The following is a 72,089-nucleotide window of genomic DNA, read 5'->3' on the forward strand; positions in this document are numbered from 1 at the left end:
CGAGTAGAACACATAAACCACACCAAGAGCAAAACAAACTAAGAGAACGCAACATCAAAGATAGAAAGAAAGATTTTGCAACATTTTGAAAATGTTTAGTGGTGGTTCCCCTTCCAAAGCAAGAAATTCAGTCACAGCACTCTGCTTCTGATGGGCATCCATCAATGATGTCATCCCCCCCAAAAATTAAAAAATCCAAAAAGAGGACAGGCTTAAATAAAGCTTTTTTTTTAAAAAAAAATCATACAAGTATTTAAACTACAAACCTTGAAAATTTCTGAAAAGAAATTAGTGGGTTAAATGACATTTTAGTAGGTTAAATTACATTTTTGACTGGCCCTCGTATAAGCTCCTCCCACCTGAGCTATTGTTGAGGAGATCAATAGAGGAATAAGGAGGGACACATTTTTGGAGAAATTAGCCGTTCGCCCCTCAATGTCATTCTTTCATGGAGATGCCAATTAAAGATGATGTCATGTCAGTGACACGTGTCACAAATCAATCATCTTTGTGGCCAAATTATTTATATCAAAAACATGTCCAGTTCATGCTTTGTTTCAAGTAGAATTAAACTCAAATATGATCAAATATGATCCTCTCATCCTCTTCACAACTCTGGATATGCAAGTGAGTGAGTGGGTTTTCACAGCACCTTACCAATCGCCCCTCACTCGCAGCACAAATTTGTAGTGACATTTAAATATGTTTAGTGTTGATATGTTGCTTATGTAACACGTGGAATACAAAAACAGTGTAGAACCATTAAGCCAAACATTTAAAAATGTACATTCTAATTATTACAGACAATCATTGCGTTGTAGCCATCAGTCAGTGTTATTAGGTGCAATTTCAGTATTGAATAATGCCCAAAGTAAAACAGAGACTGAGCAAAATATGTATGTTTAAATGAATTAAGGAATGACAAAAACTAAAGATTAAATATTTAGTTTTAAGTCCTACTCTGTTAACGTCCAACTGTTACACAAACATTTTCATACGTCACTTTTGAGGAGCTAAAAGTCTTCTGCAAAGTTTCTCGATTATAGCTCATCCGCTCTGTGGAACCTCGATGCTCGTTCCTCGATAGAGTTGTGTTTCAGGGCGCAACAAACAATCATTCACACTCCCATTCATACCTACGGACAATTTAGAGTCTTCAATTAACCTACCATGCATGTTTTGGGGATGTGGGAGGAAACCGGAGTACCCGGAGAAAACCCACACAGGGACGGGGAGAACTTGCAAACTCCAGGGGCAGATTTGGACCCGGATCCTCAGAACTGTGAGGCGGACATTCTAACCAGTCACCCACCATGTCGCCGCAGCGGAACCAAATAACTTGGAAAAAAATGAAACATTGCAATATTAATGCACAAGAAAATATAAATGCATTTCTCAAGTGGCCATCTAATATATATTACACAATTTATAATTGCTTTGCATTTCATCACCTACACTGATGGATTTGTTTTTGTATGTTAAAAAAATAAATTCATTAGATGAAGAATGTCAAAGTGTCCCCTTGCATCCTTCGATTTTTCTGTATGCGGCCCTTGGAAGAAGTTTGGACATCACTGTTAATAAAACATCTAGTGTTGGCGCTTTAAGGAGCACCTGTCATCCCAGCATCCTTTGCGTGTCCAATATGGAAGAACTGGAGGTAGAGGTTCGTGGCTCCAACGGGGCTTATTACAAGGTAAATGCAGTCTTATTGTTCTTCTACCACAACATTACAATGTTGTACGTTTCAGATCGTTAGCATGAACCCAGAGGGCGGATTTTGCGACATGTTCTAACTCGAAATGTTTGCTAGTAACCGGCATTACCCATGCTAGCTACAATTAGCTAGCTAAGCTAACACCGCCGCCGAATGTTCGCCACTTCTTCGGCATCTTATTTTGGCCAGAGTGCAAGAAACGTAGTTATAGTCGACAGTATCGCCTTCATTTATTCTGCTTAGCACTTGCTAAAACGTGCTATTAAACTGTGTTTTAAGTTACCCAACTTAACCGCTGACGTCAGGGAATGAAGTCACAGAGGAGTTTGGACATGCTCCGTATATTACTATGATATTTGTTGCTAACGGAAGCGGTATCATTTATTCTCCTGGGCGTTTTAATAGCCCAGAATGTGCATAATAGATTCGCTAAAGCATAATTATTAACTTCATATCAGAGTCATGTTGAAAAGCTACAGCCGCAGCCGTCTCTTCTTTAATACACGTCGAGGCTTTTTTTGTTTTTTTTAATTATTTTTTTTTTTTAACGCGTGAGCCAGTTGCTCCTTGTCAGTCATGAGCAGCTGACGGAAGAGGGCTGTGGCCACTGATACTGAAACCTTAAATGCTATTTCTAGACTGGCTGCCGGAGTATAATTGCCGTCTGTCTCCCCACTTCCATGGCACCTCCTACCCGTTCTGCTCTAACTAATCATTAATTAATGACGTTTTTATATCTCTCAACATATTCATTTTAGGAGTAACAGAATATTCTTACCTCCTCCCACCTCATATTCCATGAGCAAAATAATTCACTATCAAGAGTCCAGTATAGCAGACTTTCAGCAATTCAGTGTTGACTCGCTAGCTTCCTACCACCTCCAAAAAACGTTTAAGAATCTCAATTGCCCTGAGGTGTAAATGTGATTTGATGTCTAAATCGGTATCAGAAATTGTTAGGCCAGTGTTTATTAAAGTGTGTTCCAGTGGTGATATGCATTAATGGTGTATGTTTTCAGGTTGCTTCTTAACAATAAAAATGTCCAATTTATTACAGAATTTCTAAACTCTAACTTCAATGAATACCAGTTTCCTTTTTTTAGTTATTTTGTCATAATTATGTTTTAACGTTTATTTTGGGTTACCATCACTTTTTTGAATATGCACAATCTCACAAACCAGCATGACAAACACTAATCGTAAATAAAGAGTCGGAGGGATTCTTATTTAGTCATAGTCAATATTATAGTTCATGTTGACCAATTTGGTGTGATGTTCTTGCTGAGGAACTTATTCCTGTCTGTTTCTATTTTGAAAGGGCTTAGTCAAAGACATCCACAATGATTCTCTCACCATTGCCTTTGAGAACAAGTGAGTGTCTGGGTTTAGACTGCAGTCAATTTCTATTTTAAAAACAAATGCTGCACCTTTACCAGCAATGTAATTGTTTCATTTTCAGTTGGCAACCAGAACGCCAGGTGCCCTTCAGTGACGTCAGGATGCCACCTCCTGCTGATGCCAAGAAGGAGATTAGAGAGGGTGAGGAGGTGGAGGTACGGATGGTTCACCTGTATTTATTTTGTTTCTTCCAGCTTTTACTGCCTGCAAATGTAATAATTTTGTTTTATGGTCTCGGCAGATCCTTTCTCGGGCCACTGAGCTGGAGCCTTGTGGCTGGTGGCTGGCTAAGGTCTGCATGACAAAAGGAGATGTGAGTTTTGCCTTACCACACACACCATTTGCCTGGTATACTGATACTTCCTGCATTGGACCCACTTTGTATGTTAGCCCCAAACACACAGTAATTGACTAACTAAAATATCCATAAGTTGTTTTCTTTATTCACATGACCTGCATTTTTATTTTTCAGTTCTTTGTAATTGAGTATGCATCCTGTGATGCCACCTACAACGAGATTGTGACGTATGAGCGCTTGCGCCCAGTCAACACTAACAAGGCAATCACCGATAATTACTTTCACAAGTGCAGTATCGCTATTCCCCAAGATCTGCAAGAAGCGTGAGTACCATAGCAATGCATTGTTAGTCAGAGACAAATGTCTCCTTATGTATGTAAATGGGGACTTGCATTTACACAAGTGATGCACATGCTTTAACAATTACCGTATTTCACGACTATAAGGCGCACCATATTAAAAGGCGCAGTCTCAGTTACGGGGTCCATTTCTGTATGTAACACACACACATAAGGCGCACCGAATTATTGGGCGCAGACATGGTAAAACATACGCTAGCTTAAAACATACAGTAGCATGCATGCACGCTAAAACAATGTTTTTAAAAAGGCAGCGGGAGCAAAACTGAGTTTGGTTTAACAATGTACTCATGTTATTTTTTGATAAATCCTCTTCCACAAATCCAACAAAGTCCTCATCTTCTGTATCCGGAATGAACAGCTGGGCAAATTCTCCATCAAACACGGCAGGTTCCCTCTCGTCATTGTCGGAGTCAGTCTCGTTGCCGTGCGGCTCCTCAGAAATGATGCCGGCTTTGACGAAAGCTCGAACACCAGTGCAAGCAGACGCGGTAGCCCAAGCATCCACAATCCATTCACAAATTGTGGCGTAACTCGCCCGGCGCTGCCTCCTAGACTTAGTAAAGCTGTGTTCGCAATCTGTCATCCAAGGCTCCCACGCCGCTCACTTCACTTTGAACGCCCCGTTTACACCGATGCCCAGCGGTTCGTCAAGCCTCCCGGAATGATGGCAAGCTCCGAGTTATTGCCCTCAATTGAATGATGACTGTAGAGATGCTTCTCACAGCTGTTCTTTGCTCATTAATCCATTGCTCGAGTTGGTCTTCCAACTCGGGCCACCTCGCCTTGTTTCCACTGCGGTCAAGCCAGCCTCCACTCGTAAAGTAGAAGTCAAGCCAGCCGCCCCTAATTTTGTTCATACTAGGCATTACGGTAATAGGTCGCCAACTCGCGGCAAAAGCCACCTTCAAAATAAAAGCTTACCAATAATACGGACGTCAGTGCTCTTCGCCTTAAGGAATGCAACCAGCAAAGTTAATTTGAATCTTGAGATACATTAAAAAAAATTAGTTTATTTGATATCTTAGGAAAAGTCAATGGACTGCACAGCAGACAATTAATACTTTTTATACTGTATATACTACATTTTTTGTTTTGTTTTGTTTAGCTTTTATATGGATATTATTTGTACTGTCTTTTGTATCACCGCGGGCCCTTGAGTACCATAATCTCAATCCCCTGTTTGTGTTATGCATATTGAAGACTTGACAATAAAAGTACGTTGTATTTAGTAGAAGCACCCTTTTGAGCTAATACTGCCATTCTTTTTGGGAATGCTGACCGTTTCACACCTGGATTTGGGGATCATCTGCCATTCCTACTTGCGAATAATCTCCAGTTCTGTCAGGTTGGATATTGGACAGCCATTTTCAGGTCTCTCCAGAGATGCTCAATTGGGTTTAAATCAGGGCTCTGGCTGGCCCATTCAAGAACAGTCACTGAGTTGTTCTGAAGCCACCCCTTTGTTATTTTAGCTGTGTCCTTACGGTCATTGTCTTGTTGGAAGGTGAACCTTCAGCCCAGTCTGAGGTCCTCAGCACACTGGAGAAGGTTTTTGTCCAGGATATCCCTGCACTTGGCTGCATTAATCTTTCCTTCGATTGCAACCAATAGTCCTGTCCCCGCAGCTGAAAAACACCACCAGGGCATGATGCTGCCACCACCATGCTTCACTGTCGGGACTGTATTGGACAGGTGGTGAGCAGTGCCTGGTTTTCTCCACACATACCGATTAGAATTACGGACAAAATGTTCTATCTTGGTCTCATCAGACCAGAGAATCTTATTTCTCACCATCTTTCATGTGTTTCGCACTGAGGAGAGGCTTCCGTCGGGCCACTCTGCCATAAAGCCCCGACTGGTGGAGGGCTGCAGTGATGGTTGACTTTCTAGAACTTTCTCCCATCTCCCGATTGCATCTCTGGAGCTCAGCCACAGTGATCTTTGAGTTCTTCTTTACTTCTCTCACCAAGGCTCTTCTCCCCCGATTGCTCAGTTTGGCCGGATGGCCAGCTCTAGGAAGGGTTCCGGTCGTCCCAAACGTCTTCCATTTAAGGATTATGGAGGCCAGTGTGCACTTTGGAATCTTTAAGTGCAGCAGAATTTTTTTTTTGTAACCTTGGCCAGATCTGTGCCTTGCCACAGAATTCTGTCTCTGAGCTCTTCAGGCAGTTCCTTTGACCTCATGATTCTCATTTTCTCTGACATGCACTGTGAGCTGTAAGGTCTTATATAGATGGGTATGTGACTTTCCTAATGAAGTCCAATCAGTATAATCAAACACAGCTGGACTTCAATGAAGGTGTAGAACCATCTCAAGGATGATCAGAAGAAATGGACAGCACCTGAGTTAAATGAGTGTCACAGCAAAGGGTCTGAATATCTATGGCTTTGTGATAGTTCTGTTTTTCCTTTTTTAATAAATCTGCAAAAATTGTAACAATTGTTTTTTCTGTCAATATGGAGTGCTGCGTGTACATTTGAGGAGAAAAGAACTTAAATGATTTTAGCAAATGGCTGCAGTATAAAATTTAAGGGGTTCTGAATACTTTACGTACCCACTATATATTTGTGTGTGTGTGTTTTAGGGATGGAACAGTTCGTGAAATTGTGAAATTAAAAGTGCCTCTATTGTCGTGGTCTTGTCTCCGTATAAAATAATGAGCCATTGTGTTTAAATTTAGTTTTAGGTACATTTTCCCCAACTGATTGTTAGAGCATGCCTCTTCATATGCCCTTCCCTCATACAAACATTGTTTTTAATAACCGCGATGCTAGTCTTTGAAATTTCTCAAATACAATTATTCTTGAGTAAATTTGAGAACTGACTTGCTGACAGCAGCTTTTTAGAATATTGTTTATACATTTCAGGTGTCAGACTGAAAATGCCCATAAGGACTTTAAGAAAGCTGTGGGAGCCTGTCAAGTCTCGTACTGTCCTGAGACCAGCCAGTTGGTCATTGTGGTAAGGAGCTTTCTTCTGGTCTGTGTATATCTGCAATTGCATTAGTTTCACATGAAGTTGTCCCTTTTTAGTTTTAGTGCATTGACACCTTTCAAATACTCCTCTACAAGAACACAACGTAGGTTGATAATGTAGTTTTATTTGTTCTATTTCTAGTCCACCAATGAGTCAACTGTGAAGCGTGTGTCTTTGCTGAGTGAGATGCACCTCCGCAGCCTCCGAACCAAACTTATGCTCATGTCTCGCAACCAGGAAGCTACAAAACACCTCGAGGTCAGTTTGTTTCCAGTGTTAACCCTGTTAAAAGTCTAAAGTATTTGAATGCTATGATGAACTTCACTAATGTTCCTTGTTGTTTAGAACTCCAGGCACCTGGTGTCATCCTTCCAGGAAGAGTTTATGGTGAGACCAGATTTGATGGGATTGGCCATTGGTAGTCATGGCAGCAACATTCAGCAAGCACGAAAAGTTTCAGGTGTCACCGCCATTGATTTGGATGAAGAGACTGGTACCTTTAGAATTTATGGCGAGGTAGTGTTCTTAACACAATCCACCTATTTATATATCAAGCTACCCATCTTTTTTTTTTTTTTTTGCTGCTTATATGGAAGAGTGTTGAGCTGATGGCTGCCAGAGGTTCCCCACATATTACCAAGCCAGTTTGGATATAGAGTACAGTGCGTTCAAAAAGTATTTGCCCCATCCTGATTTCTCTCTCTCTTTATATATATATAATTTCATACTAAAATGCTTCAGATAATCGAGCCAATTTTAATATTTCACAAAGACAACCCAAGAAGATGCGAAATGCGGTTTCAAAATTTTTCATTTTATTCTTTTAAGGAGATGAAGAAAAAAAATAAAAACCTATCTGGTCCAATGTGAAAAAGTAATGTCCACCTTTTTGATGAATTAGTTAACTGATAAACCACAATTTTTGGAAAGGTTAGTTTAAGTTCACTGGCCACACCCAGGCCTGATTACCGCCAGATTTGTTGAATTTAATTATTATTTTTGTATCACTTAACTCGTACCTGCCACTCAAAGTGAAGTAAGCTACAAAATATCAGAAAGATATGGTATGATCCAAAGAAACTAAAAAACAAATTAAATAAATCTGGAAAAGTTTACAAGGCTTTGGCACTCAATAGAAGCATGATCAGTTATTATTCACAAATGGGCAAAACTGGGAACAGTGGTGAACCTTCCCAGTAGTGGTCAACCAACCAAAATTACTGCAAGAGTGTAAAATGACGACTTATCCAGGAGGTCAGAAATGAACTCAGAATGACATCAAAGAACTGCAGGCCTTGTTCTGGTTAGAACCCAAGCTGCAGCATTCTGAATGAGCTGCAGCTGTTTAATGCTCTTTTTGGGGAGTCCAGTCAGAAGACCATTACAATAGTCAAGTCTACTTGAGATAAAAGCATGGGTGAGCTTCTCCTGGTCTGCTTAACACATGCAAGCCTTCACTCTGGATATGTTCTTCCGATGGTAGAAGGCAGTTTTAGTAATTGATTTGATATGACTGTTGAAAGTCAGGCGGGAATCTATCAGAACACCAAGGTTTCGGACTTTGTCTTTGGTTTTTAAAGAGAGTGACTCCCTGTATTTACTCAGAGCAAACCTCTTCTTTATTGCCAAAAACAATTATCTCAGGTTTGTTGGGGTTTAATTGAAGAAAATGTTGGCTCATCTAGTTATTTATCTGTTTTAGACAGTGACACAACACCTCAATTGAACTGTAGTCATCTAGAGACATCGCTGGATATAACTGTGTGTCATCTGCATAGCTACGATAGAAAAAATTAAAGTTCTGAAGAATGAACCCAACGGTAGCATATACAGGCTGAACAGGAGGGGTCCAAGAACTGACCCTTGAGGCACCCCGTAGGTCATTGCTATTCGATGAGATTGAACACTTCCAATGGTTACAAAATAACTCCTTTCCTCCAGGTAGGACCTGAACCATTTAAGGACTGTTCCATTTAGTACGACCCAAGTTTTCAAACTGTCCAGCAGTATATTATGATTACCGTATCAAAAGCTGAACTAAGGTCCAAATAGACCAGAATTTACGCCTTTTCCGAGTCAGTATTCAACCTTATATCAATTAGCACTTTAATGAGAGCAGATTCTGTAATGTGATGAGTTTGGAAACCTTATTTAAATTTGTCAATTTTTTTCACTAAAATAACAAGCAAATTCCTTGCATTTATCAGCTGTTAGGAGTTCTGGAGCTATCTGATTCAGGGGGGTTGTGAGCCTGTCAACCACAGCAAACAGAGTATTGTTGAAGTTCTTACTGATGATTTCAGAAAAGTGTTGCTGTCTAGCCCGAACTCTTAGTTAAAATTACAAAGACTTTGTCTGTAGAGGTCATAGTCCATTTGGAGTGTATTTTTTTCTCCACTTACGTTCTGCTTTCCTACACTTTGATTTCGAGGTCTTAACCATCATTGTGCTCCTCCTAGGTGTTCAAGGGCGTCTCAAGATTGTCTTAGTTTTAACAGGAGCAACAGCATTCGTGACATTTGAGATTTTACAGGTGAAATTATCCAAAAGTTCATCAACTGTCTCAGCATTCACAGTTATGGTCTCCATAAATTTAGTGGCGGTACTCTCATTTATGGCCATACCCCAATTCCAATGGAGTTGGGATGTTGTGTTAAACAAATAAAAACAGAATACAATGATTTGCAAATCATGTTCAACCTATATTTAATTGAATACACTACAAAGACAAGTTATTTAATGTTCAGACTGACAAACTTTGTTTTTAGCAAATAATCATTAACTTAGAATTTTATGGTTGCAACACATTGCAAAAAAGCTGGGACAGGGTCATGTTTACCACTGTGTTAAATCACCTTTTCTTTTAACAACATTCAATAAATGTTCAGGAACTGAGGACACTAATTGTTGAAGCTTTGTATGTGGAATTCTTTCCCGTTCTTGCTTGATGTACAGCTTCAGCTGTTCAACAGTCCGGGGTCTCCGTTGTCGTATTTTACGCTTCATAATGCGCCACACGTTTTCAATGGGAGACAGGTCTGGACTGCAGGCAGGCCAGTCTAGGACCCGCACTCTTTTACTACGAGGCCACACTGTTGTAATACGTGCAGAATGTGGTTTGACATTGTCTTGCTGAAATAAGCAAGGGCGAAAAAGACGTTGCTTGGATGGCAGCATTAATCCTAACATGATTAATGGTTCCTTCACAGTTGTGTAAGTTACCCATGCCATTGGCACTAACACAGCCCCATACCATCAGATGTTGGCTTTTGAACTTTGCGTCCATAGCAGTCCGGATGGTTCTTTTCCTCTTTGTCCCGGAGGACACTGGCGTCCACAATTTCCAAAAACAATTTGAAATGTGGACTCGTCGGACCATAGAACACTTTTCCACTTTGCATCAGCCCATTTTAGATGAGCTCGGGCCCAGAGAAGCCGACGGCGTTTCTGAGTGTTGTTGATAAATGGCTTTTGCTATGCATAGTAGAGTTTCAAGTTGCACTAACGGACTGAGCGCCGAACTGTATTTACTGACATTGGTTTTCTGAAGTGTTCCTGAGCCCATGTGGTGATATCCTTTACACATTGATGTCGGTTTTTGATGCAGTGCTGCATGAGGGATCGAAGGTCACAGGCATTCAATGTTGGTTTTCGGCCTTGCCGCTTACATACAGTGATTTCTCCAGACCGTAGATTATGAAATCCCTAAATTCCTTGCAATTGTACGTTGAGGAACATTGTCCTTAAACTGTTCGACTATTTTCACACGCACTTGTTCACAGAGTTGAACCTCACCCCATCTTTGCTTGTGAATGACTGAGCAATTCAGGGAAGCTCCTTTTATACCCAATCATGGCACCTACCTGTTCCCAATTAGCCTGGTCACCTGTGGGATGTTCCAAACAGGTGTTTGAGCATTCCTCAACTTTCTCAGTCTTTTTTGCCACTTGTCCCAGCTTTTTTGGAACCTGCTGCAGCCATAAAATTCTAAATTAATGATTATTTGCTAAAAACAATCAAGTTTGAACATTAACTATCTTGTCTTTGTAGTGTATTCAATTAAATATATGTTGAACTGGATTTGCAAATCATTGTATTGTGTTTTTATTTATCTTAACACAACCTCCCAACTTGATTGGAATTGGGGTTTTACCTTTTCTTATGAGACATAGAGGTTGTCTGAACTTTTGGAATAATCTGTTTTTCAAAAAAATATAGAAAACAGGTCAGAAATGGCCATATCCCCCACAGCATCCTTAGAGATGACCAGGTCTAAAATATGACCTTGAGTGTGGGTTGGAATCTTAATCTGTTGAGAGAGGTAAAATGTGTGGTAGCGTATATTGTTTGAATAAAAATGTAATTTGGGAGAAAAGAATAATAAGCCTGAAGCGTTAATTCCGGTTTAGCGTAATTTTAAATTTAATCGTTAAAATGAAACTAATCTGTATCGTAAAAGGGATCCACGTAAAATTTTATGTGGATAAAATTTAGGGAAAGTGATTAAACTTTTTTTTTTTTTTATCCATCCATCCATCCATCCATCCATCAATTTTCTGAGCCACTTCTCCTCACTAGGGTCGCGGGCGTGCTGGAGCCTATCCCAGCTGTCATCGAGGAGGAGGCGGGGTACACCCTGAACTGGTTGCCAGCCAATCGCAGGGCACATAGAAACAAACAACCATTCACACTCACAGTCATGCCTACGGGCAATTTAGAGTCTTTATAAAATTTTTAGTTCTAGATGACAGAGGCTTACTTAAACTCAGAACACACACAAGATACAACCAATAGTGGAATTTTATAGCATATTTATCAGGTCCGCCCTGCCCCCATGCTGTGTTGCTTGAACGTGGCATGCTCCTCCTCGTGTACATTCTTTAGGTGCCCGATCAAATTTGTTGTTGAAGCATTTAGATGACGTTCCCCGTGATGTACTTCAGTTGTGCACAGACTGCAAATAACTTGCGTGTTGTTTGTCTGAGACACCCCAAAATAGTCCCACAAGGACGACACGTTTGTTCGCTCACACGATTGAAAAAAACTTTCTTGGCCCTCAGATAGATACAGTACTACGCTACAAGACATGTGACAAGGCTATAAAAAAACTAGCTTTTGGATTCATATGCGACGTTGACGCGGAGTAAATGTCTTTTTACGGAGCCGATCGGTGACGTCATTGATCAGATCGGCAAATTATGTCATGAAAGCCGATCGGCCGATAAGCATAAAATGCTAATTATCGGCCGATACTGATCAGGCCGATCAGATCGGTGTAGTCAATTAGAATATAATGGAAAACTTTATTCATTTCCATAATTCAATTCAAAAAGTTAAACTTTCATAGATTATAGATTCTGGACCCACAATTGAAACAATTTCCAATATTTGTTTATTTTTACAAAATTCTGGCTTCCAGCTCATAAAACCCACAAAATCAGGAATTAAAAAAATTTGAATACTGTGAAGAAATCAGCCCAGATTTTGCAGGCCATAAATGTTTTAAACAGAGTGTCCCACACACTAATCATCAACTTAACTCAAAGCACCTGCACAGATTTCCACAGGTGTCATTAAATTGCTTCAGTTTGGTTCAATTGTCTCAGTTGGGTTCAATATGGGGAAGTCTGCAGACTTGACAACTGGCCAGAAGACTGTCATTGATACCCTCCATAGGATGGGTAATCCAGAAAAGCACATAGCTAAGGAGGCTGGCTGTTCACAGAGTGCTGTGTCTTAAGCATATCAATGGAATGTCTAGTGGAAGGGCAAACTGTCGCAGGAGAAAGCTGCACCAGCAAAAGAGATGACCATGGGCTTCAGCGGATTATCAAACAGAGAAGATTCAAGAATCTAGCAGCGATCCAGAAAGAGTCGAATGAGACAGGATTCACAGCTTCAAAAACCACCACATTCAGACTCATACGGGAGATTGGTTACAACTGTCTGGTTCCTCGGGTCAAACGACTTCTGAGCCTGAGCCGACATACGAATCGTCTCAACTGGGCCAAGGAGAAAAAAGACTGGAGTGTTGCCAAGTGGTCCAAGGTCCTCTTTTCCGATGAAAGTAAAGTGTGGCTTTCATTGGGGAATCAAGGTCCAAGGGTTTGGAGCAAGACTGGTGAAGAAAATAACCCAAACTGCTTGAGTTCCAGTGTGAAATATCCAGTCAGTCATGATTTGGGGTGCAATGTCCAATGCAGATGTTAGTAAACTCTGCTTTCTTAAATCGGTTTACCAGAATGTTTTAGAAGACCTGTTTCTTTCTGCTGAGGAAAAAGAGGCCCAAAAAACGTCTTAAAGCCTGCCAAATTTGAATGAATTAAAAAAACACCATGTATTCGAAAGCATTTGGGCTTTATCACTGTATTTAAAGCAGATGTCATACATTTTAATATCACCGTTATTTCCTCGTCTTTATTTTTATTTTATTTATTGTATGTATTTATTATTGTACAATTATAAAAATTGCATGAATTTATTTTATATCCATCCATCCATCCGTTATCTGAGCCGCTTATCCTCACAGGGCTTGCCGGAGCGCTGGAGCCTATCCCAGCTATCATCAGGCAGAAGGCGGGGTACACCCTGAACTGGTTGCCAGCCAATCGCACGGCACATATAAACAAACAACCATTCGCACTCACATTCACACCTACAGGCAATTTAGAGTCCACAATCAACCTAGCATGCATGTTTTGGAGATGTGGGAGAAAACCCACGCAGGCATGGGGAGAACATGCAAACTCCACACAGGCAGGGCCGGGATTGAACCCCGGTCCTCAGAACTGCGAGCCAGACGCTCTAACCAGACATCCACCGTGCCGCCTTTATATTATAAATTGTATGAATTTTGCCATGTTTCTGCAGCCTCTTGGCTTTAGAAAAAGAGATTTTATCGCTCAATATTCTTTTACCTGGTTAAATAAAGGATAAATAAGATGTAAAATAAGGCCTGCCCTCAAGCTGCTGGACTGATGTGAGACCTTTACCTGTCATTCCAGTGACACTAGAAATGAGTTTGCTGAAGTCAACCACTGCCTGAATATTGATAACGTGTGCTGCTGTGGTTATGGTTTATATATCCCTGCTAATTTTTGGGCGTCTCAGACACGGGACGCACATCAAACGCGATCCCTGTAAATATGCTAAACAGAATCTTAAAATCGGGAAGGGGGCAAATACTTATTCACACCACTGTATAATCTCTTCAGCATGTTTGTCCTATTCCAAACACCTTCAAAGAAATCTCTTGCATCTTGTCCAGTATGACCTCAACTGGCAAAACTGAGGAGCTGCGGCTCTAATCTGAGCTCCTCAGTGAGGATAGGGTGAGGACTCTATGAAGCAAAGGCCAGCCATCCTGTTAAGCAAACTCTTTTGGTTATCGCCCAAGGCTCACAACCGTTTGCTCCCCCCTTCAATAAATTTTGGTATGGTATATGTATGTGGATTTAACATGGAACATTTTGTTTTCCCAAAACAATGTACTAATGTACAAAATGTGACTCAAATAAGATGCAAATCATTAGCTTTCCTCGTGAAAAATATGATTTACACATCTTATTTCCCCAAGTGGATCATGTACAGATGTATATACTGTATGAGGATAAAGAGTCTAAATTTTTTTATTAGATTCATAGTAATATGCAGTATGTATTCAATTCCTGCAGGTTTTGTAATCCCCCCACCCATTCATTTGTGCAAGCAGAGTGTTCTTATACTAAAGCTCTCCTGTGTCATGTTTTAGACAGCAGAAGCAGTGAAAAAGGCAAGGAACTTCCTCGAGTTTCTGGAGGATTCTGTCCAGGTACCAAGAAACCTTGTTGGTATGTACACATCTTTGGAAACGTGGATTCAACTACTCTTCTATTTACCTTAATTTCTCGTGTATCATGCACATTTCTCCCCCCCACCCAAAAAAAATTTCCAAAATCAATGGTGCGCATTATACATGGGTATAGGAGAAAATGAAAAAAAAAAAAAAAACTCACATTTTATAAATGTATGCAGCCATCTAGAGGTTATGAAATGAAATTTGTTTTTTTAAATTAAAATACTACTGATGACTGAACAACAACTGACATTAAGTTCTTTGTTTTCTTTGATGATAATGCTTTTCTGAAATGCTTGAGGGTTTAATTTGAATCCCATTAAAATAAAACTAAATGTGTTTCGCTTGGCCCTTCGTTTTCTTATTAGAATTGTACCCATCTTACAAATTCTGCCAGGGTAATCAAATATATGAGCACAACTGTGTTTTCTCATTCACTAAATAAAAGTAGGGCTGTGAATTTCAAAATAACAGCAAGTAAATAAAGTATGTTCAAATAAAGTGCTTAACTTCAAAATAATTATTTTAAAAAAAAAAAGAACAAAATTCAGATACTTGTTTTGATCATATGGGTAGAAGCAAAATCATGCATTGTAAAATGCATTATACATGGGTAGAAGGGTTTTCCAGAATTATTAGGTCAACTTTGGGAGTGCGTATTATAGATGGGTGCGCATTATACATGAGAAATTACGGTATTGAATTTTTAACTGTGCATATTTCAAGGTAAAAATCTTATATGTATCACTCTGAAAACTATTTTTCAATTGCTGCAACACTTCGAAGATATGGCAATAATTTTAAAATGCAGAAATATGTGCAATTGGTTTACCTGCTCTTTTTACCTAGGTAAAGTAATTGGTAAGAATGGAAAGGTCATTCAGGAGATTGTGGATAAGTCTGGAGTGGTGAGGGTAAGGATAGAAGGAGACAATGACAACAAGCAACCTCGACAAGAAGTAAGCTGCTTTTCGGTAGATTATAATTATTATTATTATTTTTTCATTTTGTGGTCCTCATAAACCAATTGTCAAGTTTCTTGACATAATGGATTTGGTGCCATTTACTGCCATATACTGACCTACAAATTATGTTTTTGTTTTGTTGACACAGGGAATGGTCCCCTTTACCTTTGTCGGTACTAAGGAAAGTATTGGAAATGTCCAGGTCTTGCTGGAGTACCACATCTCTTACCTCAATGTAAGCGCATAGTTGTATGTGTGCGTGAGTGCGTGTCTGGATTATACCACTGGCTCAATTCATATAATTGTCATCGATTCCTTTTAATTGACCCATTTTCAATCCATTTTCGGTGTAAAGGCCCGTGTCCACAAGTTGCTTTTTTGAGTGATATTTTCTCAATTCCATGGAGTTCACCAATGACAGGAACTCCCAAATGTATCAACTATAAATCATAAAAATACAACTGTGGTGTATTCAGTGGTGATATTAACTCTGACATCACCACTGTGAGAAAAACAAGCAGGCTGTAGTGACATCCTTATAATAATTTATTATCTTTATCATTGGCTTTCATCAAGATGTTGAGTATATTTGCATTATTTCAAGTGACTTAACATACATAATTTTGTCAAATGTTGGTTTGTCTTCACCACAAAGGAATATGTAAGGGGAAAGAAGAAGGATTTTATACCCTCGCAACCAGGGTGCCTTAGCTTTGTGGGCGTCTCTACAATTTTAGGGGTATGCTCGTGTGCATGTGCGTCAGTACCCATTACGTGCATGGCGTGCACACACAAATACCTTGATAAAGTATGACAGAACAGTGTACACCAAAAAAGAACGGCATCGTTGTTCTCCTTACAGAGTAGACCAAAGGGGTCTGTTCTCAACAGACTGGTTGTAGTGACTCCTGGATCTCATGATATTGAAGTCTGGAAAAAAAGTCTGGGGAGGACAAAAAAAAAAAAAAAAGGCCTTCAGGGTTGTAGACTGTTGCGTTTTCTGTGGTCATGTTAATGATTATATTTGGAGTTTTACAATCCTAACCTGTGCAGACGCACAGATCTGCACATCTTAACACATTATAGTTAGTTATATTGTTCTGCTGAATGTTGTCAACCAGTGAAAACAGTACGCTATTTTGTGTCATTTATAGGTCATTAATACACACAGTATTTTTTTACATGGATAGTGCAAATATTTTAAATATTGACAATCATAAAAAGACCCCAAGATGGATGAACTTTTTCTTAATTTGAGAGCTCAGGCACCCTTAGCGGGATGATGACTCCCTTTGGGTCCCATCCATCCATTTCCTGAGCCGTTTCTCCTCACTAGGGTCACGGGCATGCTGGAGCCTATCCCAGCTATCATCGGGCAGGAGGCGGGGTACACCCTGAACTGGTTGCCAGCCAATCGCAGGGCACATGCAAACAACCAACCATTCGCACTCACATTCACACCTACGGGCGATTTAGAGTTGTCAATTAACCTACCATGCATGTTTTTGGGATGTGGGAGGAAACCGGAGTGCCCGGAGAAAACCCACGCAGGCACGGGGAGAACATGCAAACTCCACAAAGGCGGGGCCGGGGATTGAACCACGGTCCTCAGAACTGTGAGGCAGACACTCCAACCTTTCGTCCACCGTGCCGCCTGCCATTGGCTCCCACGTACTGTAATTTCTCGTGTATAATGCACATTTCCCCCCCAAAAAAATTGTCAAGTCAATAGTGATCATTATCCATGGGTATAGGGGAAAATGGAAAAAACATTCACATTTTATAAATGTATCCCGCCATCTAGAGGTTATGAAAAAGCTGTACACTTCATTCCAATATGCCACCGCCACCTCGAGGTTATGAGAGAGGTGTAGCCTCCACTTTCATTCCAATATGACGGATACGTATGACTGCATAATATGTACAGGTGTGCTCATAAGTTTACATACGGAATAATTTGTAAGATGTTGTTTTTTGTTTAATGCGACTGATGACTGAACAACAACCATCATTAATTTCTTTATGGTTATGTTTTGTGTAATGATAATGCTTTTCTGAAATGCTTGACAAGTTTAATTTTAATCCCATTAATGTAAAATGTTTTCTTTAAATAATTGTACCCATCTTACAAATTCTGTCTGGGTAATCAAACATATGAGCACAACTGTGTATTTTCTCATTTACTAAATAAAAGTACGGCTGTGAATTTCAAAATAAGAGCCAGTAAATGGAAAAAAAGTATTACGTGTTCAAATAAAGCGCTTAATTTAAGAATCATTCTTTGAAAAAAATAAAGTACACATCATACTTAATGTTTTGATCATATGAGTAGAAGCAAAAGCATTCATTGTAAAAATGCATTATACATAGGTAGAAGGGTTTTCTAGAATTTTGAGGTCAACTTTGGGGGTGCGTATTGTACATGAGAAATTACGGGGTAACTCAAACCCTGCTTGTAACTCTAAACATTTAAAATGGGTTAAGGTTCGTTTACATGTTCAGATTCAGAAAAACAATGTTGTGGATACTGGCCCGAGAAAGAATGCAGCATTCAAAGTCAAAGGCACACACATTTGAATCGTGTCCGTACATTAGACTTGATAAACATTTGCTTGCTTCCAGTACGTCAGCAAGGCTTTGCGACTGTTGCCAAGTGTCCACTATCATCCATCACTTAACCTTGCCAATTTGTGTTGCAGAAATCCAAAACTCTAATGAAAAAATTATTAGTGTTACATGATGAGGATGGCAGGATGTAACTGGCCAAATTTTGCACAGCATGACACTAATCACACATTAAATTAGCTACATTTTAAACAAGCATTATCCAAAAAAGAACACATGGCTGAAAAGCCATTTCACTGGATTTATAATCTGTGTTCATGTATTTTATTATTATACTAATTACATTCCTGCAGGGCTGTGATTGGATTAGCAATGTGACAAGTGGCTGCCATCTTTGTGGAATTTTCTTAAAAACATGGAATGAGCACTTCAAACGCCTCTAAAATCCACAACAAATAAATTCGTGAAAAAAAATCGATTACTGAAGTCTGACCTATTCACGAATTATGTTCCATTTGTACTATTTAAGTGGAGTTTTTTGGGCAAGTGATGCCGTTTGAAATGTCACTGTAATTTTGATGCATTGACTTGGATAACCCCTATGGAATTTTGACCCACAGGAGCTAATGATGCATATTTTTTACTGAAACTTGTCAGCTAATCAGAGAAGGGATTCCCCAAGTAGCAGACAAAACCAAAGGATTGAGGAAATAACTTTATGTTGAGAAATAGTGAAGTTATATTGTTTTACTCTAATTTTAAGGTGTTTTTTAATTTTATTTCTATTTTTACCAGATTTCCTATAGACAATATCACACAAACACATTGGGCAAAAATTGAATTTTTTTCCCCAACAGAATAAAACTCTCCAGAAGAGCATCCGATTTTCTTGGTGCGGCGTGGCCATTCCAAACAGACGTCACATTTTGCCAGTGTCATTTTTGGAAAGTCTTGTCACATTGCTAAATGTAGTGTGGTTTAAATGTGCCCTTGTGTGTGTTTTGCAATGGATTGAGTTCATAACATTTAGATTTTTTACTTGGCTTTTTGCTTCTTTGCTTTTTGCCTTTTGTTTTGTATACCTTTTGGCATTGTGTGTGTGTGTTTGTGCAATTTGCATGTTCTGTGCTGTTGGTTTTTCACTGTGTAGGACATGATGGAGCTTCTTGTGCAGAGCCAGCAGCTAGAGGAAGAGCTGAGAAAGCTTGGGGATAACGCACAGGGATGCAGCCTAGCACGATTAAGAATAAGTGGCACAAGGCACACAGGATGTGTAGATGTGTGTATGATGAGTATAAATGTGAAAGAGTTCCCTAGCGTGTTTGCTTGATTCTCTAATAAGCAATGCAAATTTTGGCAAAATGCTTTTTTAAAATTTATTTTGTATTTGTTTTATTTTTTGTGTTTTTCAGTGTGTTGTCTCATTTTCCTTTTTTCATACATTGGACGTGTTCTATCCAACTAGGAGGTTGAACAGCTTCGTCTGGAGCGGATGCAGATTGATGAACAGTTGCGTCAGCTCACGCAGGGCCACCGACCAGGAGACAAGGAGAGAGGAGAGCGTGGGGAGCGAGGAGGAGGGGGATACAACATGGATGGCAGTGCCAATGCTTCGTCTTCGTCACATGTTGGGCGTTCCTACAACTGTCGAGGTCGCGGGCGCAGAGGCCACGGTTACAGTACCGGATATGGTAGGCTCTCTCGAGTGTTGGGTTTCTCTCTCTTTCTGGGTAATTCACTGTGATCAGTACAGGGTATACTCCACCTCCCACCGTAAATCAGCTTGTATAGAGTCCAGGGCCCTCATTTATCTAAGAGTGCATAGAACAAGTTCTAAATTTCTTTGTACGACTGAAATTTAGAATGTGTGCACGCACCAAAAAACTGTGTTCGTCAAATGTGCGGGCAACTGTTGCACGCACACCAATAAGCAATGTGTGTTGATGAAGCCCACCTGCTCTTACACGGGGTCGGGCCAATGATTGCTCGTCTGGGACCTGTCAGTCATAGTAATGGGGGGAGGTGGGTCTCACTTACTTGCATGGCGGTGCTCCCGAGGGCTGGATGACTGCTTGGTGTTGGGGCTTACCTCTCATGGCCCGGGGCTGTTCCTTGGGTCCCTTGTCCGGGCGCCTCAGAGGGGCCGGCGGACTGCCCTGGGTCCCTCGGTGTCCCGTCCGCCGGGCTGCTCTCGGGTGGAACTCTGGGCCTGATCCCGCCCCTCGATTGATTGGGTGGGGTCCTCCGCCGCCGCGGTGTGGCCACAGTAATTACAGGACACGTCTGTCAGTCTTTGTGCATGTAAAACGGTATCAATTCACTTACATGAAGAGAAGAATAATAATCACCTTTTATTGTCATGAACATGCATGCATGTACACGAAATGTGTTCTCTGCATTTAACCCATCACAGTGAACACATACACACGTTAGTGGAACACACTGGAGCAGGGGGCAGCTGAAGCGCCCGGGGAGCATTTTGATGTATCAGTGTCTTGCTCAACGACACCGCAGCCGTGAGTCTGGGGGATGTTGGCGGATGGTCCAGTCGGGGTCTTGAACCTAGGTCCACCACGGTGGCAGACGACGATCTTAACCATTGGGCCACGGCTGCCCTTGTATTTGCAGGCACACACCCCTTACTGCAACAAATAACTCAAGAATATGCAAATCGTTTGTGTATCCCCTAATTTATACTCTCGTCCTGTACACTTTTATAATTTATAATTTACATAATTAATGCCACCAGACTTCAGTTGTACGGGTTCACGACCCTGGTCCTGCATGCTTCTTCTCCTGTCCTTGTCCTGTTCTATCTTGTCCTGTCCTTCCCTCACAGGGAGTAGCACTACAGCCCCATGCAACACTCATTAACGTTTCATTGTTGTCGATAAAGATTTACTTCCCTCATCCTGTTCATAATTAGTGGTTTGTCTTTGTTACTTTCTCCCTTCTAGAAACTTTGTTCTGTTCCACTGATCAAGTCTGATTCTCAAACCTCAATTATAATACCACAGCGGAAGCTTAAAAACTCCACTGTGACACGGTAAAACTGTTTCGGCATAAAAGGGATACAGATTTTCCAATCTGCTTGACCTATCAGCTGAACAGGACAAAAAAAAAAAAAAACTTTTTATCAGTCTCACAATCTGAAGGTCGCTACATTTTATGAAATTTTTAGTTCTAGATGACTGAGGCTTACTTAAACTCAGAACACACAGAAAATACAACCAAGAGTGGAATTTTATGGTATATTTAATGACATCTACATGGGATTGAGAGGGAAACATGTAAAGAAGTCTAACTAAAAAAAAAAAAATAACACTAATGGCAAAAAGAAAGAAAATAGGCATACTAAAAGGGAAATAGAACGTGTGTTGAACTAAAGTGGAAAACGTGTAAGTGTTTAACACGTCCATTCCAGATGCGAAAGAGCGAGGACAAAGTTGAGATTTTGTCCCACGGTAGTAATTTCCCTGAAATTATTAGGCACTAATATTGTACAGTTATTGCATCAGCCTTGTAATGTCGGACACATTTGCAGCCAAATGTCTTGTCTTACATGCTCTATTTCCTGTATCCACCATTGGTGCTGAAATGATGCAGATTTCCCCATTGTGGGATGAATAAAGGTTATAGTATAAAGGTTTGTTATATTAATGTACTTAAATTATAGGTTCATTTAATCAAGTGACATAGCAGAGGTGACTTACTAATTTGGTTTCTGGTCCCTGTACGGCTGTCTAGCATTGTATATAACAGTATTTTCCTCTATAAGCACATGCTAATTTGCCTGATATTTTGCTCTTCGCTGTTGGCAAATCTCCGCTATAACACGGTTCCAGTTAGACCAATGTGACAAGTGTATTTTGTTTTGCGACGTCATGTTACTAGCATAGGGATTAGCATGGTCTTCCTGTCTTTCTCTTGTTTTGTCCTCCGCATGTACTTCGTTGTTACAATACTTAGTGTAGTTTATTTGCTGTCATGGAGGTGATGATTAGTGACTTATGGTGCGCTGACAACAGACGCGAGGCTCACTCTCTCCTGTAGCTTGGCATTATATTTAGCCGCGTTAGCTGTAGCTGGGGCAGCTGCCTCAAAATACCCTGCAACAAGCATTCCCCATACTCAAACAGCGGAAAGCAGTGCGGTTGGGCGACAATAGAGATGCTCAGTTTGGGCTAGTAGCCACTAACATGACGACGGAAAAGCCAAGCGGATCCGTAATTCATCGTGACTTGCGATTTTTAATTATTACCGTAAAAAGCTGTTCATCTTTGTTTTTAATGTATGTTACCAGTAATTTGTTCAATAACGTTATTTAACTTTTATGCTTAGTTCATTTTTATGGTTGATTGATGGCACTATTATTACTATTATTATTTACCATTATCAAACCTTGAGTGTAGGGTGTGTGTGTAATTAAAGTGACCTTCCAGTCAATTCAACTGGATATTCATCAGTGTCTCTATAGGGCATTGCTTTGTAATAGTACCTAAATGTTTCTTTACTCTGAAGTGTACAAACTCGGGTGAGCCATCTTGTTGTAGGCTATATTTGAAGGCAGCCTTGTTACCTTATAGTGTATGTTTTTAAACCTTGCTTCAAACTGACTTTTGAACAGATGAACAAGGTTACCAATTCAACAATTGTACAATTTTGTTTTCCTGTAATTTCTGGTGAATGTATGAGGGACCATGGTTCAAATTAACTCACAGAGCTACAATACAGTGCAAAGCATATTTTCTTCCTGATTAATGTAATTTGCATATTACTCCCTACCAAATAAATTAAATTAAACTTGATGATTCTGCCAGGCACCAACTCTGAGCACTCCAATGCATCTGAGACTGATTCCGAGCGTCGAGATGAAGTCAGTGACTGGTCTCAGGCTGGTGAGGCGCAAATGAGGTGAGTACAAAGTGCTCTTCCACTATTGTTTTTGAAGGTGAGGTTTTCCCCATAGTATTCAGTCGAGCTTCTGATTTTATTAATCGTTCTGTTTGTATTTCATTTGTTTTGTCAAATGTACCATTTGGATTAATGGATACATACATGGCTGACCAACTTGCAGGGAGAGGGAAAGAGGTCTGCGTCCACAGAGAGATAGTCGCAGGCGGCCGGGACCTGGCAGAGGGCGAGGAGGACGAGGAAGAGGAGGATACAATAACAGCTCCAGTAAATACGCTTTGACATTTGGTTAAAAGTAACAATAATTCTAGTTTGAAAGCAATGACTTTGTAGCAGGGCCTCGCGGTGACACTACGGAGACAAACACTGAGACAGACCAGACGGCTGATACAGATGCGAGTGAGTCCAACTTGCTTGCCACCCGCCAGCGAAGATCTCGACGACGTAGGACAGATGAGGACACCACAATGATGGATGGCATGAGCGAGTCGGACAATGCCTCAATGAGTGAAAATGGAATAGGTATGAAAGGCAAAACACATGGAATGATCACTTGGTCTTCACATGCTGTTAATTTTTATTTTTTAATTTTTATTTTTTTTAGGGGTGGGACTCTATTAAGAAATCTAATTAGAGGATTTGTAATGTTGATTAATCACATTTTAAATCATATAAAAATATTCATCCTAAAAAGCAACATGGTTTAATATAAAGGGACTTTAGTGGACGACTGAATCAAATCATTAACATAGACAGGAATACTGTTAATGCTGGAAAAATTCATTTAATTGCATTTCAATGCTATACCGCTAACCGCAAAGATTGCCTGCTTAATATCTATCCATCTCTTTTTTTTTTCTTTCAAGTAACCCTATTCCCAACCCTGTTCATAGCATAGAGATATAAAAGTATGAACAAAGTTAAAAAGCCAAGACTCTAAGAGGATTGCATAGGAAAAAAAAACTGTCATTCAAATAAAGTGCAATAATTGCAGTAGTAATGATTTGTCCACGTTCTGTTTGGGCCTATGATTTTAAATAGGTAAATTGGTTTGTTTGGCTCGTTGCATTATCTTGCGCTAATGTGTAATTAAAAAGTCCCACCCTTTATTTTTGTAGACATTTGTATTCTGTACAATCAATTGGAAAAGCAAGTGCTTAGCCTACTGCGTCGTTTGTAATGAACCAGCACAGACCAAGACAAATCCATAGCCTGAATACCATGTTTAGCCCCAAATCCCTCTCGCCAACCTTAGATGATGCTGAAGCTCAACCTCAGCGTCGTAACCGTAGTCGACGACGTCGCATTCGCCTGCCTGAAGAGAGGCAGCCAGGTAACTGGTGACTGCTCGTAGCAATGCTCACATTGCCTTTGCTCAGTTAGTCAAGAGTTCTGTTTATTGTGTGACATGTCAACATATAAACCAATAACGAAAACACATTTGTGCTATAGGTAGTGGTGATAATACTTTGCTGTGTACTGAAAAATTATTGAATGTGGCTATTTTTTTTTAACTTCTCAGCATTCTCCTCATTTTCTTTTGCTTTAAAATCAATACCATAGCAGTACTAGTAGACCTTCACTAATGTTGCAATGGGTTGTCTGGCTGCCATTTACTCTGACAGACGTGGTGTGTCTCAAGCGCATGTGCTTGTTATTGCCTTCAGGCTGCATGGGTAAAAATGTAAGAATCCTTCAGACAGTATTTTTGTGTGAAGTGAAGATTGTTTTATCCAAATGTATGAAGTACAGCCACTCTGGCATCTTGACATTTTGGAGAAAATCCTTATTTAAAGGTTTAATTTGCAAAACAAAGATTTATAACTTATTTAAGTTTCCTCACCTATTTTAAACTCTGAAATACACATTCTTGTAAAATTGGCTGGTTGATAGAGTTGTCCATTGCGTTAGGAAAATTACTGAAATAAGGTTCCCTTTCAAGCATGTTGCTTTCGTAGCCAGCAGATGTCAAAAGAAATGCAATAATACTCCCTCCTTACTAGACAGTGATGGGCTTGTCTCCTCTGCTCTTCGCAGTGACAGTGGCCGACTTCATGTCCAGGGCTGACTCTCAGAGCAGACAGATGTCAACCAAGGACGCCGAGATTAACAAGGATGAGGTATATACGCTTAAATGTTCTTCTCAGGGTTGTCACTGGGCCACGAAACCTCTTAGCCAATGTAGCTTAACAGTATAAAAATCTCGTGTGTGTAGTTGGCCACAACATCACGTGCGTTTATGTGGCTAAACTGTTAGCCACACTGAGCAGGTCCTTGTCACTGGGAACTAAGCTGAGGGACCAATTAAACCTACCTAGTCATCAATCAGGAGCAGGGCGGAATGGATTTGGGAAAATACTGTTCATTGCGAGTTTTTTTGTTTTTTGTTTGTTTCTTTCTTTTAAACAAATATTGCGATTTAGCATGCGATTTTTTTTCTGGAGGAAGTTTATCTTCAGCATTATTTGCTAAACAGAAAATATGATATAGTATGACGAGCACGATATTGGATAAAGACAACAAATAAACAACTCTTTCCTGTAGGCCAGGCCTAAATGTTAATGATGAATTGATATGAAGAACAAATCTTTATTTTACTATTGAATTGTAAAAAGAAAAACCTTCCATCACAGTTGTAAAAAGAAAACCTTCCATCACAGTTGATATTGACTTATTGATTTAACTTCATGCATGTAAAAATGTAAGACTGTGTAATGATGCTCGTCAGTAGTAGTAAGTCGGTCGGCCGATCAGATCGCTGTAAAGTCTAGCCGTTACATAATAAATATGCCGGTTTCAATTAGGTGCCAAGCGTCATCGGGTCTTGTCTTCCCCATTGCCCCGCTCCCCGCAGCTGGGAAAGCCCGTAAGCCCTGACTGCTTATAGCCATCAGCGGCTGGACGGCGCATTGAAGGATTTTAATCAAGCGAGGGAAAAACTATACCCTTCACACACAGCAAAATGATCCGCGCTCACTTCACCCTTATCAGGAAGGGCTTTTGAGTTTTGACGCAGGCGGTTTTGATTCGTCAATGTGGCAAACGTGGGTGATAATTCACTTTCCCACCTTCTGTTTGTTAGCCATTGACGAGGTGACAAATGGGCAGCGCAAACCCTGTCTTTATTTGTGAACAAATTGTTTACAAACCTGGTAACTGAGGTTTGACCATTAATAGTTTGATTTCACTGTAACACTTTTGTCATGTAATGTTTTTTCAGAGTCAGGTGGATGCCGGAGCAGAACACAGCCCAGAGGCTCCCTCTGCAGCCACCAATGGTTCTGAAAACAGTGCTGCAGACAGTGAGAGCAACAGTGCCACCCATGACCCCGGGTCCTCCACTGAGGGGGCCACTAAAGTCTGTAACGAAGGGGAGCCTGACCCTAAACCTGTTGTCAATGGCCTCTCATAGACCCCAAAACATGGTTTCAAATATTTCCGCTTATCTGGCTTTGTTTGAAATCTCACAATTTTGTGTGAATCTGTTTTTAATGCAGCAAGAACTGTCTTTTTTTTTTTTTTTTTTTTTTTTAAACTTTAAAATTTGAAACAGTGCACATTTTAGTAGTCTGTATTTACACCACTCCTTTACACTCTTGTCCTACTATCCATGCAGTTAGTCTTTTTACAGTAGTTCTTCCTGTATAAGCTGGCCAAAGATAGTCTAACACACACTATGTAAATGTTCATTTTCAGTTGAGGGATTGACTGTGAATGCAGTATTTGGAAAAAGTAGTCAGGGATTCCACTCAAACCCATACTGTGGTATTAATGCAGCTGTTCTTTTTGGTGACATCTTAGCAGGGTTTTTGTAAATGTCTGCCTTTGCCAGGTAAACTTCCAAAACATTTTCTGGATATTTTGTGCATCTGAAGTAGTTTGTACTTCCAATTGTTGTGCATGAGCAATACCACAGTGCAGGCAGATTTATTGGAAGCTCTGTGTACTTGACATTGACGTGATCAGCTGTCGTGCCTTGAGAATAGTTTGAACATGTTGCCTGAACCGCACAATACACAAAATCTTTTCACTTGTTTGGTGGTTGTTTGCTCCGCTTCGGTTGGACCAGATGAGCTGTTTTTCTGAAATGCTCTCTTCCAACTGTGAACTGACAACACCAACCACTGAAGACCCTGAAAAGATGTTAGGATGCATATCTTTTAAAGTCAGGTGTGACTGTTCTTAATGTTTATCCTTTCTATATTTGTTGAGTTTGGCATAGCTGCTTTCTCTTTTTCAATATGCAACCACTTTGTTCATGAGGAAATGTTACAGCATACAGTGGGGCAAAAAAGTATTTTGTCAGCCACCAATTGTGTTCTCACACTTAGATGAGAGGCCTGTAATTTTCATCATAGGTATACCTCAGCTATGAGAAACAAAATGAGGGGGAAAAAATCCAGAATAACATTTTTAAAGAATTTATTAGCAATTTATGGTGGAAAATAAGTATTTTGGTCAATAACAAAAGATCATCTCAGTTCAATATTTTGTTAAATACCCTTTGTTGGGAATGTCCCAGGTCAAACGTTTTCTGTAAGTCTTCACAAGGTTTTCACACACTGTTGCTGGTATTTTGGCCCATTCCTTCATGCAGAGCTCCTCGAGAGCAGTGATGTTTTGAGGCTGTCGCTGGGCAACACAGACTTTCAAACTCCCTCCAAAGATTTCTATGAGGTTGAGATCTGGAGACTGGCTAGGCCACTGCGGGACCTTGAAGTGCTTCTCACGAAGCCACTCCTTCGTTGCCCGGGCAGTGTGTTTGGGATCATGGTCATGCTGAAAGACCCAGCCACGTGTCCTCTTCAATGCCCTTGCTGATGGAAGGAGGTTTTCACTCAAAATCTCACGATACATGGCCCCATTCATTCTTTCCTTTACACGGATCAGTTGTCCTGGTCCTTTTGCAGAAAAACAGACCCAAAGCATGAGGTTTCCACCCCTATGCTTCACAGTAGGTATGGTGTTCTTTGGTTGCAACTCAGCATTCTTTCTCCTCCAAACTCCCAAAAATTCTATTTTGGTTTCATCTGACCATACCTCTTCTGTATCATCCAAATCCTCTCTCGTAAACTTCAAACGGGCCTGGACGTGTACTGGCTTAAGCAGGACACGTCTGGCACTGCAGGATTTAAGTCCCTGGTGGCGTAGTGTGTTACTGATGGTAGCCTTTATTACTTTGGTCCCACCGTGTGGTTCTGGGACTTTTGCTCACCGTTCTTGTGATCATTTTGACCCCACGGGGTGAGATCTTGCATGGAGCCCCAGATCAAGGAAGATTATCAGTGGTCTTGTATGTCTTCTATTTTCTAATAATTGCTCCCATAGTTGATTTAGTCACACCAAGCTGCTTACCTATTGCAGATTCAGTCTTCCCAGGCTGGTACAGGTCTACAATTTTGTTTCTGGTGTCCTTGGACAGCTCTTTGGTCTTGCCCATAGTGGCGTGTGACTGCTTGAGGTTGTGGACAGTTGTCTGTAATACTGATGAACAACATTCAAACAGGTGCCATCAATACAGGTAATGAGTGGAGGACAGAGGAGCCTCTTAAAGAAGTTACAGGTCTGTGAGAGCCAGAAATCATGTTCGTTTATAGGTGACCAAATACTTACTTTCCACCATAATTTGCTCATAAATTCTTTAAAAATCAGTGAATCCCCCCCTCCCCCGCTCATTTTGTCTCTCATAGGTGAGGTATACCTATGATGAAAATTACAGGCCTCTCATCTATTTAAGTGTGAGAACTTGCACAATTGATGGCTGACTAAATACTTTTGTGCCCCACTGTATTTGGAAAAGAACCAGGAGTCATTTCCTTTGCACTGAAACTTATTTTTCTGTTAAGAGTTAATTGCAGTTGGAAACTGCCTTGTGTGCTCAACAGAGATGTAGCCATTTTTGTTTCCTCAGCTGGAAACTGATTGAGTGTTTCCCTAAAAGAAAGCTTATTTATTTTAAAAGTGTACAGTATTTAAAAAAAAAAAAAAATTGAAAAAAAATTTGACACTAAACATACATGAGGACGACACAAATGGCAAATTTTGACTACTGAGAGTTGTGACAACGCATGTTTTTCTGTTGAACTGACAACGGTAGTATTGTTTTTTTTCTAAAGGATCATTCTGGTTGGTTGATGTGCAATATGTTTTGTATGCTGGTAGTTCTTAAATAAATTTGATCTTTCATATTAGATCTAAAACCCAACTGTTTGCTCTCATCTTCAAAAGAAAAACATTTGTGACATTGAGAACATTGTGATACTCAACCTAAAACCCACAAAACATCCATCCATCCATTTTCTGAGCCGCTTCTCCTCACTAGGGTCGCGGGCGTGCTGGAGCCTAACCCAGCTGTCATCGGGCAGGAGGCGGGGTACACCCTGAACTGGTTGCCAGCCAATCGCAGGGCACATAGACACAAACAACCATTCGCACTCACAGTCATGCCTACGGGCAATTTAGAGTCTCCAATTTATGCATGTTTTTGGGATGTGGGAGGAAACCGGAGTGCCCGGAGAAAACCTACGCAGACACGGGGAGAACATGCAAACTACACACAGGCGGGGCCCGGGATTGAACCCGGGCACAATGGTTCAATTTATACAATGTGATTTATTTGCAAACAAAATTATTTCTCATGTGCAACAAGATTAGTAAATTTGCTTGGGCCAGTCTTGTCACTTCTTTGCCTGGCCTTCAATTAGATCTTTAGCCTCATTAATCTTTGCTGCTAGGTAGGGAGAGCCGCCTGCAAGAACACAAGAATATTTGTGAATTGTGCCCTGGATGCATTCTCCATAAATCAAGTTAACCTTTCCACCTACCTCTGTCTGGGTGGTTTAGTATCATCAGTTTTCTGTGGGCCTCTCTGATCTTATTCCAACTGGCAGTTGGACTGAAAGATAATAGAATCAATCATGAAGCGATCTAGGTTACACCCACAACTCTCCCAAAAAAACATGCAAAACAAGACTAAATACTACCAAAGACTTAACATACCTTACACCTAAAACCAATGCAGCTTCTCTCTGAGTCATCTTTGGTTCAAAACCACCTCGATAGTAACCCCCTCCGAAGGCCTACAGAATAAAGAATGAATTCAGTCAACTGGAGCCAACATCTTTGTGAACTTTGGAAGGAAACAAATACCGTAATTTCTCGTATAATGCGCCCCCCTCCAAAAAAAAATTTCAAAAGTCAATAGTGCGCATTATACATAGGTGTAGGGGCAAATGGAAAAACATTTTATAAATGTATGCCGCCATCTAGTGGTTATGAAAAACATTTACACTTTCATTCCAAAATGCCACAGCCACCTAGTGGTTATAAAAAAGGTGTTGCCTCCACTTTAATCCCAATATGACGGGTACGTATGACTGCATATATGGACAGTTATGCTCATAAGTTTACATACCGTGGCAGATTTTGTGAAAATGTTTTTTAATATGAATGAACAACAACCATCAATTTCTTTATGTTTATGTTTTGTTTAGTGATTATGATTTTCTGAAATGCTTGACTTTAATTTGAATCCCATTAAAAAAACCGCCTGGTCCATGTTTTCTTTGAAGAATTGTACCCATCTTACAAATTCTGCTTGGGTAATCAAACATGAGCACAACTGTGTCTTTTCTGATTTATTAACTAAAAGTAGGACTGTGAATTTCAAAATAAGAGCAAGTTAAAAAAAAAAAAAAAAGTTCAAATGAAATGCTTAACTTCAGAATAATTCTTTTAAAAACTAAGAAAATGCAGATACTTTGTTTTGATCATATGGGTAGAAGCAAAATCATGCATTGTAAAAATGCACTACCCATCGAAGGGTTTTCCAGAATTTTGGTCAACTTTGGAGATGCGCATTATACACAAGAAATTACAGTACTTCATTCCTGCTCAGGAAAAAAAGAAGTGCAATGACTGAATCTTGACTTGTTTAGGTTTATTATGTACAGTGCTGTGAAAAAATATTGGCCCCCTTCTCAAATTATATTTTTGCAGTTTCCACACAAATGTTTAAGATCATCAAACATGTAAATATCAGACTGATATAACCCAAGTAAACTTAAAATTCTGTTTTTAAATGCTGATTTCATTGAGTTACCTGGCCCTGTGTGAGAAAGTAATGGCCATCCTCAGCAACAACAACTGAAATCAAGCGTTTTATAGAACTGGCAATGAGTCTTTCACATCTCAGTGGAGATATTTTGGCCCACTCTTCCTTGCACAATTGTTTGAATTCAGCAAATATGGAGGGGTTTCGAGCATGAACGGCCTTTATAAGGTCATGCCACTGCATTTCAATTGGATTCAAGTCCGGACTTTGACTAGTCCACTCCAAAACCTTTATTTATGTATTTATTTTAAGCCATTCAGAACTGACTTGCTGGTGTGTTTTGGATGGTTCTCCTACTGCAGAACCCAAGTGCGCTCCATTCAGCTTGAAGTCACAAACTGATGGCTGAACATTCTCCTTCAGGATTTAATGTTATAGAGCAGACTTCATGGTTCCGTCAATCACAGCAAGTTGTCCAGGGGCCCTGAAGGAGAAAAGTCGACCGACGCCATCACACTACCACCGCCGTGTTTGACTGTTGGTATGATGTTCTTTTTCTGAAATGCTGTGCTACATTTACGCCAGATGTACGAGACACACACCTTCCAAAAAGCTCAACTTTCATCTCGTCAGTCCATATAATGGCCTCTCAAAAGTCTTGAGAATCATTCACGTGTTTTTATTGCAAAAGTAAAACGAGCCTTTATGTTCTTTCTCGAACTTCAGTACGTTTTAGTTTAGTTCTTTTTTTGCCATGGATCCCATTTGTGCCCAGTCTCTTCCTTATTGCGTCATGAACACTGACCTTAACTGAGACAAGGGAGGCCTGCAGTTCTTTAGAAGTTGTCCTGAGTTCCTTTGCGGCCTCCTGGATGAGTCATTGCCGGTCTCTTGGGGTAATCTTTATTGGCTGGCCACGCCTGGGGAGGTTCTCCACTGTTACACGTTTTCTCCTTGTGAGGATAATGGGTGTGGTTGGCTGGAATCCTAGAGCTTTCAAAATGGCTTTTGTGACACTTTCCTGACTGATAGATGTCGATTATTTCTCGTCTATTCTGGAATTTCTTTGGAGCGTGTCATTTTGTTGCAGCTTTTTTAGATCTTTTGTCTGTCTTGAATTTGTCAGGACAGATTCTGTTTAAGTGATTTCTTAATTGAAGAGCTCTGGAGGTAATATGCTTGCGTGTGATCAGTGAAAATTAACCAAAAATTTGATTAGCCACAATTAATTCATGATTTAACAAGGGGAGTAATTACTTTGTCACACAGGGCCAGGTAAGTTTAACAATTTTTTTCCTTAATAAATGAAATCATTTTAAAACAGCATTTTAAGTTCACTTGGGGTATATTTGTCGGATATTCCCATTGGGTTGAAAATACTTTGTCACGGCACTGTATATTAGCCATAAAACACGACTACTGATCCCACTCTTTCAGGAAATATACACAAAATGCTTAACAGAAAAAGACGAGCAGATAGCAAGTCAAAATATACAAATCAACAAAGAAGATATAAATCACAGATTATATATGTTAAGTACTGATCTATGGGGTCGCCCTTACGCCATGTGTTGCGGTAGTAAATGTCGTGATGACGTCACCACGCTCGAGAGGTGGAACCGGAGCATGTCGTGATGTGTCGGCACAGCACAGCTTTTATTCGATGGCTCTGAAGGTAAGTATGAGCTGTGGGAAACTAGATTCCTAGGCCACTTGCACATTCGTCAACTAAAAGAGACAATTCTGAAGGTCAGCTTGCTCAAGATGGGGCTACAAATGCTGATTGTTGTGCTGACTGACTGTTAGAATTGTTGGATGATAAGAGCCTCGATCAGGCACGAGGCAGCTGATGACAGCAGGAAAGCCCTGCAAATTCTGAGAGAACATTATTCAGGAAAAAAAAAGCAAGCCAAGAATAATAAATCTGTACACATCATTGATCAAACTAAGCATGACAGTTAATGAAACTGTGACTGACTATATGATCAGAACGGAGAACCTCATTACTGCTTTGGGAGATGCGGGTGAGACCATGAGTGATGGACTGACCGTAGCCATGATGTTTAACGGCTTACCAGATTCCTTCAAACCATTACCTGTACATGTAACACAGTACGAAGATACTATTACGTTCCCAGACTTCAAGAGAGGGCTAAGGATTTACGAAGAAGCGGAGAAGATGAAACCCGCAGAGCATTCAGATAACGTAATGAAAACCAACAAGAAGTCCACTGACGAGGAAAGATGAATATGCTGCTGACCTAACTTGCTATAGATGCGGAACAAAAGGACATAAGTCAAAAGAATGCTCCAGAAAGGTGTGGTGCGGTCACTGCCAGAGCAAGACACACCATGAGTCCATGTGCATGAAAAAGGGGACTGGGCGTCAGATACAACAGACAGGCATAGTATGACAGGGTATTGTGTCAGCATGAGTGAGGGAAGCGCGCTCATCTGATGGAAAACGAGAAAACCACAACAACAGAAGCTTTATCTACCCGTACATATCCCCAGCATCAGCCATACAAGAATGCACCTCGAACATCTACTAAAAGGCATTGACAAATACCAATACACACAAAACAAAGCGTATGAGGACAAGCAGGGTACCGTTGCACTCGCTAGAAACCCACTAAGCGGGCAAAGGTGCAAGCACATAGACGTCAAGTACCACTTTATTAGGGAGCAGGTAATTAGTGGAAAGCTGATCTTGGAATACTGTCCAACTGAGCAAATGGTTGCAGGTGTCTTGACTAAGCCAGCCGCTAGGCTTAAGTCGAGAAAATGCGTTCGGAATTTGTTTGGTTCCTAAATGCATGGACTACAGGATGTATTTGCCTATTTTGTTTTCAGCTAACTCACTGATCTTAGTGCGAGTGGGGGTGTTAAGTACAAATCTGAGGGTGCGCCCTTACTCCATGTGTCATGTTGACGTTCCGTATGCGACGTGATGACGTCGCCATGCTCATGCTGAAATTGGAGTCATCAATGTGTTCAGATGTGTATGAGTGAGCAATTACAGTCATGAAATAGTAATCCGACCTACCAAGTGGTCTTTTATTATACATAATATATATATTATAGTCTATAATATATATTTTATTATTTATGATATATGCCAATGGCTGATTAAGTGTTTCTTTAATTATCGACTGCATAATGCAATCATTGTGCTCATCCGCACGCTGATGCCTTCACCTGCCGTGGACAGACTATTTTGGGAAGATGAAGTCTTCTCAAATCAAGTGGAACACATTTTGAAAGAAATAAGCTCATATAAGTTCTTACATTCTTTGGGAAGATCTGAAGGGCCTGTTTCACTTGGGGCTCCATCTGCTTCATGGCCCGCATGGCATAGCGACCTGGGTGATGGAGCGGAGAAGAGCATGCCAGGGTAGGGAACGCAAGGACAAAGACACCAAGAGTTCCAGTACTTGCCTGCAAATCCAGCTGCGGCCAAAACTAGCCCCGCTGCCACCATGGAGCCGGCCTGAGGAGACACCGGCAAGCAGGTAAGAGTCACGACAAACGAGCTACGTCATGTCCATACGCGTGAACGGATTCTTAAGACGGAATGTCAACAAAAAAATAAATAAATAAAGGACAATTGACACACAAACGTTATCGTTCGCGTCGGATCGCTTAAAAGACGTGCTAATGCTAGCCTTGCCATCACGTCTTGACATTTTGTGAAGTTAAGAGAAAGTTTGTTTTCGTGCCATAACGTAATACAAACGTATACTTGCCATATCACTTATCTTTCGTTAAGAACAGATGAGGATAATAACTTTTGACCTCATGTTGACTGACGTCCGTGTGTTTATGTCGGAAATGGTGAGAAATTGTCGTAAAACCCCAACAAAATCCAGGTCCGTCTGCGTTAATAGGATTCCCACTTAGTTTCCAGGCAGGACACGCCCTGCTCCAATATTATTGGCTCCAGTACACGCACCGCTGCACTATGATTGGGTGGTATATCCCTGGAGAACACGCCCTACTGCTTCAGACTGCAGACTGGGAAAAATGTGAGTTTGGCGGCGTTAAATGTTTCCCACGAACCCTAACCCACACTAATCCTCACCTTAACCCGTCCAAAACCTCCTTCCCCTAAGCATAACAAACTGTTTTTGTTTTTATTTCGTACAAATGTGATACATGTTTTGGGACAGTCATCTCGTTACATTTGCGTAGCCTGCTTTTCCCGCGACGCAGGACCCAAAGTGACGTGCCTACTTGGCGGCCATGTTTGGGAGGTCGACGGGGCAACGCGTGGACACTGAAATTAAATTGTAATTTGCTCATTTCTCAACCCATTTTTATGAGGGCTACTGTTTTGTCAACGCCAAAGCATATTATACCAATACACAACATTTGAAAAAAGGGAAAAGAAAAAAAAAAGAAATGGTCGATTGTCAAAATAGACAATATCATTGGATAGAAACACGAATCAAATGAGCTGTAGTTTGTAAGAATCGGATGAGGATTAAGGATTTTCTTATCTCACAAATCAGCTCAAATTTACCTGTCCAGAAATAAATGTAAATCAACAGGAAACGTGTGACCGAAACCTTCACTCCTTGGTAGAAAAATGCCAGGATGTTTCATATTAGTTCAGACGGAAATGTGATGTTTAAACAGGCCATTTTCCAATTTTTAAATGGTTCCGCTCGAGCAATCTCATTTTCCGGGCCAAACCGAGAGCAAGCACATCATCAGAATTACTTCAAACATCACTAGAAAACAACAATAATAATAGTTCATCACATCTATATAGTTTTCAATCGTGTCCGGATTCTATGAACGTGGGTTTTTGGACGCCGAAATTGAGGAACATGTTCATCTTTGTCAGAACCACAGAAAAGCTCATCTGAGTGATACATTTCAAAACTGAGGAGGTAAAGGGATGTCCCAGCAACGTCATTGGAAAAGAACAAGGATTACTGTCACGGTATGTACCAAACGGTATTGGACCGGACCCAAAAGCAGACTGAGACCGAGGAAGCAGTTGGAAGCGGTTTATTAGGGAGAAGCGCCAGGTCAAGAATTCTAAGACGTGAGTGTGATCCGTAGGAGCAGGTAGCGTGCGGGAGACCGGAGCGGGAGCAGGTGAATGAACAGGAGGAGGAACAACAGGGGGTAAGTTCGAGCACGGGTATCAGAGAAACAATTCTTACGATCATGAGCCATGTATCGGGCCAGTTTACCGCGTAGGAGCAAGAATACTCTGGCGCTGGAACACAGGAACAGACATGCTGAAGTGCAGGCTGTGATGAGGGCTGATTGGAACCAGGTGCGCCGGCGAGGAGGTAATTAGTAGTGATGGCGAGATGAAGCTTCATGAAGCATTGTCACACTTCAGCCTTTGGTTCGCGTAATGGTTCCTTTCTTGATGCTTCATTGCTACACAAAACCACCTGCCTGGCCATGTACATAATCAGAGGCAGCTGTATATTTACCACATACAGTAAGTGCTGCGTTGCATTTTGGCATCTTTTTGGCTCTCGTGAATGACTATGTATTACAAAACAATGTTTGACCAAGGAATTTCCCAACATAAAGTGTAAAATATATTATTTTTGAACATGTTCTGTGTGCTTAAAATGTTCATCACTGGTATGGCAGGTTGTATAATGTTTTTCTGTCACTTTGGGAAAATGGCATGGGTTTAAGAGGGCAGAGGATTTTGAAAGTGCTTATTTAGAAATAACAGTTAATCAACATTTTTTTGTGTTCAGTGATTAATTAGAGAGCAAGATTTTTAAATTGTGGTACAGTAATTTATCGTCTCCCAGTGAGGTTTTATTTTACCTTGCTTTCTGTGAACACAATAAATACTTTGCCCATGAATAAAATAAGAAATGGTGGAAAATGCCGTTTTTGACAAACAAATGTAATTGATAAGGCTCAATTCTACTTACTTAGGCGGGGCAGTCCTGCTTGGGGTTCGAACTCAGGCGACCACCATACCCCAGGTTGAGAGTCGAGTGCACCAACCGGTGGGCTATTAGACCAGGATGCCGGGTGAGTGGGAAGCAGCCTCTTTCCAAGGATTCCGAGGAGTGACGGAATCGCTATCTCGACTGTCCAAGCTATGTCCAAACTCTGCTGTCAACACTCTCCAAACTCTATTAGCCTATACAAACTGCATAGTCTTTATCCAAACTGAGCTGACCGCAACTCTATATAAAAAACACACACACACATTTTGAATGGAGCCTGCAGGAGGGTCTGAGATTGCTGTCAAACTTTGCAGGAAAACCCTGACGCGCTTCCCGAATCGGTCACGTGGTACAGCCGGGCAGCGAGACTTCGGACGTCATCACTCCCTAGCTTGGCGTTGTCGTTGTCGTCAGCACGGAGTTCAAAATGGGCATGTCCTATAGGCCTATACATATAGTATGTTCCCATCAAAGGCAATGTGTGGATATTGAAATTAATATTCCCAAGGTTTACTTGTTTTTTAATTATTCAAACAACATTTAAAAAAACCTCCCCAAAATATTTTTACTTTTGAAAAGTTAGTGCCATTTCCGTTGTTGTAATCCGGCCAGTATATGCGCAACCTACTTCCGCATTCGGCAACACAGGTAAAGGCACTTTATTCTTGCTCGCCAGCAAGTAGCCTGCAGGCCTGTTATAAAAATTGCTCACCAGTGATGGGACATTGTGATTTTTTAGAAATGCTGAGGTAAATTTGAAAATGTAAACACTGGCAGAGATTGACAGAAACAACGTGTTGCATATTGATATTTATCTGTTTCCTAATTATTGTGAGAAATCATTAACATGACCAGTGTCTTCACAGAAATTAATATCCTTAATTATTAATAATATCATATAAATAATAGTAATAGTAATTTTAGCAAATTTGCATTTGTAGCGGTCAACAAAAAATACGGCTACCCAGCTCCACTCTCTCCGCCTAGGCTACTGGTAAGCACGCCTATTTAAAGTCCTCAACATTCACCACAAATATCATGTTACACAAGCTCTCGTGCATTAACACAGCAACCAAGCAACACATGACATATACTGTACACACAGATACTAGATTATGGCTCCTACAACCATTAACATGACAAGCATCATGACAGGTATCATTCCTGGGGTGATGTCATGTGCAAAACAAGACGATACTTTCTATGTAAAGCTCACATTTTTTTTGTGTTTGTGGTCAGCCAAAAGGTGAACATTCAGCATCAGGGTTCAAATTATTTTACTATGGTGTAGATGGGAAGAGAAATGGAGTCGGGGTTATTTTAAAGAAAGAGTGAGCTAAGAATGTCTTGGAGGTAAAAAGAGTGTCAGATTTAGTGATTCAGCCTATAACTTAAAATTGAGGGTGTTATGTAAAATGCGATTATTGGTTATGCCTGACAGGTAGAGTTGTGATTGGGGCAGATTGTTATGGACACGTTCATGCAAGAAACAGGGGTGAGGAAGAAGTGATAGAAAAGTTTGGCATCCAGGAAAGGAACTTGGAGGGACAGATGGTGGTAGACTTTGCAAAAAGGATGGAAATGGCTGTAGTGAACACTTTCTTCCAGAAGAGGCAGGAACATAGGGTGACCTACGAGAGCGGTGGTAGAAGCGTGCAAGTGGATTACATCTTGTGCAGACGATGTAATCTGAAGGGGCTTACTGACTGTAAGGTAGTGGTGGGGGAGAGTGTGGCTAGACAGCATAGGATGGTGGTTTGTAAGATGACTCTGGTGGTGGGGAGGAAGATTAAGAAGACAAAGGCAGAGCACAGAACCATGTGGTGGAAGCTGAGAAATCAAGAGTGTTTTGCGGCTTTTCAAGGAGAGGTGAGCCAGTTCTTGGTGGACAGGTGGAGATTTCAGAAGACTGAACCACTACAGCCAAGATGATCAGAGAGACAGGCAGGAGAGTACTTGGTGTATTTTCTGGTAGGAAAGGGACTTGGTGGTTGAACCTCACAGTACAGGAAATCATACCAGGAAGGAGATTAGATAAGAAGAAGTGGGACACTGAGAGGACTGAGGAGAGGAGACAAGAATGCATGGAGATGCGATCTAGGGCAAGAGTAGAGGTGGAAAAGGCCAAACAAGAGGCATATGATGACATGTATGCCAGGTTGGACACTAAAGAAGGAGAAAAGGATCTACACAGGTTGGCCGGACAGAGGGATAGAAATGGGAAAGATGTGCAGCAGTAAAGGTAATTAAGGATAGAGATGGAAATGTGTTGACTGGTGCCTGTAATGTGTTAGATAGATTGAGAGAATACTTTGAGGAGTTGATGAATGAGGAAAATGAGAGCGAATGAAGAGCAAAAGGCAAGTGTGGTGGACCAGGAATTCACAATGCTAGACTCAGGACAGAAGTGAGTATTTGCGAGCCACAGTATGGTTTCATGCCTAGAAAGAGTACCACAGATGCATTATTTGCCTTGAGGGTGTTGATGGACAAGTAGGGAGATGATCAGAAGGAGCTACATCGTGTCTTTGTAGATTTAGAGAAAGCCAATGACATGGTACCCAGAGAGGAACTTTGTGTGCATGCGAACATCTGGAGTGATGGAGAAGTATGTTAGACTAGTCCAGGACATGTATGAAGGCGGGAGAACAGTGGTGAGGTGTGCTGTAGACAGAAGAGTTTAAGGTAAGGGTGGGACTGGAGCAAGGATCAGCCCCTTCCTGTTTGCAGTGGTGTTAGATAGGCTGACAGTTTAGGTTAGACTCGAATGCCCATGGACCATGATGTTCGCAGATGACATTGTGATCCTGTAGTGAAAGCAGGGAGAAGGTGGAGGAACAGTTAGAAAGGTTGATGCATGCACTGGAAATGAGAGGAATGAAGATTAGCCGAAGAAAGACAGAATATATGTGCATTAATGAGAGGGATGGTAAGGGGAAGAGTGAGGCTAGAGAGAGAAGAGAGAGCGCGGGTGGAGTACTTTAAATATTTGAGGTCAACAGTCCAGAGCAATGTTGAGTGTGGTCAGGTTAGTGAAGAAACGAGTCCAATCAGGTTGAAACGGGTGGAGGAAAGTGTCAGGTGTGTTATGTGACAGAAGACTCTGCTAGGATGAAGGGAAAAGTTTTTGTCAATGGTGAGGCCAACCATGATGTATGGATTAGAGACGGTGGCACTGAAGAGACAACAGGACGCGGAGCTGGAGGTGGCGGAAATGAAGATGTTGAGGTTCGCTCTCGGAGTGACCAGGTTGGATAAAATTAGAAATGAGCTCATCATAGGCACAGCCGAGGTTCGATGTTTTGGAGACAAAGTTAGAGAGAGCAGACTTCGATGGCTTGGACACGTTCAGAGGAGAACTTCAGTGCGAAGTCAGAAAAGACATGCAGCTCTGCACTTGTCTGGCTGCGTACTCTCCCATGTCATGGACGCACCTTCGTGCCAACTACGCACTCTGGGTGGAGCATCCCTGGAAAGTGGGCGTTCTCTCTCACATTCGGACATGCGCACATTCTGCCATTGACTTAAACGCCTTTCCTTCTCTGCAGTCAAGAAGATGTATTTAGTACAGCACCCCGTGAAGGTGAAACATCACCCGGCACTTAAAATATACGACATACGTCAAAGAGACTCCCACAAAGCTATCAAACCTATTCAATTTTGTTTTCTTATTTAACACCAACATTCCCTTAAAGGTTGTTTCGTAGATAAATAAATTTGAATGACAACAGTATGGCCAAACAAATATATGTGGGTAAGCCAGCACAGAAAGTATGCCAAAGGACTGTCACTCGTCAAAGAATGTAAGTTTTATTGTATATACAGTGGAGTAATTATTTGCAATGTCCTGGGAGAGTGGCAAGTGCTGTGTTGGGGATAAGCAGGCACGTGCACTACAGACCTGTGATGCACACAACCAGTTGAGCTCCACCCACTTATTTAGTGACACACTGATTTCAAAAATATATGTGCAATATGGCGATTACGGCAATATGGCGATGACGGCATATCACCGGCGCCGATGCGTTCAGTCATGAGCACAATATTGCGTGTGAATGAAGCGGTGAGCACATCATCAGCAACGCAGCGACGATTACCTTTCTAATCCACTCTAGAAGTAAAATTCACATTTAAAGTGTTACATGTTCTCCAGGTGGTTTTCAATTCCATCCACATATGTCTCAGGTAAAGTCTACTTTCCGGGAATTATACCATCGATCGGGACTTCAACGAGTCACGTCTCTCAAGCCGTTACATGCAAACGAGCTGGGTATGCAGCTGTGTGGCAGTAAGTCATTGCCGGAGAAGCGACGCACCTTGAGCGCATGCAAGCCAGATGTGTAAAAAAGAGAGTTATGCACGAACGGGTGAATATGGGCCGGGATGAGTCAGTATTGACCATATTGACCTCTTACACACTCCCATCTTGAATAGCTGCACAATGGTGTGTGGGCAGCTTGTGGGTCATTCTGCATGCTGCTAGCATCCCATCGATCGGATGTAACATTTGTGCTCTAACCTGTCCAAAAATCCTGTCAACTTGCTGTGTACATTTTTTTTGCTGTGTGCCCCCCATGGTGTCTCAGGAAGGAAAATGTAGAAAAGGTCATATTTTTGGTAAATAAGTAATAGTTTTGTGCTCTGTTTGGTGGATGATGAGTCAGACATCCCACAGATTCTGCAGTGCATTAAGGTGCACAACGCTGTAATAATGGGAGATGGGGCCATTTTGGTACTTTTGACAATACTGACAATGCTGTATGGCTAGAACTTGAGTCTCTGCTCCAGCTGCCGATTAGCATTGTGTAGGTCAAGGGAACTTAACCTGGAAGAGCTTGTGATGTAGTCCAGGGTGTTCGAAATGGAGTGGGTCGCACTCTTGGCAATAGATACAGATTGAGTCAGGTGGTATGGTACAACTGAACCTCCTTTAACACTCCCAAAGATGGTCTGCAGTTGTGCCGTAATGTAGATGTCCTCTGGTTTAAGATGATGGCTCGTCATAGGAATGAGGATGCAGTGAACATCTGCAATCTGTATGGAGTAATTAAAATCGAAACATGCCCTCTATCCTCTACCAGTGGATGAAAACATGTCAGCACCATACACAATAGGACAGTGAAGGGCCTAATTATTGACCCTATAATTTGCATAATTACAATGTTTATTTTTTGAAAGCAGAGGCAGTAAAGAAATTGGAAATTGTAGCGGATCACTTTCCTTTTTGGAAAACATTTCTCAGTAGAGAGAGCCTCTTCTGCCAGCCAGGCAGCCAAACTCTGCCGACAAGCCGTCCCAATCAGGCAGCCCCACAGACTGCTTTTTCAATAGGATTTAAAAAGCCAACTGTGTGGAGAAATGAGAGTTTTGCCCCCTAAATCATATGGAATTACAGTGCTGGTTGCATTATGGGGGAGCTTGTGGCAACACAAAAGCCCACAGGAAGCAGCTATTTCTGTGTGTTTTTTTAACCCAACCAAGCAATTTAATTCTTTTGTTCGGTGGAGTTCTACTTCATTGATTAACAAAAGCGTGGATATATTTTTTTCATCCCCTTTTGAAAAGCCTGAAATGTCAAGCCTTTTAAAGGAGATTATTCTGCCTGTGTGCAATGAATAGAGCCCAGAGTAACCTTTTGTCTACAATTAAATATTCCAGCATAAATATAAAAGGAAATCAGAGATGGGGAAGATTGAGTCAGGAGAGATTGGAGAGGTAGATCCTCTACCAGATAGTGGCAACAGCCTAGCTCTAATTAGATATGCCAGGCAGGCTGCGAGCAGTCACTCTCCACAGCACGTCGAGAGAGGAGACAGCCTGAGAGAGGACAGGAAACCTATCTGCTCATCTTTCCGTCCAGCGTCTTCCTCTGGGCATCCACAAGGTATTTCTAGACTTTGTTTTGTTTTCTACCGTTGTTTGTTTTGCCGGCATTTTTGCCCGCCGGAGAGAGCGAGAGACAGAGAAAGGGAGTGAGAGAGAGCTAGTCTAAAAGGCAATGCCTTCTGGGAACTGCATAAACAGAGAAAGATGCATGAAAAGTTGTGTGACTGTTTATGATTCAGAGGAGTGACGAGGAATGACAATACATAACTTCAGGGACCATTTTCTTCTGCCCATGGGGCTCGACAGTTAGCCTATTAAGTTTTGAGCCATACTGTGCTGCCATTTGATTGTGTTTTGTAAGGTGCAAGTGGGCTTTGGAATTGTATCGTGCGCTGAGATGACTTGCTTTTCATTAAAGTGGAAACTGATCTTTGAATGATGTCTGACAATGTATAACGAATAGTTTTTTTCATTGGATGAGGAGAACTTTTTGAGTACTTGGACTGGTGGTCATCTAGTCATCAATCCCTATTAAGAAAGTTTTTCTTTCTTTTGTTTCACTTAGAGGCTGCAGATTTAATTAGAAGAGAATGAGCAGCAGCTAGTTAGCCAGGTTTTGACAGATGGCACTGGGGTTCCTCTGAATTATTCTCCTGACCAATCGTCTTTGCTGAGAATCAATGAGATTCTGCCTATAAGGTAGATTCCATTTTAGCATTTTGACACAATACAGTCACACTGCATGTACGCACTTTTTATTTATCTGTTTGACTCTTTTGGTAATTAGTTTAAGCAATATAAAAGAGAGATGCATAAATATAATTTAATTTGATATGTAGTAATATAGGGTCACAGTGGACGACTGGTTAGCACATCTGCCTCACAGTTCTGAGGACCGGGTTTCAAATCCGGCCTCGCCTGTGTGTAGTTTGCATGTTCTCCCCGTGCCTGCGTGGGTTTTCTCTGGGCCGTTTTCCTCCCACATCCCATAAACATGCATGGTAGATTAATTGAAGACTCTGAATTGCCCATAGGTATGAATGTGAGTGTGAATGGTTGTTTGTTTATATGTGCCTTGCAATTGGCTGGCGACCAGTTCAGGGTTTACCCCGCCTCTCGCCCAGAGATAGCTGGGATAGACTCCAGCATGCCCGTGAAACTGCTTCTGACAGGGAGCTGTGCCAGACATTCCCAGCAGACCCTCGCAATATGTTTGAGTCTGCCAGGTAGAACCGGCATCTTCCTCCACCATCGGAGCCAACAAAGCACCTGTTTGTGATCGGCTAACAGCTCTGCTCCTCTCCCCTCTCTTCACCTGAGTGTCCAAAATATGCGTCCGCAAGTCTGATGACATAACCACAAAGTCGATCATTGAATAGGGTGTCCTGGTACCAAGTGCCAAGTGTCCAAGTGGACACCCTTATGGTTGAACATGGTGTTCGTTATGGAGAATCAATGATCAGGACAGAACACCGCTCAGGTTCTGTTTGTGAGGGTGGGGGCAGTTCTTTCCAATCACCCCCTTCCAGGTCTCATTCCACATGTGAGTCTTGGCTTCCAGCACCCCCTCCAAGGACTCCATAAAGACTGGGTACTCTGAACTACTGTTTACTGCATAAACACAAACAACACCCCGCCCAAAGGCAGAAGGATTCTACCCTCTCGTCCACTGTGGTAAACACCAACGCAGAGGCACCAAGACACGGGGCATTCAATATGCCCACACCTGCTCTGCACCTCTCACAGTGGGCAACTCCAGAGTGGAAGAGAGTCCAACCCCTTTCGACAAAGATTGGTACCATAACCTAAGCTGTATGTTCAGGTGAGTCCGACTATATGCAGTATATGCAACCTCCCACACCAGTTTAGGCTCTTTCCCTGACAGAGAGGTGACTTTCCACATCCCTAGAGCCAGCTTCTGAAGCCGGGGATTGGACCGCCACCCAGCTCTTTACACATCTGACGCTCTTGGCCCCTCCCACAGGGGGTGAGCCCATGGAAAGGGTGACCCACATTGCCTTTTTGGGCATTGCTCGGCCGGACCCCATGGGTGCAGGCCAAGCAACCAGCCGCTTGCCATTGAGCTCCACCTACTGGCCTGGCTCCAGAGGGGACCCTCGCGTCCGGGCAAGAGAAATCAAGGTCCAAATATTTTTCTCATCATCAGGGGTAAGGGGCAGCCCTATGGGGGGCACAAGCCAGTGCAAACTGAAGGCCGGCCCCAAACCCGGATAAATGCAGAGGGTTGCGTCAGGAAGGGAATTCAGTTTAAAACTTTGACAAATAAATATGAGCGTTCATCCAAAGAATTCCATACCAGATTGGGCGTGGACCGCATTAACAACGTCCGCCACCAGCGCTGTCAACCTGCAGGGCGCCAGTGGAAATTCAGCTACTCTGGGTCGAAGACGAAGAAGAGGTGGAAAACAGGTACTTAGGCAGAAAGAAAAGAGGAAAGCACAGAGCCTAGAGCTGAATGTGGGGACTTTGAATGTTGGGACTATGACAGGAAAATCTCAGGAGTTGACATGATGATTAGGAGAAAGGTTGATATATTGTGTGTCCAGGAAAGCAGGTGGAAAGGCAGTAAGGGTAGAAGTTTAGGGAAAGGGTTTAACATTATGTTACCATGATGTAGATGGGAAGAGAAATGGAGAAGGGGTTATTTTAAAGGAAGAGTTAGCTAAGAATGTCTTTGAGGTGAAAAGAGTATCAGATCGAGTGATGAGGCTGAAACTTTAAATTGGGGGTGTGATGTATAATGTGCTAATAATGTGATTGTAATAATGTAATGTGATAATGTGATTAGTGGCTATGCCCCACAGGTAGAATGTGACCTAGAGGTGAAAGGAAAAATTCTGTCAGGAGCTAGATGAAGTACTTCTGAGCATCCCAGACAGAGAGAGAGTCTTGATTTGTGCAGATTGTAATGGACATCAGAATCAGAATCATCTTTATTTGCCAAGTATGTCCGAAAAACACAAAAGGAATTTGTCTCCGGTAGTTGGAGCTGCTCTAGTACGACAACAGACAGTCAATTTACAGAACACTTTGGAGACAGAAAGACATTGACAAAAAAAAAAACAGTCACTGAGCAGTAAAGGGTTGCTAGTTATCTGGTAATGCCGGTACATTTTTTTATTTTTTTATTTTTTATTTTTTCCATGATAGCGAATGAACAATGAGCAGCCAGCGTCAGGCAGCGCCGTGTAGGCGGGTGAGGGACTTAAGTGAACTGAGTGATTCATTCAGTGAACTGGTGTATTGAAGAACTGAAGATTGATTCCTTCAGGGGAGGGACTTACTGTAAGTGAACTGAATGTACTGGTGTACTGAGGAACTGAAGAACTGAAGAGTGATTGGTTTGTTGAACCTATTGTTCGCGATCCGTTAGGCACGAGTGATTCTTCCGTTGAACTGCGTTTGTGATCCACTAAGGAGCGATGTACTTGTACGATGAGTGATTCGTTTGCACAAGGAACGACGTACTACGCAGTGAACGTACTCATGAGTGATTTTAACCACAAGTCCTGACGTCCTCGCGGGGGATAGCTTTCACAAGCAGCCGTTTCTTCAAGCTAACAGCTAATGTTGAGTCAGTCAAGCACATGAAAACAAGCATACATATTTAAAATGTAAATTAAAAATACATTTATATACGTACACCTACATATCATTCCCTCTGTGTCTCTAATGTGATTATTAAAGCTTTTTTCATTCATTCATTCATTTTCTGAGACGCTTCTCCTCACTAGGGTCGCGGGCCTGCTGGAGCCTATCCCAGCTGTCATCGGGCAGGAGGCGGGGTACACCCTGAACTGGTTGCCATGCCAATCGCAGGGCACATACAAACTAACAACCATTCGCACTCACTTTCACACCTGTGGGCAATTTAGAGTTGTCAATTAACCTACCATGCATGTTTTTGGGATGTGGGTAGAAACCGGAGTGCCCGGAGAAAACCCACACAGGCACAGGGAGAACATGCAAACTCCACACAGGCGGGTCCGGGGATTGACCCCCGGTCCTCAGACCTGTGGGGCAGACGCTCTAACCAAGTCGTCCACCGTGGCGCCTATCCATCCATCCATCTATTTTCTGAGCCGCTTATCCAGGAGGCTGGGTACACCCTGAACTGGTTGCCTGCCAATCGCAGGGCACATACAAACAGACAACCATTCGCACTCACATGCACACCTACGGGCAATTTAGAGTCTCCAATTTATGCATGTTTTTTGGGATGTGGGAGGAAACCGGAGTGCCCGGAGAAAACCCACGCAGGCACGGGGGAGAACATGCAAACTCCACACAGTCGGGGCCGGGGATTGAACCCGGGTCCTCAGAACTGTGAGGCTGACGCTCTAACCAGTCGGCCGCCCGTGCCGCCTATTAAAGCTTTTTATTCAATATTATTTTTATTAGTTAATAATAATAATCATAATACATTAAACTTATATCGCGCTTCTGAAGACACTCAGACTCCTTCCACGAGTCAGATGACAATAACAGTAAGATGACTGAGGAGGAAGCCCGGGTGACGGGGGCTGGTGTCAGCGATGCTGTCCACCGCGCGGGAATGCAGAAAAGTCACGCCGGCTGGCGAGAGCCAAGCTGGACATAAGGGGACACGGAAGGATGTTCGGTAGCTGAGCTCGCTGCATGATGTTCACGAGTCACAACCGAAGCCAGGTGTTCGAGAGCTTTCTGAGAGAGAGATGGGTAGGTGATAATTTAGTTTTTTTTTTTTTTTTTTTTTTTTTTTTTTTTTTTATAAAACTCCCTGCCTTTCCTAGTTTACCATACGTGACAACAACAATGCAAAGTCCTTTGGTGAACATGTTGAAACCTCAGCGATAGATCATTAACTGAATGAGCAAGCGCTTGAATTATTTTGAGAAAAAGAACTGAACAATTCAGTGAACGAATCTCTTGAACAAATGTTTTTAAAGAACTGATTCGAATGATTCAGTACACTCCAAAGAACTGCCATGCCCATCATTAAATTAGACGAGAGTAATTTCTTCAAACCAACAATGAATACTTTTGCATCGTCAATGTCTCTCACCAAATATTAATTGGTAGCGGGTGATTCGAAGAAAGAGCTGTCCAGCTGTGCAGAAGCATTAAACCAAGACTACTGTTTCTTTCAACAAATAGAAGAAAATTATTGGGAATTGATTGTTTATTACACAATGCAGTGACTGTGCACTACCAGAAATGTGCTAACAAATGCACAATTTCACTGTCGCCACACTATCTTTGTTATTTTTCTTAGTAAAAACTGAATGCGATTGTTGTTACTTTATTCACATATGATACAGAATACACATTTACTGGCGTGTTAAACACGCAATGCATTGGGTTAATTATTCATACCAAAGTGCGTCGACATAAATCGGTCACGGAGGGTCAGGACTGACTCACTGAAGGATTTAACAATACTTAGCTTCAATAACATTTACAATGAAAAGTGAGAACTCTCAACTTCGTCTCTGAGCTGGTTGAACGCGCTGGCACGGCTGACGTCACGTAGTAAGAAAAAAAAGTTTTCTCGCTCTTCGCATCAAAATTACTGTGGTGGGAGCAATGGTGTGTGTGTGTGCGTGTGTGTGTGTGTGTGTGTCACTCATTTTCACACACACAGTTGCCTTCATGGCCCACAATCGGCAGTGTCCTGAGAATGGTGTGCTTGTTTAAGTTTAGGTAGTTACTGTATTGTGTTGTAATGTCAAGTCTGCACTAAGTTGCTGATTTAATGTGCCTTCAGCTACACTAATATTTAAGTTATTGGTTCATGTTTACACCAATATTCTAGATATTGATGTCAACTGACTAAATTTGTCCCACATAATTTTCTTTAAATTCGAAAAAAAAAAAACCCAAAAAAACATTTAAACATAAGCATGGTAAACATAAGCAAGTATACTGTATGAGGATGCTTCTTCAATGTGTATTTATTTTTTCCCCCTGTATTCTTTCCCCTTGAGAGACACTCATTGAGAGAGTAGTGTAACATCTGGCTTTGGCAGACAAAATTCTACAGACAGTCAGCGCACTTGTGTAAATCTGGCATAATGCTGATATTTTGCTTTCTCCAAAGAGGACTGCTAGCTTGGCAGAAAGGAAACAAGAATTATTTAATCAAGCAGCTCTGCTTCTCTATCCAGATTTGACCTTGGCTGCATATAGCTGGTTATATAATCCTTTTATCAAACCCTGCGATGGAATACTGGAAAATACCCGGAGTATTATAAATACTCTTAAGGACATTTCAATCTCTATTTTACTTTGCTTTTTTTTATTTTTAAAAGAAAAAAAATACATTCTGCTTCCTTGTTTTTTATCTGGAAGGAAGAAAATATTTAATGTCTGTGTATTGAGACCTACCTGCTGATTTGTAAATGTTCTTTGACCACTGAATAAATCTCTGTCCTCATCTGTAATGACTGAAATCAAATTGTTCACACTTATTTTATTTTCTCCTTACCCATTTGGTAATACTTGGGGTGGGATCTCTTAAGAGGTAGATATGAAGACTTCAGCACTTCTGCACGTCAGCATTTTATACCGTTATATCGCTGCTCTCGTCTGTGAGTGTGGGGTGCAAGTACACGTGTGCAGCACAACATGTTATTGTATTAAATAGGTCTCTTATAGAGGCACGGTGGACGACTGGTTATAGCGTCTGCCTCACAATTCTGAGGACTGGGGTTCAATCCCCGGCCCCGCCTGTGTGGAGTATGCATGTTCTCCCCATGCCTGCGTGGGTTTTTTCCGGGCACTCCCGTGACCCTAGTGAGGAAAAGCGGCTCAGAAAATGGATGGATGGATTTCTCTTATAGGTGTGATGTTTTATCTCTAAAACGCACTTCATCAGTGTCTTCTGCATTAGGGGAAGGCAGGTATCAGGCCAGTGTTCCACCAGATACGCCATACAACACTGTTTTTATTTATTTCCTATACTGTGTGTGTGCATGTGTGTGTGTATATATATATATATATATATATATATATATATATATATTGACTGAAAGACAGCTCGGAGGCACTCATCATGGCAGCATAAAAACAGGCCCTAAACACAAGCTCAACAGAGGCAAGGATATACCCCATCAGACCGGACTCCAGTTGAAGGCTGTGCAAAGAAGCTCCAGAGACAGTGCAGCACACCAGAGAGGGTGTCAGATGCTGGCAGGCAAGGCATACATGGAGCGGCATAACCAGGTAGCAGGAAATAGCGTACTGGAACATCCGTACCAAATATGGACTGGAGCTCCCAGAATTAAGATAGCACACACTACCAAAAGTGGTTAGAACAGGGCCGGGCAACCTACGGCCCACGGGCCACATCCGGCGTGTTGACTATTTCAATCCGGCCCCCCAAAGATTGGCACAGAATTGCCCAAATCATATCAAAATCATGACTGTATTCCTTTGATCTTGTCTTGTAATGCTCAGTGGTTCCACCAGGTAGCACAGTAGGTACAGCGATACATTGACTTGACTTTGGCTGTTCTGTTTTTACTCCGCAACTGCTCTGAAACCTTCTTCAACCAAGAGTGGGCCAAAGAAAAGAAAAGTTGACAGTGAGTGCCGAGTGTTTAATATAGAATGGAGTACTAAATACCTTTTCAATGAAGTCCGGTCAGAGGCTGTATGTCTAATTTGTTAAGAAACCATTGCGGTTTAAGAGGAATAAAACATCAGCCATCACTTTTCTACCAAGCATGCTGATTATGCTAACAACCAATCAACCCAGGAACTGATGGCCACGGCTCAGCGGTTAAAATCAAGCTTGCAGGCTCAGCAAAACACCTTTATTTGACAAACTGCCATATAAGATTCAGTCACCGAGGCTAGTTATTTGCTGGCATTCAAACTAGCAACGACCAGGAAGCTTCTTTCCCAAGGAGATTTTCTGAAAGAATGCATGGTAGATACAGCAAGTAGTATCTTGTGTCCTGCGAGCAAGATCAAATTTGAAAACATCAGCTTATCACGCAGGCCAGTGACTCACCGTCTGGAGCTAATTGATGAAGACTTGGCTAACAAGCATAACAAAAAAAGACAATGAAGACACCCGTTCAAAAAATAATAATAATCTGTTACTTTTCATGCTAAAATGCTGAGTTCCAGTGCGTACCCTTCAAAATAAAAGGCTGAAAGCTTAAAACAGGAAGTCAAGTTAAAACTTGCACATGTAAACCATTTGACATGATAAAACAGTCCAAAATAAGGATTTTAGCAATGCTATATTTAACTTTTAGCGTAAACGTTAATTAGTAAATCTTAAGTCAATTGGGTTAGTTCCACACACCTTGCCTTTTAGTTCATAGGTTCGATATTGATACTGGTTACAAAGAACCCCGGAGTCAAATGTTGATTTTAGTCTATGCTGCAGGCTGCTAAGAAAATGGATGTTCATAATTTGGACACCCTTTATTCAAACCATGCCAACTTTTTTTCACCCAGCCCCCTAAAAGAATCGGAATCGAGAATCATTTGGAACCGGAATCGAAATAAGGAACTGGAATCAGGACCAGAATCGCTCAAATTCAAACGATGCCCAACCCTTAAATTCTAAAGGTAATATTTGAATCATTTTTTTTTTCATTCTTTTGTTTTTAAATCATTTTAAGAGTGCTACTCTTAAAAGTACACTCACTACAATTATTACTTCACTCACCGCAACTTCTGAAGGTTATATAACTTCTAACTTCAGACACCTCTTTCAAAAGAACTATGGAAGTATCAACAAAAAATGTTCTCCATATTTATTTTACATTTTATGTATATGTGTAATTACTTCTTAGCTAAGGTGATACAATCACTAAAATCAAAGACATGATTAAAAATAAAAGGAAAGGGGAAGGACACCTTTTATATATATTTGTTTATAAGGCACTGACTATGGAAAGTTGCTCTGAATTTTGTTGTATTTAAATAGTGTTATTATTAAAGGTTGCCCAATTACACATTGAAGCCACAATATTATGTCCTGTTGGGGAGAAGAGGATAGTGTAGTATATTTAGATAGTACCAAAGTCAGAGTTCCATTGAGAGGGCCAAATGTTTGGAGATCTGTATTCAAGTCAACCATCTTTTCTTTGTATTTCTACATCAAAGGACTTCCTTCAACCATTTGTATGTTTATTAGGGGTTTCCTTCTCTTCTCAGACCATAACCTGTCTTTGGTTTACAGCAGAGGTTCGAGTCTTTCAAGAGGACTGATTTGCATCTTCCGAGATAAGGGTACCGTTTGGGCAACCAGGCCAGTCTGTTAGACGCCAGCAGGCGTATTTGTGGGTATTTCACGGACACAAAGTGTAACCTTGTGGCCAGCAGAACACTCCAAATATGGTCATGTGGCGCGGCCACCTTCCGGGTAAACCCAGGGGCGGGGCTAATTCCACGCTCAGACTATTAAACCTTTATAAGCTGAGATCGAGGAGTTTCGGGGGCTTTTCCGTTGTTCTGGCTATGTAAGCAACTGTTACGACACTAAGGCTTGTTCAATAAATCGAATTAGCCTAAATGCCAAGTGTCTCGAAGGCTTCATTCATTCCTGCCCAGCGGAAGCCGGAGTTCTCCCGGGGGAACTCTGACTCGGAACCACAGGTGAAAAAAATCCACCTCAATAGAAAAAGAAACCAATATCTTTAATTTATGCCATCAGACCTGAATAAGTATTTAAACCCCACTGCTGGGAACACCTCCAAGCTTAAGTAAGCAAGCTTGTGACGGATCTGATGATGAAGGTTTATCAAACTGATGAAAGGCTTCTACCTTCAACCTAGACTCCTGGTCAGTGCATTTACTGTCGAAAGAAACTGGGTCGTGTCCATTAGTGGCCTCGCAAGGTTTTACGTTACCTTTTCATTTAGGCGATCGTGTGTGATGGCCTGGTAATGGGATAACAAGTCATAGTTCATGATGTTCAACCGATTCAATTGCGTGCGTGTGTACGTGTACGCGTGTGTTCATGCATGCATGTGTGTGCGCGTTTGTTTCGAGATGTAGCTATATGTCAACAGTGCTATGCTTATCCTCCTGAGCAAAACAAGTGCTGACTGAGTGGCCCATTGTGGGTAAAAGGATTATAGAACATGAGGAAACTGAAAGCTGTATCGTATATTCTATTTCTTTAAATTTGTATGCATGATCATATCTGTCACGTTTGGTGAGTGTGCATTTGCGTGTTTTGCCTAATATGTGACTCAATTGTGTCGGAGTGTTCGAAGGCCAGGTGGTTTTTTATGATAGGACACAATCACAACGCCTTATTTTTTTGTTTAGGTCAAGTTTTGTGACTCAAGGGTGTATAACAAAGCAAATTAAGAATAGAAATTCAGGGTTGTTTTAGTGTTCCTCTTGTCAGTTGTACAAGAAAGCTGCAAAACATTTTTGGCAAGCAGAGAGACTAAACCATCTTTGGATTGCCACATGTATAAAGGCAGCCCATATAAAGCCATTCACTGCACTGAATGAACATGTCATCTGTGGGGCTTTCTTATTTCCTCTTCTCTTTTCTTCTCTTCCTTTTTCAATCCTTGTAATCGAATTTGAGCAAAATCATATGGCGAGAGGATAGAAGGAGAGCAGTAGGGGGGTGGAGGGTTCAATGAAAGTACCTTTTGTTGGTCTGAAACGAGCAAGTAATTTACAAAATGCCCTCCCTTTGTACAGAGGGCTAAAGGAAGAAAGAAATCAGTAGCTTTTAGAAGCTAGGCCTTGCGCTGCGACAGGCAAGATAATGAAAGCCGTCTTGTGTTTGTGGCATAGAAAGCATCTCAAAGGCTGACTGGGCCCAGGCTCAGGGTTAGCTTCATAAAAAAAAAAAAAAAAAAAAAAAAAGCATAAAACACAACAGTCTCGCACATACAGAGGAGTCATGCAGACTTTTGTGGACTCCTCTGTGCGACTGTGCATGTGTGCGTGTCTTTTGTCGTGTGTTGTGCAAAGAGCGGCAAAACAGGATAGCAGTGCCCGGCTACTCTTGCCTGATACACTGTGAAGAACAGTCACCGTGGTGGATGCTGAGGAAGGAGGAGGCAAGGCAAGGCAAGGCAAGCTGCTGATGTCCTCTTACCTGTTGTGCTACTCCAGGTTGGCATCACTCTGAAGTGTAACACATCTACACAGGGGTCTGGACGGAAGATTATCGTTGATCATTATACTGAAGGATTAAGAGGGATGAGGATTTGAAAATTTTTTTGGGACTTTTTCTTCAACTCCTCTTGCGCACGTCCTGGAGTTAGGACACTTGAATATTCAGGGACGACTGGTGTTAACCTGCATGGATTATCACTCCCCCTACCTGAGACACCGCCGAAGAGCCTGCTATTGTATTTTTGTAGGTCACATCCTTTGGATAATCGTAAACATTTATTTACATAACTTGTTGGTTTAAAATAATATGATAAATATGTAAACACAACATAATTTGGGTCGAGCTCTGATGTTGTAAATAGTGGTTGTGCTTGTCGAGATTATTATCATTTAGATATCTGCTGTGTGTATCCGGCCTACAGAACGCTTGCCTCTTATGCGAAAAGACCATTGCCTTAAGTCCTATCTTGCAGCACACAACGGTGAGTTATGACAGCCTTACATTCCAATTATTATGAATGCATGTATTTTTTCCCCCTAGTGCAGCCTCCAAAGTTGTATACTTGAAGCCAGTGCCTTAACATTCTTGCATTTGTTTCACCTTTTCAATTTCACATTTCGCTCGGTAGTGTCTGTGCACTCTTATTCATTGACACTGCCTCTCCTGATGTGCTTTAACCATTACGAAGAGCAAATAATTGTCATGAGCTGACTGTTTGTTGACTATATTATGTTTGAAAGACTTTGACAATAAGTCAAGTCTATTATGGGTGTATTTATACAGTATATCGACTGACCTTATCCATAACTGCCTTTAGGCATTGCCCCACAAACTTGTTTTGGAAAGCATTGAAGCACTTATTAAATACAAAAATAGGTTTATTTTAAGTTGTAAAGTAAGTTCCAATGCGTTATTAGTGCCAAAGTGTTGGCGACCTGTGTCTTTAATCTTTTGGTTTTGTATGGTTCATGTTTTTAGCATAATGCACAGCTTGGTCATATTATTAATCCGAGAGGTTGTTTTGACTATTGTGTAGTACATTTACCTTAGCTACGTGTTACCTTTTGGTTAAATATCCTAATAAAAAGGTATGGACATATTTGTGGATGTTATGGTCCACTTGCATTGGGGCCACTGGGAGCAGTGGCCATGCAAATCCTGCTAGTAGAGTTGCACCTACAGAGTGAGGAGTAGAACAGTACAGATAACAGAGAAGATCCAAGCACTGTTTAATGTCAAAGTAATAGATTTTGGACTTCACGATTGTTCTTCTGGATGATTGAGACAATATTTCCCCAAAACACACTTTAACCTCTTGTAGAAAGTTTTCCAGAAGAGTTAAACTTTTGTAGCTGTATAGTCAAATGGCCCTGAGGTTTTACAGTTTTGAAGATATGCAGAATTGTGTCAGGATTTAGTGTGGTGGAAACAGTGGTTGGCGGTGAGTTTGGGCCCTGGCCCTTTAGTGACCTAATCCACCTCTTAATAACACCGTCACAAAAATAATGTACAAAACCGCTACACATGTATACTGTGTGGCATTAAAGAAGAGACAGAGGCATTCCCCATATTTGATGATGAAAACAATTTTTACTAAAACATGAAACACAGTTACCTTTATCTTCCAAAACGTTACTTCCAGACAACTCCAAACCTCTACAGTCTAGTGTATAAACAACAATATAGCAGTTCACAATCATAACATGACAAAACATCAAAACTAAAATATATCGTACTCACCGGAGATTCTGATGGAGATGCAGCAGACCTCCTTTCTTTCCTCCTGGCTGTCTGTGTAAACTAGCTCATACTGTAGATGCTGCTCCGAGGGTGCCCCAAAATCCTTCTCCGGGTTGAAAACATGTCAGACAGTAACATTTTGGTTGACCTTGTCCCACAAAGTTGAGTTTTTTTTTTTTTTTTTTTTTTTTTTTTTTTTTTTTTTTTTAAAGTGGCCTTGAAAATATATTTGGAATCATGTCCAAAATCGTCCTCTTCAGGAAATCAATTCTCATGCTCATATTCAGTTCAACCAATTCGACAACTATTTAGCGGAACCAATCAGAGTACGGGAGAAATACCAACTTGACTCAGACTACGTGAAGGCGCAGAGCGGTGAATCTAAAAGTTGATTGTGTGTTTGACTTGGTTGATGCCAGCACCTGCGATTCTGAAGGCCTTGGGTAGATTACATTTACATGGCCACACAGAGAAGCTGAAATCTGATTGGACAACAACAACAACAACAATTCTACAGATATTCACACAACATTCAATATCTTGTCTTTGTAGTGTATTCAATTAAATATCGGCTGAACATGATTTGCCAATCATTGTATTCTGTTTTTATTTATGTTTAACACAACGTCCCAACTTCATTGGAATTGGGGTTGTAGCTTGTTTTGACATGTTTCCAAAGTTCTCTCGGGTCACCTCAATATATATTATATCTAATACTTCTATACTTCTGAACAACAAAAAGAAAAAGTTTGGGCAGTCACAATTTAAGAGCTGCGTGACAAAGCTGTTGTTTTTCGGAGTCTGTAAAGTAAACACTCGCAGGCCTTTTTTTCCCCCCTAAAATGAGTTACTTTGATTGGCCCATGAAGGGTTTGTGTGCAGTCATTTGACTGCCTGGTACCATCTGATTGGTGAATTGGAGTCAAACGACACTAGTGATCACGTTGGATTGGCCGCAACGGCGCCCTATGCGGAAGACGATGATGAAGTCTGAAAATGGATTGCGCACGCACTGATGATAAATAAAAGTAGCGCGCCATGTTGATCATTGTAAGGGAGTAAAAGTATTGATTGTTTTTCACATAAATACTCAAGTAAAAGTAAAACGTATGGTTCTTTCAAACTACTCTCACAAGTACAATTCATCCCAAATGTTACTTGAGTAAATTTAACAGAGTAAATGTAGCGCGTTACGACCCACCTCTGCTGTTTAGCTATATTTCACTCAGTTTTGTTCGCGGTAATGTAATGTATAATGTTTTAGCTGCTAGCTATAAGCCAAGCTAGCTCATTGCTAATGCACTCAGGGACAGTTGTAACAAACCTGGCCAGGGGGTTAGTTGTAACATTGTTCTTTCATTGTTGGAGCTCGTGCACAGTGGCACCTTTTGTACAGTTTTGTTGTTATAAATATTCAGATGTTAGTGTACTTTAAGTCCCGTACTCTGTAGAACTAAAACAATCTTTTAAATTTTGAGCAAAAAGCTCTCAATATCTTTAGTCATTGTCATGGCCTTTATTTCATAATTATACATTCAACCCTAAAGTACCTGTATATTTCACAACTGACCTGGAGTATGGAATCAATTGTAACATTTGACTCTTTGTATTTGAGATTAGGCCATGCGTTTTCTGTTTGTGTTCCACAGGCATTTTCCATGCCATTTATTAGCAGACAAGTGAAGCTAGTTTGTACAGCAGTTTGAACACCCTACGTTAAAAGTAGGTCAGCGATACAGACAGAAATGTCAAAAATGTTACAATTGTCCCCGGTCTCACCTATTACACATTGGGTTTTTAGTGTACAGAGAATGTTGCACATAAGTAGCATTTGAAAGTGTTATTTATTAGTATCATTTTTTATTTTGGCGTGTGTGGTCACTATATGGTTATTTCGTACAATTAAACAATCATATTGCTGTGGGCAGAAATGACCTATTGTAGCATTCATATCTTCATCTAGGGTGTAGAAGTCTGGCACTGAAGGAGCTGCTGAGTGTCTCTACAGTGTAATGCAGGGGGTGGTAAGTGTTGTCCTACATTGTTTTTGCAATCAGTGACACTCAGGAACAGTGTAACCGCATGCATGTTGTGTCAAATATTTCGGTCTATTGTTGAGAACATCAACACGGTCCAATTACAGTACGTGCTAGTTACCTAGTGGTTCAATTGGCTGTATGTGGCCCGTGGGCTGGGAGTTGGACACAAATGAACTAAGGGCTGACTTGGAGGCAATCCTTGGAAGGAGCCATGTCATAGCAGCTATGACAAAACTGCATCGTTTCTGCATTTTTCTTGTGTCTGGGTCATTTCAGCACATGGTGACAAATGGCGCTGGCTTTTAAACGCAGTGTTATGCAAGATTAGACAGAGGCTTCCAAATCCCACACACACTGGGTGAGTTAAATGAAAAAAAAACATGGCTTGGATTGCTGGCTTCCCCAAAATTATGGAAGTGATGGATTTATTTTATGTAGGTTTGTTTGTCTTCCACTAATACTTCCAATTACATTACTTCAAAATTCATTTTATGCTTGTGGTGCTCTCTCAATAGTCCATGGTGAAAACCATCAGCGCTACCTAAAGTGAAAAACCCTCTTTTAAATACGGCGGCCTCAACTACAACAACACCCAATACGTTAGCATGAGTGAACACGCAATTTAGCGCCTGCTATTTGGGATCTTCGGATAAGATCAAAATCTCACTAGTAACATGCGCACCTACAGTGCACACAATCTGTTAACGTGAACACGCAATTTAGCGCTCGCTATTTGGAATTTTAGCAACTCAGGCCCTTGGACTTCAGCTCCTGTTATCACACGTCACCTGCATTGAAGCAGCAGGGAAAGTTTCTGTTTCCTTCAATTGTTATTGAGAGGAAAAAAAAAAAGAAACAATTGAGTGGCATTTAAATGTGCCCATTTTTCTGTTGACATATTTAAATGTCAAAATTTGCACTGGAACAAACGCACTGGTTAAAATTCCATTGGAACAGAATAATTAATAAGCGTAGGTATTGCCATACTCTAGCAGGCGGGGTCCCAGTCTGCCCTGTACTGTACGCTCTTGTGCTGAATGCATCACTGCTTTGATTATTTCTGGCAAATAAGGCAACCCCTCAGCTCAAGAGTGTGCACGTGTGTATGCGTGTGTGCGCGCATGTGTGCGCGTGTGTGTCTGCGTGTGCGCGTGTTTGCATGCGAGCTTATGTTTGTTTTAAACAACCAAGCAGAGACGGACTTTTCTTGCTGCTGAGCCTTTAAATCATGTACATTCACTTTCCAAGCTGTTTTCTTTAGTACACAGTGATCATAAATCCTAATAAAATGCTACAGTTTTTCATGAATGTATTTTTCATTCATTCAAGTCTTTTATTTATGAACCTAGACATCCAGATTCCCCCCCCCCCCCACCCCCCCTCCCAACACTTAATTTCCATTGCATAAACACTCTCTTTCGTCTTCTCTCTTTTTTTTCTTTTCTTTTTTTAACAGGATGGAACTCATGATATCTCTGCTGGGCAAATTAAAATCATAGCTAATCCTGTTTAATCATTTAAAATATTTTATTTTATTTTTTTATTTTTTATTTTTTTTTTAATCTCATTTTTTCACACATTTCAGCGTTGTGTTGTTTTCAAATGGATCATGTTCATCAAATGTATTCTGCGTTTTAATATCTGCTCGGCTCGTGAGTGGGATGTGACCCGTAGGGCTGCCCGAGGACCCGCTAATAACTGCTAATGGGCTGGTAAAGGAGTGGGTGTGGCTTCCACAACTCGGGACTGGATGGTTTCACCACCGATTACAGCTCATTGAACAGGAGGGGCAGTGCATTGATTTCATCTGTGAGTGTGTTTGATTGCACCTGCTTGTCTGTGTGGTTCTGTCAGTCACGCTGTATTTCCAGCCAGCTTGCTGTGTATAGGCTGTTATTAACAGCAGTAGACAGCCATTAAGCCTGTCATTTCCACAATCTACTAGATGACCTACTCACTTGGATAGCTTCTGTGCTTAACCTGTAACCTTTGATTGCCCAGTGTATTATTGTAGACGCAGTGCAGGCCTGTGTGTGTGTGTGTGTGTGCGTGTGTGTGTGTGTGTGTGTGTGTGTGTGTGCGTGTGTGCGTGCGTGTGTGCGTGTGTGTGTGTGTGTGTGTGTGTGTGTGTGCGTGTGTGCGTGCGTGCGTGCGTGTGTGTGTACATGTGTGTGTGTGTGTGTGCATCGACTTTGCTTGCACAGTAAGTACACAATAATTACAATAGGGATTTTTGGAAATGTGTTTGCGTGTGTGTGTCTGTGTGTATTTCTAAAGGTGCTTTTTATTTTCCACCTTTTCCATAGTATTCACAAGTTTCGCCCATTTTTATATTGTACTGTACTGCATTTATTTTTGACTACAAACAGATAACTACAAGGTAAAAATAAGTGGAACTTCCATTCACTTAAGTGGGGAAGTCTATTTAGTCACAGAACGAATAAAAGATGTAAATTGAGGTTCCATCATGATCTACTTCATGAATATTTGGGTGGAGAATTTGAGTTATGGAAGGAATGTATGTTGTATTTAATGTCAGTGTATTAAACAAAAACAAATTCCAGATAGAGACCAGGTTTCAAAGGTTTCCATTTTTTTTGCTCTCCATAACACCATTGTCATATAATAAAGCAGCTACAAATATCAATTATCCATTTTAGTTCCCGTGTAACCAGTGTTCAAGCCATGAGAACTGGTTTGAATAGAAACACATTAAAAAATGTATAAAACATCCATTCTTCCGTTGTCTAACCACTTATCGTCGTTATACAACAAACTAAATCCACTCGTACATCTGTGCAGCAAGTGCAAACTTGATTGAAATAACTGCTTGTCTACTTTGGCTAAACTGTTGATGCGTCTTTCATTAAAGAGAGTGCAGAAACAAACAAGAAGCACTTGGTTTCGCCTCCAACTGCCCTGCATTAAAAACGGTAATTAAGAATAAAATGACACTCCTAATCTGAAGCAGGTAATCATTCGATTACCATTTTAACGTCGGAATCTTCGATCGACCAACAGACATCATCTAACTTAACCATTCCATGAGTATTTGTACTAAAAATGACCTCTCGAAAATAAACCTCTTCAAATAAATGTCTTCAAATAAATGTCTTGCGCATTCTGCAGTTTGGTAACAACATGTCCTGATGACTATTTGAGGAAATACAGTGCTTATATACAGTTTTACCTCATCAATCCTGTCAGAGAAATTTAAAATGCAACTAAGCTCATTTTCATGTTTTGTTTCTAAATACATTAAATATGTTTGAAGTGCTTAAAACGGATAAGACTGAGAACAATCTCATACTTAATTGTTGAGCTATGGTTTAAAACTCTTTTTCACCTCGTACATTTTCCTGATTTTGTGGGCGGGACTAAAAACTAGCCCCGAGACATCATGGGGCTGGGGCGTATATACCCAACTGTTGCCCCTTTTCCATTGTAGCGGTTCTACACCCGACCAGCCTCGCTCCGCCCTGTGTGGTCACTTCTCCATTACACTATTTTGAGGCCGAATGGTAACAGCGGCGCCGCTTTTCAGAACCTCCTCCGACCTGGTTCTAAAGCGCAGGCGGAGGAAGCTGTCATCTGATTGGCAGACAAATGTAGGCGTTTCTTTCAGTGTAGTGACCTGTCACTTTTACAATCATGGCGTCTAAAGGCTTCTTACACACCGAGCGGCACTGCCTCACCCGACTGAAGTGTCCCTTAGTGTGGGTGATGATGCGACTGTTGACGGGTTCGACCACATCGCACAGTGTGCGACATGCTTAAAGCAGCTTTTGTTCTGTGGTCGACTGAGCAGCTGTGGGCATTTTTGTCCATATTGGCAGAAGATGAAATACCGCGAGATGGAAGGCGCAACAAGAAACGAGCGCGTCACTTTCTTCTTGATCCCGCTCCAATCCCTCCCACTTTTGATTGATGCCTGTTGGACTGGAAAAGCAACGGAAAAGCAAGCGAGGCCGGGGCAGAGCGGGGACAGGCCATTTTGGAGCTTGGAATGGAAAACTAAAACTATATAAACACCAAGTGCCCTTATTCCATGCAGTGGGCATTCGTTGGAAATTGACTTTCTTGTTTGTAGATAACTTCACCCATTTTTCTACCAGTGTAGGGTGCAATTGGCCATGAAACTATGCTCACAACTGGAAAAAATACATCTTCCCTGAAGTGGAATCTGCTTTGTGTTATTTGGGAGACGTGTCTTGCGTCTGGCACCACGCACGTTGTGTTGCGAGGCAGCGGCAAATCGAGTTAGAGAAGCCGCGTTACAGCTCCTCGCCCACCAATTGCCACTTCCTTGTTCATTAAATATCTTTACCCTGTTCTACCAATATAGCATGCAATTGGCTATGAAACCACGTCCATAACCCAAAAAATACATATTCCATCCATCCATCTATCCATCCATTTTCTGAGCCGCTTATCCTCCCAAGGGTCGCGGGCCTGCTGGAGCCTCATCGGGCAGGAGGCGGGGTACACCCTGAACTGGTTGTCAGCCAATTGCAGAAATACATCTTTCCTGAAGTCTAATGTGTTTTTGTTCTTTGAGCAACGTGTCTTCACCCGGAGCATGCCGCGCCGCTTTGGCCGCCTATGGAGCACCATTCGGCAGCCACAGAAGCGCGTTGCCCGCTGAAGTTCAAAGGAGGGAACATTGTCGTGGCGGCGCGGTTTATGGTCATAATGAGGAAGCTGCTTCTCTGTAGCCCATGACAGTGTGCGTGATATTTCGGTCGATGGAGAGCAGCCGCAAGAGAAGGAACGTGGTACGTGTATTTGATTGACAGAAGAGGTGGGACTTTCAGAGCTTTCAGCGACACGCCCACAGCGTCTGCAAGTTGAAAGCATTTCAAAATTCTCAACCATTTTGAAGCCTGATTTTAAATACTTTGCCTTTTTTTTTTTTTAAATCCATCCATTCCTTATCCAGCTTGTTAATGAGACTCTTCTCTTTGTTGTGTCAAATTTACAAGACATTTTTTTCTCCTTTTTGTTTGCACCATAAGGATTACTCTATTAATTACCAAAGCATGTGAATTTATTTTCAAACGGTCCTTATCTATGGGGCTGTGTGTGAATTTAAGGAAATGATTTATATTTCAGTTGGTTTGCTCTGTTCTTAAGTTGACTGATTTCTCAGCTGCAAAAAGAAAATGCACAAGGCCATACTACACTGCGTTCCAAATTATTATGACAAATGATACAAATGGCTGTCTGTCATCAACCATCATAATATAATTTAAATGTTTTTGAAAAGCGGGACGTGGCCGACTGGTTAGCACATTAGCAGCCGGGTTCAAATCCCGGCCCGGCCTGTGTTGAGTATGCATGTTCTACCCGTGCCTGCGTGGGTTTTCTCTGGGCACTCCGGTTTCCTCCCACATCCCCAAAACATGCGTGTTAGGTTTATTGGAAACTCTAAATTGCCCATAGGCGTGAATGTGAGTGCTAATGGTTGTTATTCATATGTGCCCTGCAATTGGCTTGTGACCAGTTCAGGGTGTACCCCTCCTCTCGCCCAGAGTCAGCTGGGATAGGCTCCAGCACGTCCGCCACCCTCGTGAGCATAAGCGATACGGAAAAGGAATGGATGAATGGATGGATGTTTTTGAACAAACCTCCCAATGATAATGATATTTTCTGGAAAAATATAAAACTTAAATGCAGTCTCCCACATTACTACGCACAAAGCAGTTTTAAGACATTTCACAGGTATTAAAGAAATGAAAATAGTAATATATTGAATTTGCAGAATTTGGTGGTCATATTTACAGAACTCAAAAGATATTTTAATCAAAAACATCATAACAGGTCAAGTTACATTTTGACATAGGAACCCTTATTTAATAGCAGCTTCAAATTTTTTACAACCATTAAACCTGCGACCTTCTGGATAATTTCTGTTTTAATTTCTTTTGAGGTGGTGCATTGTCATGCTTGAAAATAATGTTGTTAACAAAAGCACGGTTCTTCTTTTGGTAGCATGGAAGAAAGTGGTCAGTCAGAAAGTCCACATATTTTTCAGAGGTCATCTTCAAACCTTCGGGGACCTCAAAGCGCCTGACATCAATTGAACCGAAGCAGAAACTGTTCAAAAAGTTTAATGGATGTAAGCATTGTGAAGCTGCTATCAAATAACTGGTCCAATGTCAAAATGTAAGTTTGATCTGTTAAGATGTTTTTGATTGAAATAGATTTTCTGCTTCAACTTGATTTCAGCAAATATAACCTCCTAATGCTGCAAATTCAATAAATAACAATTTCAGTTCTTTTAAACCTGTCAAATGTCTTGACACTCTGTTTTGTGTCATAATCTGCAATAGTGCATTTTAAGTTTTTCATTTTTCAAAAAAGAATTCGTTGCGAGGTTTGTTCCAAACTATTTGAATTATTATTCAGATGGTGGATGACTTAAAAATGATGCCGACTGTCATTTGTATCAACTAGTTAGGAAAATATGAGAAAAATATAATTTGCATCATAATTTGGAACACAAGTGTACGGTATATAAAGTTTCCAGGGATGCAAACTAACTAAATGTCATGCTGATAAGTTGGCTGTGAAGATAGGAATAATGATTTGTAAATAAACCTTAGAGTGCTGTCAAATTGTCACCGAATTATGTCTATAAAAGTAGTTACATATCATAGCTCTGGCAATCAACATGGACAAAAGTCTTTGGACACACCTTGATTTTTGTTGTTGTTTTTTTTTGTCAACTTGATTTTGGTGTAGACCCCTCAAGATGGTTTCACCATTCACCATCCATCTGACCCTAATCCGATCCAAATTAATTGGCTGAGTTGGCATAATGGTGACGTGTACACACATTACAGTTGTATAACACAGCAAACTTCAACCACAGCTATTGTTAAATTGATGACTCTCTGATGGTGCCAATCAAACGAAGCATTATTCTCTAAAAAAAGGCAGAATTTTCAGTCAGATTTTTGATCTTCAGATTGTGCAGACGGTCAAAGAGTCACTGTGTATGTAAGAAGAAAGCAAATCAGTTTCATTGAACTACTTTGATAGTACAAACAAAATGTTGTACAAGGACATATAACTAATTGGAGGGTTTCCGTTGAGATACAATATGGTCCACCATGCATTTATAGTTGTAGTTGTCTCTAAAGACCAATTTTGCTCGACATTGTGTTTAGTATTATTACAATTCCACTCACTAGCCTGCATGGCATACCTACTCCTGTATACATTTTTGCAGCCAATAAAAGGAGATCAATCTCATATGATTTGAGTGTTGAAAAGGGCGGTAGCAGCATGACAATTCCCCAGCACACGTAGGTTCATCAAGACATTGTTTGGATGGGTTTGGTGTAGAAAAACCTGACAGTGGTGCACTTCCCATGTTGTTTGAATCTGTGCGGTTTCATTGTACATTTGCTCCTTTTTCCCTTATTACGATCAGGCGCACATCGTTTTAATACAGGTGTGTACAGGTCTTTGATTTATCCACTAATACCTTCTGACTCCTTCAAAGGATTAACCTTCGTTCACACTACTTTGTCTCAGCAGCTGCTCTATGTGGTGCTCAGAGAGCCATGTGGAGCCCTGCTCGAAGTGATAGGAGCTGAAATTAGCCAGCTTTTTTCCTTAAAGCTGCGTCATTAAGACAGCCATCACCTTGGCCTGCATTAGCTTTGCTGCTAATCCAAAAGCTAGCAAAGTCAATCATGCAGACCTTAAGCTAACTAAAGCTACCTCTGCTCTGCCTTGTCTTTTGAGATAAGGTAATGAGGATCGGGAAGGGTTAAGGTGAAGTTGGCTGTCTGTGTATTCGAGCCTGCGTCATAGTATGTAATGGATGACCACCGGCTATCATCGTAAATACACTGAATGGGAGCTGGGAGAGCAGGAATCCCCAAGTATTGTCTTAAGATGATAAGGCAACGAGAGGCTTACTAAGGTGTATCAGTGGACAAGGATGGGATACTCCCAAAGTACTACTTGCTATCTAGATATGACACCTCAGCTTGGCCCCCGAGCAGGCTTCGTAGTGTTAATATCCCCTATTGTCTTGTCCTGATAAGATAATGAGGGTTGGAGCTAGAGGTGATGAGAGTATTAAGAACTGGATTAGTGGACGGACAAGAACAAGCGCCTTTCAAGTTATTAACCCACTGTTAGCTACTGGATGGCAGTTATGGAAATGAAAAGTTGCCTTTGTCTAATGAGGTTGGACACAGAAAAGGAAAGCACATTGTTAAACAGAAATAAAAAAATATCCCCCCCACTCTGCAATCATTTGTATAGTTGCCCAGATTCTGAATTATCATTATTGTCCATCATTTTATAAGTCATATTACATTATTGGACTGTCCATGAGGACATGTACAGCACCTTTTACATTTTTGTCTGCTATAATGTCCATAAATAGCTAATGTAATTTACAAACATTGGCAGTGATGTACCTGAATGAGTTCAATGAACGAAGGTTCATGAACTAGTTCATATTTTGGGTGAACGTGAACCGAACTTAGTTCATTTCTGCCTGATGAATGTTATTGAGCGCGTGCTCATTCTGGCATCTGTGAATAGTTTTTGAACGAAAGTTCATTTTCATTCAAGAGTGCCAGATTTTTTTAGGGACTTCCTGTCACGGGTAGATTAAGACTGGACCCAAGAGCAGGCGGAGGCTGAGAGGTAGTGATGAAAAGTTTATTGAAAAAGGGGACTGGAGATGGTGCTCGAGGTTGTTGAGGCAGAGAATGTGTAGCAAGCGGTGACAAGGACAGGCGGCTGTCTTGGCGGCGTGGTGGCAGAAATCCACTTGGCGACGAACACGGACGGAACACTGAGGACAAGGAGAAACACGGAGGTCAGAATGATGACGAGGAATTACGTAGCTTACTTGGTAACTGGGGAGCCATTGTACCGCAGGAGAAGCTTCAATACTCTGGCGAGAGTTTCTAGGGTCTGGCAGGCTTTTATGTAGGTGATGATTAGGGCTGATTGATGACAGGTGCACGGCCGAGGTGGTGCTGATTACTGTGAAGAGAGAGAGGGAGGGAGAGAGAGATGGCGGGAGGAGCGCAAAGCACCGCCCAGGCTCCAACAAAAGGACTGCAGGGCACAGCTCATGACATTTCCAGGACAAACCCCGTCTGAACACACTATATACAAGCTTTCACATGTCGGGGGATAAACGCCGTTTTTGGCAATTTTTTAGTGCTGCCGCCATTCATGTTTACATGCACAAGGTGCGTTCAGTGACACTCCATAAATGGGAGAGGATGTTCTTTATGAGGAAAATTATTATTTATAGCAGAATGCTTTAGTTAAAACACGGTAGGATCATATGGTCATAATATGGACTTTATTTCGTCTTGTAATATAAGATTAGATAATATTTTGTTCATATAATCATCCAGAGCTGCTATGAATGCAAAGTTATCAATGTCCTTTCACCATCGTTCCTGTCATACTGGTGCATGTTAAAAGTTCTGTTTTTTGTTTTAATTCCTCATTTTAAAAAAGACCAAGCAACAAGTTTTCCCTCATGTTTTTGAGATTACAGGGTGAAAGCTGCAGCTGGGAACTAGTGTTGACTGAATGAGTGGCAACAATGGGGAAATGAAATGGGAGTATTTTGAGGGTAATAGGCCATCAGCAACATACAGTATTAAAACAACAAAAAAAACAGTTCATTTTTGGAATAGTAAACTTTGTTCAAAATTTTGAATTATGAACCATGATGTGAACTAGGTCACTGATGGTGTAGTGGTACACTCGCCTAGCTTTGGTGCGGGCAGCGTGGGTTCAGTTCCCACTCAGTGATGGTGTGAAAGTGAGTGCGAATGGTAGTCCGTGTCTATATGTGCCCTGCGACCGACTGGCGACCAGTTCAGGGTGTAGTCCACCTTTCGCCCGAAGTCCGCTGGTATAGGCTCCAGCGCCCCGCGACCCTAACCAGGATAAGTGGTGTTGAAAATGGAGGGTCACTGATGGTGTAGTGGTACACTCCCCTGACTTTGGTGCGTGCAGCGTGTGTTCAGTTCCCACTAAGTGACGGTGTGAATGTGAGTGCGAATGGTTGTCCGTGTCTATATGTGCCCTGCAACTGACTGGCGACCAGTTCAGGGTGTAGTCTGCCTTTTGCCTGAAGTCAGCAGGGATAGGCTCCAGCGCCCCGCAACCCTAACCAGGATAAGCGGTGTTGAAAATGGATGGATGAATGGAAATTAACTAGTTCAATTTTGGAACGGTGAACTGAACCTTGAACTACTCTAGTTCGCGTAGAAAATGAACTTTCCCAGCACTGATCATTGAGTTAATTCAGTGGACCCCGGGACCGTCACCAAAGACTGAACTGTGAGCATAAGTGGGAAAAAAAATATTTGTCATAATTGAATCAGCACAGTGCCATGATGATTGTAGGTGTTAGTCTTTGTTCGTGAAATGACACTGTGTGCATTTTTAAAAAAAATCCAGATCCTCACCAAAATGTAATAGGTTCATACTGGGCCCATGTACCACCGCTGCATTGTCCTTCCAACTGTATCTAACCCAAAATTTTATATTGTGTCAAAATTATTGATGTGAAAAAAATCATTAAAAAAACAGCTAGTGCTGTAAGACTTATCTGACTGAATGTCATTGTTTAAGAATGTTTTTTTTTTTGGACATACTTGGCAAAATAAATATGATGATGATGATGATTTTGATTCTGATTCTGACAGTCAGGATATTCTTCAATCCATTCTTTTATACCGCTTGTCCTCATTAGGATTGTGGGTGGGAAGAGTCTATCCCAGCTGTCTTTTGGCAAGACTCATTGTACACTAGTGTTGTCGTACGAATGATTGGTTGAAACAAACAAATCTTTTAAATGAATATACTGAACTGAATCTCTTAATTAAATGATTTGTTCTCTTATAAGCTCAGTTGAGCTCAGCTGCGAGCACATTGGCTGCGAGCAGAAGTGGAACTGCAGCGTATGATTCGTGATTCACCAGGCAACACGTTACCACTCAGTGAACTGCCATAAGTGATTTTAACAGTTTGTCCTTGTGGGGGTACACTTTCATTGGTATCCGTTTCTCCAAGCTAATGGCCAATGCTGGGTCAAGCTACATGAAAACAAGTACAGTGGTGACCCGAGATACGGGTCACCCGATTTACGAGTTTTTCGAGATACGTGCCGTCGATTGGCCGAGTTTTTGCTTTGACTTGTGAGGCAGCAGGTGGCTTCACTCACTTGACAACAAGCAGCACTTTGGCTGATATAATGAGTGAACATTTCGTCAAAAATGAGGCTTCAAGCTGTACGTTGCCACTACCAGTTGGAATTTACTTGAAAATTAACTTTAAAACAAAGTGAATGACGTGTATTTGAAAAAAACACAGCCTCTATCAAGCATATGATGGAAAATAGCAAAGCCACACAGGCCAACATTTAGAGGTGGGTAGAGTAGCCAAGGTGGGTAGAGTAGCCAAATTTTGTACTCAAGTAAGAGTACTGTTACTTAAGAATAATATGACTCAAGTAAAAGTACAAGCCTCCAAATAATTATTTGAATAAGAGTAAGAAAGTACTGAGTAACTAGTGAGTAACTTCTGATGTATTTTTCTAAAACGTCAAATAAAATACAATTTGTACAACTCAACTGATTTATTTCTGTATCTTTTTGAGAGGGGAGGTAAAACTAAACAACTAAAATAAACTTGAATTTAATTGCCTTGGACTTGACATTTAACTCGCTGCCTTTTTTTTTGCCATGTCACCATTTCAAAAGAGATGTTCTGTTTTAACTGGCCTTTTACCTGGTTAAATAAAGTTTAAATTAAAAAAAAAATCTGGTTACACAAGGATGGACTCCGTCTTAGAACTGGAATGTGGCTGTGTTCAGAGGCAACAGATCACATTCAAACTCATCTTCAATGGGAGTTCACACACACCTGCCACCATTTAAATTTTTAAGTGGAGAGAAACAACAACACATGCACAGGGCCTTACAGAAACATTATTTGCTTTATCGACTAAAATGACTGAATAAAGAAGCTCTTTGTTGACCAGATTTATTGATAAAGTGTGTGTGCATGTGAGAGAGAGAGCGAAAGAGAGAGAGAGTGTGAGAGAGGGAGAGAACAGAACAGCAGAACAGAACAGAACGGACTCCAGATGATGCATGTTTAACAATGACTTGTGACCAAATAATAGTGCTAATGTTGCCATATGCACCACCAAAACAACAGCAACAACAGTTGCAACTTACTCCAAGGTGTTTTCTTCAGTTAGAAGTGGGCTGAACTATCCAAGATTGGGCAGTGACAAAACTACGCTGCATGCTAAAGCTGTTGTTTTTCGTAGTCTATAATATAAACACGAGTGATGCGCAGCTATCACAACTCACTTTGATTGGCGCGCAAAGCCCAATAAAAGACTTTGTGTGCGGACACGTGACTTACTTGTGTCGTTTAATTGGTGAACTTGAGCGAAACATCACTGTGGTAATCACGGTGGTTTGGAGCAACAGCGACCGATGCGGAAGTCGAAAAAAAAAGTCTAAAAATTGATCGCACACGTAATTATTGATAAATGAAAATAGCGAACGGCATGTAGCTCATTGTAACGGCGTAAAAGTCATTATTATTATTTTTATTATTATTGTAAGATGAATATAAGCTACTGTAGTAGTTGCAAAATATATCATCAATATCCTGTGGTGATTGAGTTACTTTGCCATTTGAATCTTGTTCGGTTGTAATGAGAGTTTTTTCTTTACATTGAAGTTGGTTTGCAAAACATTTTCCTGATTTATATTGTGCTCAAAATGTGTGTATCTTAGCTGTCTAGTAGGAACTGTATTCTTTTTGAGTATATGCTATCAAGTGTTTGTTTAGCATTATAATTATATTATATGTCGGTTTTTTTGCATATTCTTCTGTAAGCTGTTTGATTTTCATCTCTCAATTCTCTTTCTAATTTCTGTTCTTGTTTTTTCTTGTAGGAAGAGTATAAAATGATTTTGCCTCTAATTAAAGCTTTTCCTGTTTCCCAAAGTAATGATGGAAATATACATATTTGTGGAATCATTCATCCATCCATCCATCCATCCATTTTCTGAGCCGCTTCTCCTCACAACAACAGGCGTGCTGGAGCCTATCCCAGCTGTCATCGGGCAGGAGGCGGGGTACACCCTGAACTGGTTGCCAGCCAATCGCAGGGCACATGGAAACAAACAACCATTTGCGCTCACAGTCATACCTACGGGCAATTTAGAGTCTCCAATTGTTTTTGGGATGTGGGAGGAAACCGGAGTGCCCGGAGAAAACCCGCGCAGGCACGGGGAGAACATGCAAACTCCACACAGGCGGGGCCAGGGATTGAACCCGGGTCCTCAGAACTGTGAGGCTGACAATCTAACCAGTCGGCCACCGTGCCGCTGGAATCATTCATATCTAGAAAATCTTTCCATTCCTTCCTTACAAAATATATTAAACTCTGGATCTTTCAGTAAAGAAGTATTAAAGCACCAGGTTATCATGTTTAATTCAATTTTGAGGGAGAGAGAAATTGGAGCATGATCGCTAATTATTTTTGGATGTATTTTGGAAGTATTGCTTTGAGCAACTGAGTTATTTGTAAGAAAGTAGTCAATTCTAGAGAAGGAGCGGTGTACTGAAAAGAGAGTGCATTCCCTTTTTGTATGATTTTTATTTTTTTGTATTTTCCATGTCAGTGAGTCCAAAATCATGCATATATTCATCTAATATTTGGGAAGACTGTGATTGTTTTTTATTTATTTTAAAAAAACTTTTTTAATTTGAGCAGTGTTTGGTTGGATTAAGTGCTATGTTAAAGTCGCCACCTATAATAATTGATTACCTAACAAATTGGTCAGATGTGAAAAAAGTGTGTGAATAAAACATGCATCGTCAATATTAGTGACATATACATTAACTCTGTATGATTTGTTAAATATAGTTGAATGAACAATTATGCATCGGCCTTCTGGTTAAATTATTATGCTATTTAGCGTAAAAAGTAGTCTATTATGAATTAGTATTGAGACTCCTCTTTGTCTGCTGTTTTGGATAGCTGAAAAGCTCTGACTGAAATTTTAAATCGGAACGGTAATCTTCTTCTGATTTTGAAAAACGGGTTTCCTGTACGAAAAAGAGATCTTTTTAAGTTTGTGATATAATCCATAATCTTAATTCTTTTTGCCTGTGAACGAATGCCATTTACATTCCATGAAACTAAAGTTATGCTCGGCATATTAATAAGTGTCCAATTGTTATAAGTGAATGTGATACAGTCTGTGTAAGTGCATCGTCTATACGTGTGTAGGAAAGATAGATAACTCTCAGGAATATTAT

The 72,089-nt window shown here is 41.1% G+C and overlaps 2 protein-coding genes across 6 annotated transcripts; one reads left to right on the forward strand and one right to left on the reverse strand.

The window, feature by feature from the left end:
* Positions 1-1,629: 1,629 nt before the first annotated feature.
* fxr1 (FMR1 autosomal homolog 1) lies at positions 1,630-29,250 on the forward strand. Of its 5 annotated transcripts, none has more exons than XM_061683004.1 (18): positions 1,630-1,696; positions 3,036-3,088; positions 3,177-3,270; positions 3,357-3,428; positions 3,588-3,736; positions 6,644-6,737; positions 6,894-7,010; positions 7,098-7,268; positions 14,503-14,581; positions 15,436-15,560; positions 15,700-15,786; positions 19,267-19,395; positions 19,582-19,807; positions 22,937-23,030; positions 23,194-23,297; positions 23,364-23,552; positions 25,068-25,150; positions 26,251-29,250. In XM_061683004.1, the coding sequence occupies exons 1-18, from the start codon at positions 1,646-1,648 to the stop codon at positions 26,440-26,442; spliced, it is 2,109 nt and encodes a 702-aa protein (XP_061538988.1). In that variant the 5' UTR covers positions 1,630-1,645; the 3' UTR covers positions 26,443-29,250. The 5 variants fall into 5 exon arrangements, with proteins under 5 accessions (XP_061538988.1, XP_061538989.1, XP_061538991.1 ...); XM_061683005.1 differs by having other exon boundaries at positions 15,436-15,545; positions 15,694-15,786; XM_061683007.1 differs by having other exon boundaries at positions 15,436-15,545.
* A 367-nt stretch (positions 29,251-29,617) lies between these two features.
* dnajc19 (DnaJ (Hsp40) homolog, subfamily C, member 19) lies at positions 29,618-34,967 on the reverse strand. Its single transcript, XM_061683010.1, has 6 exons — positions 34,830-34,967; positions 34,522-34,573; positions 34,372-34,445; positions 30,030-30,109; positions 29,855-29,925; positions 29,618-29,778 (listed from the first exon to the last, which is right to left on the reverse strand). The coding sequence occupies exons 1-6, from the start codon at positions 34,830-34,832 to the stop codon at positions 29,708-29,710; spliced, it is 351 nt and encodes a 116-aa protein (XP_061538994.1). The 5' UTR covers positions 34,833-34,967; the 3' UTR covers positions 29,618-29,707.
* Positions 34,968-72,089: the final 37,122 nt, after the last annotated feature.

This window comes from Phycodurus eques, chromosome 8 (assembly GCF_024500275.1).
Source record: "Phycodurus eques isolate BA_2022a chromosome 8, UOR_Pequ_1.1, whole genome shotgun sequence".
Lineage (NCBI taxonomy): Eukaryota > Metazoa > Chordata > Actinopteri > Syngnathiformes > Syngnathidae > Phycodurus > Phycodurus eques.

What these genes read in the sequence shown, in the direction of transcription:
- fxr1 (XM_061683004.1), top strand. Translation starts at nt 1,646, where the DNA reads ATGGAAGAACTGGAGGTAGAGGTTCGTGGCTCCAACGGGGCTTATTAC. An exon ending in TCTGCATGACAAAAGGAGAT is followed by an intron (nt 3,429 to 3,587) that starts GTGAGTTTTGCC and finishes TTTATTTTTCAG; the next exon opens with TTCTTTGTAATTGAGTATGC. An exon ending in GGCACACAGGATGTGTAGAT is followed by an intron (nt 19,396 to 19,581) that starts GTGTGTATGATG and finishes CTATCCAACTAG; the next exon opens with GAGGTTGAACAGCTTCGTCT.
- dnajc19 (XM_061683010.1), bottom strand. An exon ending in GGCCGCAGCTGGATTTGCAG is followed by an intron (nt 34,446 to 34,521) that starts GCAAGTACTGGA and finishes TCCATCACCCAG; the next exon opens with GTCGCTATGCCATGCGGGCC. An exon ending in GCATTGGTTTTAGGTGTAAG is followed by an intron (nt 29,926 to 30,029) that starts GTATGTTAAGTC and finishes ATTATCTTTCAG; the next exon opens with TCCAACTGCCAGTTGGAATA.